At 53.2% G+C, this 67,008-nt stretch overlaps 5 protein-coding genes across 20 annotated transcripts; 2 read left to right on the plus strand and 3 right to left on the minus strand.

Moving 5' to 3' along the window:
- The first annotated feature begins 3,132 nt into the window (after nt 1-3,132).
- Nucleotides 3,133-18,117, plus strand: SLC16A5 (solute carrier family 16 member 5). 8 transcript variants are annotated; one of them, XR_004983427.2, is made up of 7 exons: nt 4,282-4,490; nt 6,917-7,179; nt 9,765-9,908; nt 13,136-13,957; nt 14,913-15,600; nt 16,619-16,620; nt 18,101-18,117. XR_004983427.2 is itself a non-coding variant. In XM_045572338.1 (6 exons), the coding sequence occupies exons 3-6, from the start codon at nt 6,981-6,983 to the stop codon at nt 15,179-15,181; spliced, it is 1,434 nt and encodes a 477-aa protein (XP_045428294.1). In that variant the 5' UTR covers nt 3,133-3,153; nt 4,321-4,490; nt 6,917-6,980; the 3' UTR covers nt 15,182-15,808. The 8 variants fall into 8 exon arrangements, 6 of the variants coding, with proteins under 6 accessions (XP_045428294.1, XP_045428297.1, XP_045428295.1 ...); XM_045572338.1 differs by lacking the exons at nt 16,619-16,620; nt 18,101-18,117 and adding an exon at nt 3,133-3,153 and having other exon boundaries at nt 4,321-4,490; nt 14,913-15,808; XM_045572339.1 differs by lacking the exons at nt 16,619-16,620; nt 18,101-18,117 and having other exon boundaries at nt 4,281-4,490; nt 14,913-15,176; nt 15,209-15,808.
- On the plus strand, nt 18,108-26,951 carry ARMC7 (armadillo repeat containing 7). 7 transcript variants are annotated; one of them, XM_045572343.1, is made up of 4 exons: nt 18,108-18,660; nt 18,755-18,898; nt 21,628-21,694; nt 21,803-22,590. In XM_045572343.1, the coding sequence occupies exons 1-4, from the start codon at nt 18,570-18,572 to the stop codon at nt 21,897-21,899; spliced, it is 399 nt and encodes a 132-aa protein (XP_045428299.1). In that variant the 5' UTR covers nt 18,108-18,569; the 3' UTR covers nt 21,900-22,590. The 7 variants fall into 7 exon arrangements, with proteins under 7 accessions (XP_045428299.1, XP_036268039.1, XP_036268036.1 ...); XM_036412145.2 differs by having other exon boundaries at nt 18,115-18,660; nt 21,668-21,694; nt 21,803-21,819; XM_036412144.2 differs by lacking the exon at nt 21,803-22,590 and adding an exon at nt 25,588-25,729 and having other exon boundaries at nt 18,116-18,660; nt 21,668-21,694.
- Nucleotides 26,952-26,958: 7 nt separating this feature from the next.
- NT5C (5', 3'-nucleotidase, cytosolic) lies at nt 26,959-28,427 on the minus strand. Its single transcript, XM_036412129.2, has 5 exons — nt 28,182-28,427; nt 27,817-27,917; nt 27,642-27,702; nt 27,357-27,471; nt 26,959-27,258 (listed from the first exon to the last, which is right to left on the minus strand). The coding sequence occupies exons 1-5, from the start codon at nt 28,377-28,379 to the stop codon at nt 27,041-27,043; spliced, it is 693 nt and encodes a 230-aa protein (XP_036268022.1). The 5' UTR covers nt 28,380-28,427; the 3' UTR covers nt 26,959-27,040.
- Nucleotides 28,428-30,710: 2,283 nt separating this feature from the next.
- On the minus strand, nt 30,711-42,177 carry JPT1 (Jupiter microtubule associated homolog 1). 2 transcript variants are annotated; one of them, XM_036412147.2, is made up of 6 exons: nt 41,988-42,177; nt 41,307-41,417; nt 36,247-36,389; nt 35,757-35,854; nt 34,917-34,935; nt 30,711-31,657 (listed from the first exon to the last, which is right to left on the minus strand). In XM_036412147.2, exons 1-6 carry the CDS (start codon nt 42,041-42,043, stop codon nt 31,509-31,511), a joined length of 576 nt encoding a protein of 191 aa, XP_036268040.1. In that variant the 5' UTR covers nt 42,044-42,177; the 3' UTR covers nt 30,711-31,508. The 2 variants fall into 2 exon arrangements, with proteins under 2 accessions (XP_036268040.1, XP_036268041.1); XM_036412148.2 differs by lacking the exon at nt 41,307-41,417 and having other exon boundaries at nt 41,988-42,173.
- A 7,049-nt stretch (nt 42,178-49,226) lies between these two features.
- SUMO2 (small ubiquitin like modifier 2) lies at nt 49,227-60,525 on the minus strand. 2 transcript variants are annotated; one of them, XM_036412153.2, is made up of 4 exons: nt 60,386-60,525; nt 58,697-58,828; nt 54,011-54,082; nt 49,227-49,881 (listed from the first exon to the last, which is right to left on the minus strand). In XM_036412153.2, exons 1-4 carry the CDS (start codon nt 60,404-60,406, stop codon nt 49,819-49,821), a joined length of 288 nt encoding a protein of 95 aa, XP_036268046.1. In that variant the 5' UTR covers nt 60,407-60,525; the 3' UTR covers nt 49,227-49,818. The 2 variants fall into 2 exon arrangements, with proteins under 2 accessions (XP_036268046.1, XP_036268045.1); XM_036412152.2 differs by lacking the exon at nt 54,011-54,082.
- Between the last annotated feature and the right edge of the window lie 6,483 nt (nt 60,526-67,008).

Below are 67,008 nucleotides of genomic sequence, written 5' to 3' on the forward strand. Positions count from 1 at the left end.
AACCTGCTCAGTTTCACTTCTGTAAAAATGCTTTTCTCGAAACAGGTTCCTCACTTCGGACCCAAAGATGTAATTGATACCTTTGCGATAGTCTGCCAATATAAGCCGGATGTGGCAAGCTGTTCGGGGCTGTGAGATTTGGAGCTTTAACCCCTCGTATGCCACCAGCCTTTCATAAATGACTCCATAATGTGACTTTTTGAGGGGGGTTACACTACAATAGGATCCTCCAGGACACCCCTGGATGGGTGCCTGCGCCCTGCCGGGGTACCCAGGGCAGGGTGGAGGGCTGCACCCGCCTGCACTGAGTGCCGGGGGTAGTGCTGCCACTCAGTCCCTGGCCGCCCTGAGATAAGGAGCCCAAGATGGTGCAGACCCCCAGGTATATCCTCCCTGTCCCCCATCCACGCCTCCCTAGTCTGGGATCATCCTGTAGGACCATAAGATAAATCTTACTAGATCCCATCCCTCCTCCTGTTACCGGAGAGACAGCGAGACTGTGGTCCTTGTCTTCTTGAAGGAAAGATTTCAATCAAGAGACAAAGTGCAGCAGAGCAGACAGAAGCCTTGACGGGTTTGGCTCAGTGGATAGAGCGTCGGCCTGCAGACTGAACGGTCTCAGGTTTGATTTCGGTCAAGGGCATGTACCTTGGTTGCAGGCACATCCTCAATAGGTAGTGTGCAGGAGGCAGCTGACTGATATTTCTCTCTCATCAGTGTTTTTGCTTTTTTGTTGTTGTTTTTTAAATATATTTTATTGATTTTTCACAGAGGAATAGAGAGGGATAGAGAGCTAGAAACATCGATGAGAGAGAAACATCGACCAGCTGCCTCCTGCACACCCCCCACCGGGGATGTGCCCGCAACCAATGTACATGCTCTTGACCGGAATCAAACCTGGGACCTTCAGTCCGCAGACCGATGCTCTATCCACTGAGCCAAACCGGTTTCGGCTCTCATCAGTGTTCCTAACTCTCTATTCCTCTCTCTTCTCTGTTTAAAAAAAAAAAATCAATAAAAAAATATTTTTTTTAAAAAAAGAACTCATTGGCTGCAGCAAGAGCACACTCAGGAAGGGAGACCAGGGGGCTAAGCACAGCAGCAGCAGCAGCAGCAGGAGAGCCCAGGCGGGCTGCTCTGACTCACTGGGAAGGCAGAGGGAAGGGCACCTGGAGACAGGCTCGGGGGGTTCACTCAGCTGCCCACTGCTCCCCTTTGGCATGGGGTGTCTTACAGGGAAGAAGGGGGCAGGGGATGGCTAGGGTGTGCTCCTGGAGGAGAGGTGGAGCCGGGTCCTTTGCATTGAGGGCATTTCTCTCTCTTGCAGGTGAAATCTCAGGGGAGGGTCTTCATAGAACAGCCACCAGCTCTCCAGGTGTGCTCTCTCAGGTCGTGGTCTCCGCTGACTGGCCGGCGCCGGGGCAGGGTCATGAGTCACTGCAGCTGGTCCTGAGGCAGCCGCTACGGGGTTCCTGGTCTGGTTTTGCTGCTCTTCTGGGCCTGAAACTGAAATACCACTGAGGCCTGGAGGGTATCTTCAGGGAGGAAAGACCAGGGGGTTAAATTACATGACCAGCGAGCTGCCAGGGCCGGAAAGGTCACCTGGGGGCGGGGTCCCGCTTTCCCAGGTTTGCCCTTTGCCAGGCCCCGGGCTTCCCGCCCTGGTGACCTTCTGTACCTGGCCCGTCGCCCTTGCTCTGCTCAGGTCCGCCTAACTGCCCACAACACTCCCACGGTTTACATCCAGACACCTTCCAGTTACACTGAATGTCCTCCCGTGTCAGAGCCAGCCGGGCACGGAGACGGGTGGCACAAAAAGGGAACCACAGGCACAGCGACGACGTGTCTAAGACACGCCTTCCAACCCGTCACAAGTATCGCTCTGTGATACACCCAGAGGTGAAGCCACCTCGTGGGTGGCAGATGGTATCTCCCGTGGGTTTGATTAGCATTTCCCGATGATAAGGATGTTGAATATCTTTTCATGTGCTTGTTGGCTGCTTTGGAGAAATAGCTACTCAGATCCTTTGCCGGCTTTTTACTGGGTTGTCCTCTTACTACCGAGTTGTAAGAGTTCTCAGCACAAGTCCCTTATCAGATACAAATGGTTCCTCCCATTCTGGTAATTTTTTCACTTTCCCGGTGGCATCCTTTGATGCACAAAAGTGTTTTCTTTTGCCCTGGCTGGTGTGGTTCAATGGATAGAGCGTCGGCCTACGGATTGAAAAGTCCCGGATTCGGTTTTGCTCAAGGGCACATGCCCAGGTTGTGGGCTCAATCCCCAGTGGGGAGCATGCAGGAGGCAGCCGATCCATGATTTCTCTCTCCCTCTCCCTTCCTCTCTGAAATCCATCAAAATATATTATTCTTAAAAAGTGTTTTATTTTGCCGAAATTGGTTTGGCTCAGTGGATAGAGTGTTGGTCTGCGGACTGAAGAGTCCCGGGTTTGATTCCAGTCAAGGGCATGTACCTTGGTTGCCGCGCATCCCGGGTGGGGGGTGTGCAGGAGGCAGCTGGCCAATGTGTCTCTCTCATCGATGTTTCTAACTCTGTATCTCTCTCCTTTCCTCTCTGTACAAAATCAATAAAATATATATATATTTTAAAAATAATAATTTAATAAAAAAATTTAAAAATAAATTAAAAATTTAAAAAGTAACTACATTTCAAACAATGCATATCAAGGGCTGGCTAGCTGGGGGCGAGGACAGAGGGTGTGGCTCTCACGCTCTGGCCTGTCATTGGAAGCCCCCACCCCCACCCCGGGCAGCTAACCACCCTGGCTTCCCACCCCCTTCCCGCTAAGAGAGGGAGCCTCTTGATCGCACGCTTTCTCCCTCGCTCTCCTGGGGTCCCCAAGAGGGAGCATATGGTCTATGCAAATCACATGCTAACGACATTCAAATGAGCCCCGCCCAGCCGGGGCCGCCGGGCGGCCGGACGGTCCACGCCGCTCGGAGGAGGGGCCGGGCGGGATGAGGTGCGGGCCCCGCCCGCCCCGCCGCGCTCCCCGCGCCCGGCTCCGAGGTGTCCCAGCCCCTGCGCCCGCCTCCCGGCCCCCGCCCCGCCTGCCCCTCCGCCCGGAGGCCGGAGGCCGGGCCGCAGGAAGCCGGCGGGGAGCGGAGCTGCGGCCGCCGGCGGGGCCCCAGCCGGTAAGCGGGCTCCTCCCTCCCCGCGCTCCGCGGCGCGCCTCCGCCGGGGCCCCGTCCGCGCGGCTGCCCCTCCCTCTGGGGGCCCCCCACCCCGTCCGCGCGCGGCCGACCCTCCCTCTGGGGTCCCCCCTCCTTCTGCGCGCGGCTGACCCTCCCTTTGGGGTCCCCCAGCCCCTTCCCGCCGGTCAGGGGCGAGGATCTGGGAAAGCCTTATTGTCCCGGGTGCTGGGCTGCCCCAGCTCCGATGGCGGGGACCCCCCCGCCCCTGAGGGGTCTCTCCAAAGCGACTGCTTGATCCCCATGACCTGGGGAGCGAGGGGATGGGCACCCTCACCCCCCCACCCCGCAGGCCTGGCCTGAAATGTGCTCACGGGCGCCGCCTGGACGTCCCCAAGCCCCACCCCGAGGAGCTCCGTCCAGGGAGGGTGGGCAGCCGAGTGGAAACAGGATCCCTGACGGCAGACAGGGCCCAGGGTGGCAAGAGGTCACCAATTTCTGTTGCCAACCACCTCCCTGGCAGGCTGTGGCCGGCCGGCGCCTGTGGGGCCACGTTCGGGGCAGAGAAGGGCGAGGGTGACCTCCGGACCTGCCTGCTTCCTTCCGGGGCCCCTGCCAGGTGCAGGGGTTTGAGGGTTCCCGCTGGCGCTGGCAGCTCCGGGGCCCACGGGGAGCCCTAAGCTGCCTGCACCGTGCCCTGTGTCCTGTATCCGGACATGTGTGTGGTCTGGCGAGGGAGGGGGTCTCCAGGGCCTGCCTCGTGCCCCTCCTCTGGCTGCTCTGGGGCTTTGGCCCCTCCTTTGCCCTCACCGTGAGAAGAGAGGGGACGAGAGAAGGGGCCCTCCACTCTGCACACCTGCCCAGGAACCCCCACACCCCGGCATGAGAGCATGGCTGGGCCTTTCCACCATGCTGGCACACTGGGAAGGACAGGGAGAGGATGCTGAGGGCCCAGCAAGCCTCTGACATCCGACGGGAGGCCCTAAACACAGCCCTGGGGTTGGGAGGGTGACACACGTCATCCTGGCATTGTCCCCTGGGCATGAGGGTGGTCGCTGGGTCGGGGGAGCCCCTGAACGCGGAGGGGACTGGCTCACCCCCGGGCCCAGGAAGTGAGAGTGAGGTGTCCCCAGCCGCATCTCCCTCCTTGCCCCGACCGCACACCAGCAGGTGGTGACTCATGGTTCCCAGCCCGGAGGAGAGACCACTTCCCCGCTGGGGCCGAGGCCACGCCAGAGCCCCCAGCCCCGTCGCGTCTCGGAGTCTTCTGGAATGGCCCTGCCCGCCAGGAAGCCAGCTCGGCCTTGGTCCTCGGCTTGCCCGCCTTCTGGGGAACACAGGTGGGTCACGTTAATAGTATTTGGGGGGCTCTGGGGGAGGCTGGGGGGAGCGGGGAACAGGTGCTTGCTCCTCGTGTAGGAGATGGGGGAAGGGGCAGGGGGACGGGAGGGAGGACTGAACCGCTCCAATGTGGTATGACAACCACCGCTGAGGGGAGGAGACAGGAAGGGGTCTAGCCCCCTGGGTGGGGGTCAGGGTGGCCTCCTAGGGCGGGATCTTGAAGGACCAATCAGACTTCTCTCCGGCTTAAGATCTTGGAGGAACCGCCACTACAGCCAAGTTGGGGAGTGGGAGGGACAGCTTGCTTGGAGGCGGGGGCGGGGGGGGGGGGGGTTGGCCTGAAGGACCAACGGGACATAAAGCCTGGAGATGCTGAGGTGAGAGGCTGGCCCTCTCTCCTCTCCAGGAAGGCTGGGTCCTTGGGGGAGCACCCCGAGGGACGAGGCCAGGGGTGCCCAGGCTGGGAGGCAGCACCCTATGAGAGGGCCCCGGTGCTGAGCGGTGTCCTAGGCTCTGATTGCCTCCGGGGAGGAGAAGCTGTGAAGTTCCTGGAGTGAGGTGGGTGCAGAGTGGAGGTCCCCAAAGGCGCTGTCTGGAGAAGGGGCTGCCGAGAGGGGCGCGAGAGGGACGGCTGCACGGAGGGGCAGGACGAGGGTGAACCAGAGGGGCCATGTCTCTCCTCCCATCTCCCCTCCCGCCACCCCCCTGCGTGCCTGTGCTGCTCCGAGGGGAAGGGAGTGCCGGGGTGCGGCGGCCGCGGAGGGGAGAGTGGGAGGAAGTGGGGGTGCAGGGGAAGGCTGGCGGCCCTCCTGGGAGCAAGGAGGGGAAGCGAGGGGCCCATCCTGGAAAGCGGAGGAGCCGCGATGTGACAGGGAGGAGGGCGAGCGATGGGCGAGGGTGTGGGGACTTGACATTCAGGTCGCCTGGGGAGGATCAGGTGGCACTGTGGCCTTTCCGCTTGCTGAGGGCACAGAAACCCTGGGAGGGGCCCGAGCCAGCGAGGAGGAGCCGGATCTGAGGTTTGCCCGGGTCGGACGAGGGGATACCCAGGGCCGGTGCCCCAGGCCGGAGCCGGGGGCAGGAGCTGCTCCTGGCCCGCCCACAGGAGGGCGCAGTCACACACTCTCACGCACGCCCTCAGGCTGGGATGACGGGACAATGGGCTGGGCAGGGCTGTACCCCGAGAAGGGATCTGAGCACCTGGAGCACTCCCTTCGGGGTGGATCCCAGCTTCGGTGCTGTCCGCAAGCTCCTGGCCTGGGGGGAAGGTGTGGGCTGCTGGGCTTGGCAGGAAGAGGGGGTTTCATGTTTCTGAGTTCCCATGGATCTTCCCCGGAACCTGGGGCTGAAAGGGGGGAGGCTGTGGGAGCGGGAGCGCATGGGCCCGTGGTTTCACGGAGGCCAAAGCTGCTCCACGGCTGCCGAGCCTGGAGCCCCGAGAGCAGGTGAGTAAGAGGATGTTGGGGAGAGCCAGGATGGAGGGAAGGTCCGGAAAAGGGCTCTGCCTTTGGGGGCCTGGGGGTTCTTGGGGCTTCCAGGTCTGGTTACGGCAGTTTCTGTGATGAGGGGGAGTGGCCCGGGGGTGGCAAGGACCTGAGACAGGACTGAGCCAAAGATGTGAGGGTGTGTGTGTGTGTGTGTCTGTGTGGGTCTATGTAGCATGTGCCTGGCTCTGCATTTGTTTGCATGCCTCTGGGCTTGCCTGCGTGTTTCTAGGCCAGTGTGTGTCTACCTGTGTGTCTGTATGTGAGCATGTGTCTTGATTTGTGTCCACGTGGGGCTGTGTATGTGTTGGCGTGTTGGGAGGAGCAGTGCGCAGAGGAGCCCTCCCAGGTGGTAGGTCATGGATCGGCATGGACTGTTGGCCGTGGCTCTTTCTATTGTAGAAGGAGCCTGGCAGGGCTGTCCGAGGCCGTGCCCTTGTGAAGTGTTCTGTACGCTCCTCGGCTGCTCCGCGCCAGCTCGCTCACCTTGGCCACTCCGGGATTGCGAAAGACGGTGTTTGTGTGCGGGAGGCCCGGTTATGAATGGAAATGTATGCGCGTGCCTGCGGGGTCAGTGGGACGGCCCAGGCCCTGCTCCGTTCTCCGGGCAGTTACCTGGTGCCGTGTGCCCGGGCCTAGGCCGGCCCGCCCCGGAAGTCCCACCTGCCGGCTGCACCGAGTGATGTTAGGCTGGAAAGAATCCCACTCGCCTGCCGGGTCCCTCCGATCCCACACCTGCCAGCGCCGCCCGCCAGGCTGGCTCTGGGAAGTGGCTGGAAGCAGATGCCAAGGCCAGCGCGTGGGCCCCTGGCCGCCGCCCAGGGGGTGGCGCTCCTCTGATACCTGCTGTTGAGGCAAGAGGGACGGTTTCAGCCGCCCAGGGAAGGCGGCAGGTGAGCTGGGAGGCTGGCGGCGTCATTCTGACCCCTCTCTCCCCCCAGGCGGCCCAGGCGCTGGTAGCAGTGGCAGCGAGGCCGCGGCCGCTGGCAGCGGTCCCAGCAGAGGATGCCCGGGGCCCTGGAGCGCCCCGAGGGCTGCTGGGCCTGGGTGGTCCTGCTGGCCTCCGTGGTGGCCCAGGGCCTCACCCTGGGCTTCCCCGCCTGCATCGGCATCTTCTTCACTGAGCTGCAGCGCGAGTTCCAGGCCAGCAACAGCGAGACCTCCTGGTTCCCCTCCATCCTGACGGCCATGCTCCACGCAGGGGGTAAGCAGCCGAGGGCTGAGGAGGGCCGGGGGTGCAGGAAGAGCCACAGCCTCGCTGGCCTCTGGGTCCCTCTCCTGGAGGCCCGGGGCTTTGCCTTGAGGGTGAATTCCTAAGATTTCACTTGATTTCAGCAGGGCCTCTGGCTCCCAGGGCTGGAATCCTGCTCCCCTGGCTGGAATCCACTGGGCTGGGCTGGACAAGGGCTGGGGAGGCACCCTCAGTGGCCACTGCAGGATGGATCCAGTCTAGAGGAGGCGCAGCCTGGGGTCCAGCTGGGAGATCACCCCAAACCTTAGTTCCTTCCCCTGCAACAAGGGGTGACACCCCGCGTCCAGCCCACCTCCCACGTGGGATCGTGGGGGCATCACGTGACACTCAGCAAGGGCTGAGGGAGGGAGATGTCAGCTGTGAAGGCTTGTATCCTGAGATCCTCGCCCGGGCGTCAGGACCCAAAGGGGCTCTTTGAAGGCACCGGGAGCGAGATGGGGGCATTGCCAGAGCCCTGTCTCTCACCAGGCAGCAGAGAGGGGGGTTGCAAGAGCTGGGAGATGGAGGAGGCAGCCCCCCTCATTTCCTGGTTGGCTCCTCCAGGGCTGTGACCTCCTCACCCCGCCCCCAGCCATGGGAGAAGGTCAGCTGTCCAGGGAGTCTGCACAGCAGTCGCGGGCTCAGGGGCCTGCCCCCAGCTTCTGGCTGCTCTGGCCTTCAGGGAGACTCCGCAGGGGCCTGTAGGAGGCCTGGTCACCTGGAGCGGTGTCTGGTGGGGCGCAGGGCTCTCCCTGCATGAGGGTGTGGGATGCTTGCCTGGCAGACCTCATCTCCCTGCCTACCTCCTGCCACTTTCTCCACCTGGCACCAGTAGCTGCTTGTCCTTCCACTTCCTTCCCTCCAATCGGGCGGGAGGTCAGAGTGCGAGGTGCCACCTTTGCTGGAATGCCTTCTGAACCTGTCACCCCGGGCACGGGCTCAGGGCGAGGGGAAACGGCCAGGCCGAGCCCAGGCCACGTGACCTTTTCACTTGGGAGGCTGGTGCAGAGGTGGGCATCTCAGAGGGCTCCTTCCACGTAGCCAGACGGGTCTGGGCCACAGGCTGGGAGCCGGGCATCTAGTGGGACCCCCACTTCCCAGCCAGCTTTCCACTCACTGCCCCCTAGTAGGCTGCTTGGGACTCCTGTCTGTCTGCTTAGAACTCCTGTCTGTCTGCTTGGGACTCCTGTCTGTCTCTTCTGTCTGTCTCTCTCACACACACGCCTTTAACCCATGCTCAGAGATCGATAGACCATTTTAAACTGGGAAGTATCGTTGATCCCAAGCGCCTCCTGCTCCCACACATTTCAGAGATGAGGAAAGTACGCAAGAGCAAAGTGCAAGGCCTGCCCAAGGTTGCCGAGTGAGTTCTGGCGCCTGCCAGCGGAACACCCTGCCTCCTGGCGCCCCACCCAGCACCCCCAGCTACCTCAGCTGAGCTGGCTGCCCGCCCAGGCCCACCCCGACTCCATGACTCAGGGCTTTCCCCAATATCACCTTTCCTGACACAGGTCAGCGGAAGGCGGCAGGGGGGGCCTGTGTGCACCCGGGGTCATACCCACGGCCAAGCCTCGCCTCTCCCTCCACTGTGGCCTCTGCTCCTTTATCTCTGAGCATGGGCTGCTCACTTCCTCTTTCCCCCCCAAAGCTGATAGCGGCCACACGCACACACACACACACACACACACACACACACACCCCCCGCTTCACCCCAGAAACGCACACGCTAAGCTCGTGCACACTCACACTTTCCCTGAAACTCCGTTCCGGGGCTTGGGGGCAGGGCACCAGCTACGAGGCGAACGGGCCTTGCCCAGTGCAGCTGGCCGGGACTGGCTGGTTTCGACTCCTCTGGGTCTGGGCCCGGAGAGAGCCGCTCGGGGTGGGGTGGGGGTGGGGTGGGGTGGGGAAGACAGGCCCCTCTCCCACAGCAGCCGCACACCTGGGTGCCGGCTCTGGTGGTGGCTGGAGGCCGTGGGGGAGGGGAGAAGGGACCCCACCCAGTTTTCTCCAGTTGCCAGTGCAAAGGGGTGCAGAGTGGCCCAGGCCCCAGCTCTCACCCTGGACAGACGGGCGGGAGGCAGCAGGAGGGCTGTGGCCAGTCTTCTTGAGGATGGGGGGTGTGCTCCCTGATTTAGATGCCTGGTCACCTCCCTCCTCCACCCCCGGACAGGCCCCCAGTGAAGAGTGCACCCCGGCCTTGAGCCGATCCTGTTCCAGCGGCTGGAAGCAGCCTCGGGTGGGCGGCGACGGTCCTGTCTGCGTCAAACTGGACGTCGGACATCGGCAGCACCTTACCTCACACCTGGTCACACATCCCCCAGCCTGACCCCTCCTGTAGGAGAGGAAACTGAGGCAGAGAGAGAGAGAGAGAGAGCCTTGCTGGGGTCACGGGGGCAGTGCGTGGCAAGGTGGGCATCAGGATCCAGGACTGCGGGCCCCAGGGTTCATGCCCTTTAAGCCTCCTGACTAGTTCCTGCTGGAACCCCTTCCCGACCTGCCCCCCCCCCATCCCCCGCTGGCTGGCTTCTCACCCCGCCCCTCCCCCTCCCCCACAGGGCCCCTGTGCAGCATCCTGGTGGGACGCTTTGGCTGCCGAGCGACCGTGATGCTGGGGGGCGTGCTGGCCAGCCTGGGCATGGTGGCCAGCTCCTTCTGCCGCTCCCTCGGCCAGCTCTACCTCGCAGCGGGCTTCTTCACAGGTGACTGTCGTTCGTTCGGAGAACTGCTGGGCGCCTATTGGGAAGTGTCCGATGCAGGTGGACGGGGCCGGCAGAGCTCACAGGAGGGAGCCCCCAGGGAGAGGGGCCACGGACAGATAAATAAGGGGCCTATCTGATCGCGACAAGTGCGTGAGAGACGGGACAGCGCTGTGACAGCGTCCGGCGGAGGGCGGTGGTGAGCCGAGGTTAAACAAGGGAGCATGTAGACGATCGAGAACGCCCGAAGCGGGAGGTACGCAGGGTCGAAGGGAGGTTGCTGTTTGCAGCAGCAAGCAGAGGAGGCTGAGAGGAAGGGACGGCTGGCGGAGAGCTGAAGAAGGGGGTCTGCCCCAGGCTCTGGAGGGGCGGGAAGGGCATTCCAGGCAGAGGGGACAGCAAGTGCAAAGGCCCTGGGGTGGCCAGGAGCAGTGTGGTGGCCAGATGAGCAGAGGGTCATGAACAGGGGTGGAGGCTGGATGGGGGTTCAGTTGTAGTGAGACGGGAAGTCATGGGATGGGTTCGGGCGGCCGGGTGAGTGACATCATGTGATCACTGTTTGCAAAGCTCCTTGCTGCCCACCGGGGTGCTCAGAAAACCCTGTGGGAGGCTGAGCACGTGAAGTGCAGAGAAGAGGGAAGGATGAGCCAAGAGCAGGAAGGCGGACCCCAGGCCGCTGGGCCCCGAGCTGCTGGAAGGATAAAGCAGCCATAACCACCACAGGGAAGGATGGGAGGGCGGGTCTGCAGGACGACGGGCAGCTCAGAGGAGAACAGGCCCCGGGCTGAGTGACTGCTGGGACATTCTGAGATGGCTGGTATGCACGTCTCGAACTGAGGGGTCACCCTGCTGTCAGAGGGAGAGCGAGGGCTGAGCCCAGGGTGCTCCGGTATGCAGTGGTCCAGACGGGGAAACGACAGAGAAGTGGGAGAGCCCGGCGGGTGGGGTTTCTAGGAGGAGAAAATGAAGGAAGTTCGAGAGGAAGAGGGAGTGGTTCCGGGTGCCAGGCCGCTGCGGGGTCAGAGCCAGTGGGGCGCAGGCTCCTTGGATTTGGCAATGGAGAGGTTGGTGACCTCAGCGAGAGCAGCTCTGGAGCAGAGGTGGGGGTGAAAGTCTGATGGGCGCTGTTTCGACACAGCGCGGGCAGAGGGCAGTTGATCAAGCCTCACACGAGATTCTGGAGCAAGGGGAACAGAAATGGGCGGGACCCAGAAGAGGCTGTGGGGTCAAGGGAGGGTTGTGTTTTGTTTTTAATGAGAGAAATAACAACGGAGGAGAACGATCTGGAAAAGGGGTGGGAAACGGGTGATGCGGGAGAGAGGAACACTGCTGGAGGGCTCTCCCTCCCAGTGGACAAGAGGCAGGGCCGGAGGGAAGGGCTGGCCGTGACCGTGGGCACAGATGGTCCATTGTCACCGGCGGGAAGGCGAAGGCGAAGGCGGCTGTCAGCGGGGAGTGAGGAGCGGGGAGGTGTGGAGTATAAAGAGGAAGAAAGCCCGGGCCTCATCCAGGAGGAGGGAGAGTTGATGGATGGCATGTCTGGCCACCCAGGGCCCGCCTGAGGCCGGTGGTCATGGCGGCTGTGAGCTTCTCTCCAGAAGGCCCAGCTGTGCGGGGGCGGCAGAGTGAGCTGCGTCAGGACAGGGGGCCCGGGAATGTGTGCCCGGCAGAGGGAACGCAGCAGCGATGCCCGAGGCAGGGAGCAGCGCGGTGTCCGGAGGAAGAGAAAAAGCTGAGGTGGCTGCCTCCCGGTGAGTGACAGGGAGCGGCCTGAGGTGGCAGCCAAGAGGTGGCCGGAGGCCCGATGGTACAGAGCCTTCCAGGTCAGAGTAAATACTCTGGCTTTCCCCCTACGTGTGAGCGGGAGTCTCTGGAAGGTGTTAAGCAGGGGAGAGACTTACTGTGATTTTAAGTTGTCTTAAAACATATATAAAATAAATTTAAAAAAACAAAAAACTATATATATATAGCTTTTGGTTGTTTTTTTTTTAGAGAGAGTGGAAGAGAGAGGAAAAGACAGAGAGAAACATCGATGTGAGAGAAACACATTGATTGATTGCCTCCTGCATATGCTTTGACCAGGGCCCGGGCTGGGCCAAACCGGCTAGAGCTAAAATACATATATATCTGTATTGATTTCAGAGAGGAAGGGAGAGGGAGAGAGAGAGCAAAACATCAATGATGAGAATCATGGATCGGCTGCCCCCTGCCCCCTGCACACCCCACACTGGGAACCAAGCCCGAAACCCCGTCACGTGCCCTGACCGGGAACTGAACCATGACCTCCTGGTTCACAGGTTGACGCTCAGCCACGGAGCCACGCTGGCCGGGCTGATGTTAAGTTTTTAAAGATCACCTGGGTACTGTGCCCAGGGGACAGCTGTGCCCTGGCAGCCCTGGGAGGGCAGACCTGAGGGGCGGATGTTTCTAGGGAGGGGGGCGGGCAGGCTGACGCCATCTCAGATCCCTGGGGACCTGGAGGTGGGTTTGAGCTAGAAGGGAAGGAGAGCAGACGCGGGACAGGCCCCCGTGACCCCGCTGTGGGTGCTGTGGGCCTGTGACCCCGCTGTGGGTGCTGTGGGCCTGTGACCCTGCTGTGGGTGCTGTGGGCCCGTGACCCCGCTGTGGGTGCTGTGGGCCTGTGACCCTGCTGTGGGTGCTGTGGGCCCGTGACCCCGCTGTGGGTGTGACCCCGCTGTGGGTGCTGTGGGCCCGTGACCCCCCTGTGGATGTGACTTCGCTGTGGGTGCTGTGGGCCCGTGACCCCGCTGTGGGTGCTGTGGGCCTGTGACCCCGCTGTGGGTGCTGTGGGCCCGTGACCCCGCTGTGGGTGCTGTGGGCCCGTGACCCCGCTGTGGGTGTGACCCCGCTGTGGGTGCTGTGGGCCCGTGACCCCGCTGTGGGTGCTGTGGGCCCGTGACCCCGCTGTGGGTGCTGTGGGCCCGTGACCCCGCTGTGGGTGTGACCCCGCTGTGGGTGCTGTGGGCCCGTGACCCCGCTGTGGGTGCTGTGGGTGTGACCCCGCTGTGGGTGCTGTGGGCCCGTGACCCCGCTGTGGGTGCTGTGGGCCCGTGACCCCGCTGTGGGTGCTGTGGGTGTGACCCCGCTGTGGGTGCTGTGGGCCCGTGACCCCGCTGTGGGTGTGACCCCGCTGTGGGTGCTGTGGGCCCGTGACCCCGCTGTGGGCGGCTCCAGAACGCCCTCGAGCTGGTCCCCCCCTTCCCCCACAGGCCTGGGCTTGTGCTTCAGCTTCCAGTCGACCATCACTGTGCTGGGCTTCTACTTCACCCGCCGGCGGGCACTGGCCAACGCCGTGGCTTCGGTGGGCGTCTCCCTGGGCATCACCCTCTGGCCGCTGCTGGCCCGCCACCTCCTGGAGGAGCTGGGCTGGAGGGGCACCTTCCTGGTCTTCGGCGGGGTTTTCCTGCACTGCTGCGTCTGCGGGGCCATCCTGAGGCCCGTGGCCCCCAGTGTGGCCCCCGGCGCGGCCCCCGCGTCCAGAGGAGGCCCTCCCGTGCCCTCCAAAGCCCCCGCGCCCGGCCGCCTGGCAGCGTGCGGCCGGGCCACCCTGCGCTACCTGGCCTTTGACATCCTGTGGCACAACGCGGGCTACCGTGTGTTCACGCTGGGCGTCACGTGGATGATCCTCGGCTTCCCGCTGCCCCAGGTCTTCCTGGTGCCGTTCGCCATCCGGTACGGGGTGGACGAGCACAAGGCCGCCCTGCTCATCTCCATCATCGGCTTTAGCAACATCTTCCTGCGGCCCATGGCCGGGCTGGTGGCCGGCCGCCCGGACGTCGCCCGATTCCGCAAGTACCTCTTCAGCCTCGCAGTCCTGCTCAACGGGCTCACCAACCTGGTGTGCACCGTGTCGGCCAACTACCGCGTGCTGGTGGGCTACTGCCTGGTGTACAGCGTGTCCATGAGCGTGGTGGGCGCCCTCTTCTTCCAGGTGCTCATGGACGTGGTCCCCATGGACCAGTTCTCCAGGGCCCTGGGCCTCTGCACCATCCTGGAGAGCATCTCCATCCTCCTCTCCCCGCCAATGGCTGGTGAGGCCCCAGAAGGAGGGCGCGGCCGGGAGGGCAGGGTTAGGGGGTGAGGCGGAAGGGACCGTCTGCACAGATTTGGGCCCAGCCAGCATCCCAGGGGTAGGAACTTGGAATCTGTGATTTTTTTTTCCGCAAGCACCTCACGGGACTGGCTGCAGCCTGGTCCCCAGCTGGCACTCAGTATGTTACATTTTTTTAATTGATTTTTTACAGAGAGGAAGGGAGAGGGATAGAGAGTCAGAAACATCGATGAGAGAGAGACATCCATCAGCTGCCTCCTGCACACCCCCTACTGGGGCTATGCCCGCAACCAAGGTACATGCCCTTGACTGGAATCGAACCCAGGACCCTTCAGTCCGCAGGCCGACGCTCTATCCACTGAGCCAAACCGGTTTCGGCTGTCCCTGCTTTCTTATCAACAAAGTGAGGGTGAGAATAGAATCTACCTGGTAGGCTTGTGGTGAGGGTCACGCGTCACACCGTAAAGCGCTTAGTGGAGAAGATGGGAGAGTCACTGCGAGGCACGGATTGGCTGTTACTGACATCCTGGTTCTGCCACTTCCTCCCCGTGGGACCGACCCCACCAGTCACTTACCTTCTCGCAGCCACAGTGTCACCTGCAAAATGCAGGAAAGAACTCCTGCCGTAACCGGGGCTTGGCCTATGCCGAGCCGATATCCCCACCCCCCCCGGGCCCTTGTCAAAGCTCCTGCCCAGAGGGAGCACCGCCCTGCAGTTCCCTCTGGCTGAGGACACTCCCTGCCTGGGCCCGAGGAGGGTCCGCGCTTCCTCTCCCCCTTACCTTGACCCACTAGTTACTGAGAGCCTGTTCGCTGCCAGCCACAGTCCCCGGCCCGGTCCCTCCGGGACAGAAAGGAAGCCCTGCTCTCGCGGGGCGGGCGGGGCGGGGGGAGCTGGCCGCCAGGGCCGGGCCTCACTGCTGTCCGTCCCGCAGGGTTTGTCCTGGACAGCACCGACAGCAACTTCAGCTACGTGTTCTACATGTCCAGCTTCTTCACCGTCTCCTCCGCCCTCTTCATGGGCGGCGGCTTCTGTGCGCTTCAGCGGAAGGAGAGGCAGGGCCGGCCGGCCGGGGCGGGGGCGGCCACCCCGGAGGCGGCCATCCCGGAGGCGGCCCCGCTGCCCGCCCTCCTCGGGGAGGACCCCGGCAGCTCGGAGAAGCAGCCGTGCACCGAAGAAATCACGTATGTGACCAGCGTCTGAGTCCCAGGATCACATGTGTGACGGGCATCTGAGCCCCGAGGTCGGGGAGCGAACACTGCCTCCGCCCGGGAACGGGCGTCCTGCTGTTTCACTGGGCAAAGCCGGACCCAAAGGCCGTCCCGTCCCGTCCATCCGTCCCGCCCCGCACGTCGGGGCTCAGCCAGGAGCTGGCCTCCGAAGACTCAGGGTTCCTTCCGAGGAGCAGATTCCAGGAGCTGGTCCTCCTGGCGTTTTTCCTTGGGCACCAGGGGACGTGGGGCCCAGGAAGGTGGGTCTGAGCTCACGGCCGACCGGGCTCAGCTGGCCGCCCACTGCCGCTGCTACAGCTCAGCACGCCGGGCCTTCGGGTCCAGCCTGGATGCGTCTGAGGTGACCTCTCTGTCCTTCTCCAGCTCCAGACAGTTCCAAAGAGCTTGCCTGTCCCGAGCCCCCCGCCTCCCTTCCTCCTGTGGCCCAGCCCCTGCCCTCGGGGCTGCCCCCAGCACAGGCTGCTGGGCCCCCCGCAGACTGGGACTTGGGAGGAAGGGCCTTGGGGGAGAATCGGTGGTGGCCTGCAGCCACCGGTGGCCACGCTGCGGATGAGCCTGCATCAGGGTTCTGACAGATTAAATGTCGGTGGAGCACCTGTCCTGCTGTCTGTGCGGAGAATCGGAGGGGAGCACCTCACGTGGGTCCTCGAATCAGTGAAGTGTGAGGAACCCCCTGCCCACGCGGCAGGGCCCCCCTCCAGGGTCTCGTTCCTTTGTCCCCTCCAGTATTTGACCGGGAAGGTCAGTGCTGGGGGTTGGTTGGGGGAGCTGGCATTTGACTGAGCAGCAGGGAGGGTCCGATTGCTAGGCAGGCCCCAAGGGCCTCTGGGAAAATAGAAGCCCTTCTTTGCAATAGAAGCCCTTCTGCTCCCCTCTCCTGCCCTCCTGTCTCCCTGCTGTGTCAGGCCTCAGCCCTGGGTGAGTAGCTGCTGGGCCAGCTACCCAGGGGCCTGTGTTTGGCCGGGAGGTCAGAGCGCTCCCCACACACCCTTGGCTGGTGCCCTTCCCCGAGGTCACCCCTGTGGGGGCTGGCTGCCATCGGCCCGGGCTTGTCCCGGCAGGGTCCTGGCCGGGGGAACCGAACACGTGTGTTTGAATTACACACAGATGTGTTTCCTGCCGCAGACTATAAACCCCGGAGCTAATGAAGCGGGAGCCGCGCCTGGAGCAGTCCTCCCCCTCAGTCCCCCCAGCTTAGCAGGGGCTGCTCACGCCCAGGGCCTGGTTTGTTGATTCAGGCTCAGCCAGGCTCCAACGAGAAAACCTTATCAGGAGGATTGATTTTATTTTCATGATCCGCCTCTAGCCTTCCTCCTCCACGCGTCCAGCTGGCCTGAGTAAGCACCGTTGGCGTTGCCCTGTCCTCTCCAGGACCCTGCCACGAGTGCCCCCTTATGGCCAAAGAAAGTAGTGCAGAGGCGAAGCAAAGGGTGCTTGACCCGAGTTCTATAATATGTTTGACTCTGCCTCAATTTACTGTGTGCCTTTGGGCAAATTATTCAGCGTCTCTGGTCTTCTATAAAGGAGGAGGCGGGCCTGGATAAGTTAAAATCTCTCCCCGTTTGAAAAGTCGGATCCTGAAACGTCCCACTGCCTTCCTGCTCCCCATCCCGTCCTGTGCTTGGCCACCACCCACAGTCTGTGAACTGAAGGGGCAAAACATGGGCACATTTCACCAAGTCCTGTCTCCTCCATCTTAATGGGGTGGAAAAGGAGGGAATTGGGCTGGTGAGTAGGTAAAAGCTTTTGATGCTCGTAGCTCCCAGCTTTGAAACAAGCATCCCCTAATAGGCCCACTTCCTTGAAAGATTTCTTTTAGGGAAAAAAGATTATCAGTGACCATTCAGCACCGAGAACTCTGACTTTATCTGCCCCGGGCAACAGTCACCATAATCACCAGGCAAATATTTATTAAGCATCTACTGTGTGCCTGGGACTGGACATAACCGGTAAGAACTGGTCAATGCCCTCAACACAAAACCAAGGACTGAGAATTTTTCTCCAAGGAGGGGGGCCCCTGAGAGCTTAGGAGGAAACCAGAGGGGGGAGGATGGGTGGCCCATCTGACTCCAGAACCCACACTTGGCTGTTCTGCGCCAGTTCCTGAGTAGCACAGGGTGGAGCTCTGTCCACAAGCCTTTGCTGCTTTGTCTGGCCAGAGGCAGAGAAAGCCCCTGGCCACCTCTGGCTGAGTGTACACCCCCAGGTCGCATCCGGTCCCCAAAGAAGCAGCCTCGATATCCAAGCACCCAGACTACGGCCATAACTATGCAGGCCCCCGGGGAGGTGTGCATCAGGCAGGGACTGACCACAGGGAGTTGAGCCCCTCTATGTGGGGCCCGCTCCCAATGGGGCTGTAGCAGGAGGGAGGATGATGGCCCAGGGCCAAAGGCACATGGTCCTGGCCCTCAAGAAGCTCACAGCCCAGGCCCCCTTCACCTCCGTGGGAGTGCGGCAGGACCACCTCCTTCCCTGGCGCTTTATATACCCAGTGCCTATGAGGTCCGGTCACACACCACCTTCCTGAAACGCCCCAGGAAGTAATGGGGCCTAAGGGCTACACCACCCAGGACTGCTCCCCAACCCAGAAAGCGGCCAAAACGGTACATCTGGGTGGAAAGAGGCTCCTACCACCGGTTGGCGCTGCCCTGGCGCTCCCTGTCCACTTGGCTGGCAAACAGCCTGACCAGAGGCGGAGGGCTCAGCTCAGGGCGGGGGAGCATGGGTGCCAGGCTCGCCCGGCTTCTTGGAAAAGGACCCGTGGGAGGGGGCGGGGGGGAGCTGACGCCCACGCTCCAGTGGGGCGTCCTTCGGTCGAGGAGGCTGGCCTGTGCCCCCTCGGCAGGTGCAAGGGGATCTATTGGTGGTTCTGCCTCGACAGCCCCAGAAGAGTCCCCCTAAGCACCCACAGCCCTTCCCGGGCCCTGGCGGGGAGCCGGGATGTCTACTCCGCACGCGCGCCCAGCTCCACGACGGCCCCGCCCCTGGTCCTCCTGGGCCCGCCCCCGCCCCGCCCCTGGGGCGGAGCTAAGCGCGGCTTCCGCCGGAAGTCCGGGATCCTACGGGAAGCCGTACCCTGCCGCTCGGGGCAGGGTGGTGCTGCTCCCTCCTCCCGTGCCCTGTCGCTTCCGTGTCCCCCGCGCCCCAGTTTAGATGTTCACGCCCCACTCTACACAGCCCTGGTGTCACCCCGCACCCCAGTTCCTGCTGCACATCCCTGCACAGCCTGACGCTGGGAAAGGAGCCCGGGGCCCGCCCGGGCCCGCCCTGGCCCAGGGAGGCCCAGGGGTGTTCCCGCCCGCCTTTCCGGCCCCATCACTCTCCTGCCTGCCCCCCGTGCGCCCCCCGCCACCCCGGCCATGGCCCAGAAGCCGAAGGTAGACCCCCACGTCGGGCGGCTGGGCTACCTGCAGGCGCTGGTCACGGAATTCCAGGAGACGGAGAGCCAAGGTGAGGGCCACAGGGTGGGGGTCCGGGGACGGGGCGGGGGTCCGCCCGCGACCCTCGCCCCGAACCGGGCTCCAGCGCCGCTTTCCCGCCGCAGACGCCAAGGAGCAAGTCCTGGCCAACCTCGCCAACTTCGCCTACGACCCCAGCAACTACCCGTATCTGCGGCAGCTGCAGGTCCTGGACTTATTCCTCGACTCGCTGTCGGAGGAGAATGAGACCCTGGTGGAGTTTGCTATCGGTAAGGACGGGACGGCCTGACGGGCTGCGGGGAGATGAGCGAGTCGGAAGTGAGAGGCTGGGAAAGAGACCTCAGGCAGCCCCTCCGCTGCAGTGGCAGCCTTCGGGGTTCACACATGACCGGTCCCGGCCAGCCTGGGTCAGGTCTGGCTCTCAGCCCGGGAGCCTCTGCATGCCTGCCTGCCTGCCTTCCCACCTGCTTAGAGATGAGATCATAAGTGAAGGAATGGATTGCAGCCACTTGGGAGAAGAATATGTAGAGTGATCTTTTAAACATCTTTATTTTAATGTTGTCACATCAAGAAAAGCAGAGCTGACTTAGAATGACTTGAATTCTAAGTCTGAGACCTATTGAATTCTTCACCGGACAGATAGTTATGGGGCATGTACTGTGTGAGCAAGGCCCTGTCCTAAGTGCCGGAGAGACATGGCCTGCCCTGCATTCCCGCTCTCCTGGGCAGCTTCCTGGTTTTCTCCTCCCAGCACTTTTTCCTCTGCTTTTCCTCCCTCCTTCCCACCAGAGCAAAGTTCTCAATCCCAAGAGCAGTGGCTCCCTGGGCACTGGATCTCTTCACGGGATCCCCTGCAGGTTCAGGTTCTCTTCTCCTTATTGTGCGAGTCCAGAAGGAGAGCCAGCGCTCCTTAGAAGCGGATCTGGTTCCTGCTGTCCTTCTCCTTTCTCTCCCCGTGGCCGGGGCTCAGTGGGAAACGCTGGCAGCGCTCACTCTGCTGTGGAAGGCTCTGTGCTGCGCTTGGTCGTTTGGAATCTTTGAACCAACGGCGGGTCTGAGATTGTGATCTCCGCGAGGGCAGAGCCCAGCCTTGCTTATCTCCGCTGCTGTCTGGAGGGCTCTGGCCTTTTGGTCCGGGAAGGTGAGAGAGGGCCCGTAGGTGCAGAGGACCGGCCACCAGCCATAGGCTGAGACAGCACCTCCGTGAGGGGAGGCCCAGTGCCTGAGGCTCACACTGAGCACTCACTGGAGCCGGGAGTTCACCCCATCTTCCTGGACCCACATTCTGCGCCCAGGGGACCCGCTGCCGGAGCCAGTGTGTCCTCACAGTCCAGTGTGTCCTCTCCCCTGGTTCCCATGGCGCCTGGCCACTCCGGCACCTCCCTGGGATGTTCTGGTGGCTGGTCAGCCCCGGCCCAGGTTTTAAGCCGAACTGTCACCAGACGGTACTGCTCCAGGTAGGGCAGGGCATGGGAAGCGAGGGAATTCGGGGAGCCAAATATAAAGCCAGATCTCAGCAGATACCTGGATGAGTATTCCAGGCTTGTGCCCCACACAAACACTCCGGGAGCCTTGGCATTCATTTGGGAATGTTTGCCCAAAGCACCATGGCTGACTCTCAGGCATCCTGTATGCCGTGGGTGCACGCCGGCGCCATCTTAGATGCCGTATGGAGACAGGAAGGGGCCGGGAGAGAATCCTCTACTCCTGTGAAAACTGGTTGAATCCTGGGACATCACAGGACACTTGAGTCTTGTTACTAAAACTGGGTTCAGATAGGTTGCCTCCCCGAATTCAGGTTAAATCGCTTTCTTGTGCTCTATTTCCTGTCATACACGAAGCTGCCACTAGATGGTGGTGGTGCTCAGAAAAAGGCAGGTGTAGGTAAGTCCTCAGGGGCCTCTCTTTGGAAAACGGTATTTAGGAAAATGGAAGCTAGGCATGCATACCCCTGACCCAGCAGTTACAGTCATCGCAGTAGGGCACATGCATATCCAGACACGTGTGCAAAAATGTCGCTAGCAAACTTGTAACAGACACAGACTAGAAACAGTAACCGGTAGACTGGATACCAACATTGTGGGATGTTGCTACTATTTAGCAGGGCAAATGACAGTCAACAACTACATGCAATGACGTTATAAATTTTTTTTTAAATTTTTTAATTTATTTTTTTGTTAATCCTTACTGAGGATATTTTTTCATTGGTTTTTAAAGAGAGTGGAAGGGAGGGGGGGAAAACAGAGAGAAACATCCATATGAGAGAGACCCATCTATTGGTTGGGTCTCTCCAGCACACACCCTGCTCAGTACCAGGGATTGAGCCTGCAACTCTGACAATGTGCTCTTGACCAGAATCGAACCCGGGACCCTTCAGTCTGTGGGTCGATGCTCCATCCACTGAGCCAAACGGGCTAGGACAGTCGTCAGCAAACTCATCAGTCCACAGAGCCAAATAGCAACAGGACAACGATTGAAAGTCCTTTTGAAATTCCTATTCTAACGCCACTTCTTCAAAAAACACTCGCCCAGGCCGATTCACGTGGCACAAAATATAAAAGGTAGTGGAAGGTAACTCCCTCTCTAACCTTCTCCATAGCTCACCACTGTTACTCGTTTCTTAAATATTTTTTGGAATTTACAAACACGTATATATCTATATGAATATATTTTTGCATGTTCTGCAATGTGGCAGTATACTATATATTCTTCTTGTCTTTTTTTTTTTTTTTTTTTTTTTTTACTTAGCAGCATATCTTGACGTACCTGCAGCGTCATCATTCCTGTAAAGCGGCGTGGTGTTTATTCCCTGGCGTGGAGGCGCTGAGGCCTCGCCAGGCCCTGAGGGATGGGTGTTTAGCTGCTTTCCATTTTGCCAAAACAACCAGTGTTTCAATAGACACCTTACCGGTGTTTCATTTCTTACTTGTGGGTCTATATCTGCAGGATGAATGTCTAGAAATGAAATTCATCAGTTCAGGTCAAAACTATATTCCAGGGTTTATAGGAATCTCCCTCCATTCCTGTCTCTTCCACAGTCCTCCCCTCACAGAGAACCAGCAAATGTGAGCACATACATGTATATACATGTATTTGTCCCCCCTCCTCCCTTCTACACAATGGTACCGGTAGCTTTTTCAATAGTGTTATGACTCCCAAATCTGAAATTTCAGAAAGAACCATTTTCAAGATGCTAACGTAAAACCCAAGAAACAAATAGTCCCCAAAACAAAAACCCAAGGAGAAAACAATGAAGGTTTTGACTTGTGATGGACGGTGGCCGGCCCAGGTGGGCGGGTCCTCGAGGTGGGTATGTCTTGGGCCATTTCTCCAAGGCCCCGCCTGGCCTGCAGGCACCAGGTGCGGGCTCAGCGTGTGTCAGCGTGACCCCATTTAATCCCCAGGACAGGCCTGGCTCCCAGCAACACGGTCCTACATGCCGTGTGCCCCAGAGTCACCTGCCTGACCTCTTAGAGCCTCCAGCTTCCTCATCCCAGGCCTCGTTTGGGGGTTCCTCCTCTGCCTCTCCCGGGGGTGTCTGTGGCTCCGTGTGTCTAGCAGGGCCCTTCTTTTGCCTCCTGTTTTCTTTCTCTCTCCTGTCTGGTTTGTCCAAAACACGCTCCCCAGCCAGTCCCAACTTGTTCTCGTGTTTGCCTGGTATCCATTTTTGAACTGCAGCTGGTGAACATGCAGTGGAATGCATATACCTTAAGTGCATGCATGCTCAGGTAACCAGCCCTGGTCAGGTTTTAGCAAGGTCCCTCGTGCCCTCTCCCAGTTAGTGTCTCCCACCCCAGGGTAGCCACTAACCTAACCTCTGTCCCCATGGATTATTTTAGCCCGTTCTTGAACTTCATATTAGTGGGATCATGCAGATGTGTACTCTAAAAAAAATTACTATTATTTTTTACTGATTTTAGAGAGGGGGGAAGAAAGAGGGAAAGAGAGGGAAAGAAACAGAAACATCTGTGATGAGAGAAGCATCAGTTGGTTGCCTCCTGCATGCCCCCTACTGGGGATGGAGCCTGCAGCCCCTGTCATTTGCCCTGACCCGGAATCAATCCGGTGACCTCTTGGTTCATGGGTCGCCGCTCAACCACTGAGCCACCCAGGCCAGTCAGGTTGTGTACTCTTGTGTCTAGTTTCTTTCACTCAACGATGTGTCAACCTAAGAAACATCCATACCTGTAGAGAATGTTTATGAATTTATTTGAGCCAAACTGACTATTGCTGAGAAAATGACCCAGAGAATTTACAGCTTATTTTATACGTTAGAATCAAAGGAGGAGATGTAAGGTTGGAGGGGGGGTTACATGAAATTGTTTGGTGGTGGCTTAGGGAGGCGGGAGAAAGCCAAGCGGGGAATCTCTGAGAGTGGATAAAGAATAAAACGGGGACACTTCACATCGGTGGGTACCGGAGCAAACGTTTACAGCTCATAGAGGCAGTGTGTGGGCACACGATAACAATGAGGGCTCTCTGGTCCCTGAGGGGTCAGAAAAAAGTTACAGGGGAAGGTGGCATGTTACCTCACTTGCAAAAACAGCAGGCAGGCTCACCTAAGGTGAAAATTGATCTTCGTCAAGGAAGCTATAGGGTTAGGGGCCCCTCGCCCTCCCCCCTTGCTCCCCGTGTTTGGACCAGGCAGTTAGTTGTGAGCTCCAGCAGGTGCCTGTCCATCCCTGGAGGCTCCCAGGCCTCACATGGGCACAGGTGGGCCTGCTCTCCTGAGGCCTCTGCCCCCACCTGCCGGGCTTGCCACCTGGTTCTCCCCCGGCTTCGCTGGCCGTGTCCCGCCCAGGCGCTCCTGGGTGTGATGACTAACCAGCCGGAGAGTGAGTCCGTCCTTGTCTCCCGCTTTACGGCGAGGCCAGTCCCACCCCCGCCTGGGTGCGTCTGCCGTGGCCGGAGGCTGGGTCGCACTCTCGGCAGGAGATGGTGCAGGTGTGTCCCCGTTCCCAGTCCAGCCTGGCGCCTGCCCACAGCGGGGCTAGTTGTCCTTGGAGCTTCTGGAGGGACCCCATTTCCCCTGGGTGTGGCAGAGGGCTCCCCGTCTTCTGGGACTCTGGACAAGTTACTCAACAGCCTTGGCTTCTTCTGCTAAAATGGGGGTGAAGGTAATATTTTGTGGGGTTCATTCGTGTCTCCAGCATGTGTCCAGGGAGCATCCACAGCTGTAGGTGCCTGGGATACAGAGGGACAACAGAGAGTGGGGGCCTGCCCGATGGGGCCCACTGGTGGGGACAGGAGCAGTACTAAGGCACTCAAGGGATGGCCCAGTGTGCCAAGGGCGACCTACGGGTGAACGGGCTCCTGATTTCAAGAATGTCTCTCAGCCCCTTACCTCCCTCAGATGTATCCTGTCTGGGAGCCACAGCCCAGATCCAGAACTGCGGGGGGGATTTGAGGGGAGGTCCAAGGTGGGCTGGGTCTTAGCCATCCCCAGCATCCCCAACCCTCTGCAGGTCAACCCTTTCCTCCCTCACTGCTTTAAGACCTCCAACAGATACTCGTGGAGTGCCCGTGGGTCAGGCACTGAGTTAGTCCACTGAGGCTCGTTCTTTCTTTTTAAACCAAAGAACGTGTGAACATTTAACGAACTTCCCTCCGTGTGGCTTCAGACTATCGGGACAGCCTGGCCTGAGTGGCTCAGTGATTGAGATTCGACCAATGACCCAGGAGGCCATGGTTCCATCCCTAACCAGGGCACGTGCCCAGGCACCTGGGAGCTTGATTCCTGGGGTGGGGTGGGGTTGTGCAGGAGGCAGCTCATTAGTGATTCTCTCATCTTTGATGCTTCTCTCTCTCCCTTCCTCTCTGAAATCAATAAAAATGTATTTAAAAACAACAACAACAGCCGAAACCGGTTTGGCTCAGTGGATAGAGCGTCAGCCTGCGGACTTAAAGGTCCCGGGTTCGATTCCGGTCAGGGGCATGTACCTTGGTTGCAGGCACATCCCCAGTAGGCGGTGTGCAGGAGGCAGCTGATGGATGTTTCTCTCTTGTCTATGTTTCTAACTATCCCGTTCCCTTCCTCTTTGTGAAAAATCAGTAAAATATATTTTTAAAAAATATATTTTAAAATCCCTTAACCTTCTCCGCAGCCCTTCTTGCTGATGAACTTGGCTCCATGGCCACAGGCTGCTGTGGGAGCCCCTCCCCCAGGACTCCATAGGGATCGCACTCAGTGATAAGCTCCGCTCTTGTGCTCTGGCCACGGCCCACGGCTGGCGAGGTTGACGGGGGCGGAAGCTCTGGGTTCTCTGAATGCTGGTGCCTCACCCCGGTCTCCCCAGAGGAACCCGGGCGGAGCCCTGGAAGCTGACCCCGTGGTGATGCCGGGCACCCGCATCGCCTCGGCCTCCCGGCTGCTTCCTGTGCTCGCGGTGCGGCCGTGGCTCACGTGGCCCCGGTGACCGGGCTTCCTCAGTCCGGGGGCGAGTCGTTGGGCGGCCGGGGTGCAAGAGGAAGCTGAGGTCTCGATCGCAGACCCGCACCTGCCAGTGGGCTTGGCGGGCGGTGGCAGGAAAACGGCCTCAAAGACCTCTCTGAGTCATGGAGCCGATGGCCTGGAGTGGTGAGGAGCCCCCCAGACGCAGCGGGGAGTGGCTAGTGGGGTGCTCCAGGGAACCCGCCCTGGTGAGGGAGCAGCGAGTGCTGGTCACCAGCGAGAGGGTGGCAGACTGAAGGTCTGGGGCCAAAAGGTCCCAGGGTTGGTGACTGTTTTTTACTTTGAACAAAGGGAAAGTGTATCAGCCGTTGAACTGGCTGGCCCACTCTCAGGAGAGGCCGTGGCAGGCAGCAGGCCTCTCTGGAGACCAGACTGGGCTTAGGGTCCTTGTCCCTGGGCCGCCTCCTCCCCGGCCTGGCTCTGCCCGGAGCCTCCGTGGCGGAGAAGCGGGAGGCGGGGCGGGGGAGGCCGGGCCGGAGCATCCAGACTTGCCTCGCTCTCTCCCAGGAGGCCTCTGCAACCTGTGCGCGGACCGGGCCAACAAGGAGCACATCCTGCAGGCGGGGGGCGGCCCGCTCATCATCAACTGCCTGTCCAGCCCCAACGAGGAGACGGTGCTGTCCGCCGTCACCACCATCATGTACCTGAGCGCGCCGGGCCCCGGCCGCCACCCCGAGCTGAGCTCCGCGCCCGTGGTGCAGTGCATGCTGCGCTTCTCCCTCTCCGCCAACGCCAGGCTCCGCAACCTGGCCCAGGTCTTCCTGGAGGACTTCTGCTCCCCGAGCCAGGTGGCCGAGGCCCGCCGATGGCCGGCCCACTCCGCCCTGGGCATCCCCCTGCCCCGGACCGAGGCCCCGCAGCAGCCCTGACCCACCCACCCCCCCCCGGAGACCGGCCCGGGGGCCTGGCGGGGCTGGGAGCGGGACAGCGTGGCTCCCCTGCGCGTTTCCCCCCAGCTGGTGCCCTGGCAGCCATTTCTAAGGCGAGTTCCTCAGCCTGGCGAGCCTGGCACAGGAGCAGGCGCTGGGAGAGGAGCTGAGGAAGGCAGGCCGAGATGTGGAGAAGGAAGCCAAAGGCGCTGTCCTCAGCCAGGGGCCTGCCGCTGCCCACCCCCTGCCAGGCTCCCTCCTGGAAGGCGCCCCCCTGGGCCCGGGGTCCAGGGCTCTTGCAGACGGTGGTTCTCCCAAGAGCAGCTGGGCCCGGGCCTGGGGAAACTGCCTGCACCTGAGGAGGGAGCCGGGCCCTCACAGAGGGTCTGGAGTCATTCTGAGGAACAGGAATGAGGAGCCTTGTTAAAACCGGAGCTGGGCGTGGGGCAGAGTGAATGCTGGCCCAGAAGTAACCGTGTGTCCACACAGGCCTGTGTGCCGGGCTCCATGGGAGGGCTTCCAGGATGAAGACGGCCCTGCCCTTATTAACGTGACCATCAGGCATCCAGGCCCAGGCCCTGAGCGTGATGACATCGGAATACAGGCACAAACCCTTGTACTGCGTCTTATTTCACACACACACACACCCGTGGTTCTTGTCCCTGGAAATGCATCTCAGGAGGCCTTGGGGATGCAGGCAGAGGTGCTCAGGGTGACAGAAGACCAGACACTGACCTAACGTGTGTGGCCCGTAGTCCAGTGCATGCTGGCCAGCACAGGGGAGGCTGTGGGCACCCATGGAAGGCTGGGGTTCAGGAGCAGTGGGGAGTCCTGGTCATCTGTACTCCCTTAGTGACCAAGGGAAGGCAGCTGGAGAGGAATGGCATTGGGGGGGGGGGGGGCAGGTCCTGGGCCTCTGGAAAGGGGGGGCTCTATCAGCCTCGTCCAACTGCAGCCCCCGGCGCCTGCGCTCCCCTTTCCCAAATAAAGAGCCTGAACAGAGCAGTAGCCAAACTGTTTATGGAGACGTTCTGACTGACTGCCCCCGTGCTTCCGCCCTCCCGGGAGGTGCCAGGCGGCCGGCGCTGGGGTCACTTAGCTGTGCCGGCTATCCCAGCCGGCCTGTCCTTCCCTCTGATCACTGTCCACCCCCCTGGGGCCATGTCCGCGCTGTCCCGCTTGCTCTCTATGATCTCCCTCCAGTTGTCGCTCCAGGAGAGCAGCCGTCGCCGTGGGGGGGGCAGCGCCAGGTGCTGGTTGTGGCAGCAGGTGAACAGGATGTGCTCCCAGGCCGGGGACTCCTCTTGGCCTGGCACCGGACCCGGGGAGAGAGATGGCAGGCGTCCGTGAGCGGGTGATGTGGGCTCCCTCCCCCAATCCCGCAGGCCCCCAAGGAACAGACCCAACCTAGAATGGTGTCCTTGTCATCGATGAGCAGGTCCCCCGAGACCACCGTCTTGTCTCTCGTCATGACGATGCGCTCCACAAACTGGGGCCCCAGGTGCTTGTCCACCCAGGAGAACTGTGTGTGTGGGGGGGGGTCTGTCAGCGGGGCCTCGGCCCGGCATTCAGGCCAGTGAGGAAGCAGTGAGTGGGGCTCCCCTCTCCCCCGCCCCACACCTCCCGGGTTCCCTGGTTTAGTGTCAGGACTTAGGGAGGGAAGCTTGAATGGGGGCGCTGGGGCAGCCGCACCTTCTCACCCACACAGTGTTTGTACGTGACCAGGGGGCTGGTGCAGATGAAGACCTCGGTGCTGCAGGGAAGGCCGGTTGGTCAGGGAGGTGCCAGCCCCCTCCCCCTCCCCCTTCACCTCCCTTCCCCTTCCCCCTTCCCCTTCCCCCTTCCGCCTTCCCCCCGCCTCCCTCACTCGTGCATGGCTTGCATCTCCTGCATGGCTTGCAAGGCTCCCGGGATGGGCTCCAGGTCCAGGAAAAAGCCCGGGCTTTCGTACACACTGGCGAGTTTGTCCTGAAAGAAAGTGTTCCGTCCTGGCTCTGCCCCCGCAGATCCGGCCCGGCGGGACCTCCACGTGGTGGGCGGGGAGGGAATGGGGGGCTGCTCCCGTCCGGGGTGAACTGTCTGAAGTCAGTTTTGCTGATTGGAATCGGGAAGGGGGCGTCTCGGGGACCGGAGCGGAGGGCTCCCCGCCGGTCGGTGCCCCGCGCGGCCGGAGCTCCGGCCCGGGCGGGTTCTGCGTTCCGGGCTCCCGCCCCCCGCGCCCCCCGCGCCTACCGCCAGGTCGGGCCGCAGCGCCCGGTACTGCTCGCGGGCGAAGAAGCCGCGGCGCTGCTCCAGCGGCACGTGCGGCTCCTCGGGGAAGCGGCGGCGGAAGGCCCGCAGCAGGCCGCCCTCGAAGTCGGCCAGCACGCCGTCCATGTCCACCAGCACCCGCACGGGCCGCGCGCGCCGCGCCGCCATGGCCGCCGCCATCGCCGCGCAGCGCGGGCCGAACGCGATCCTGAGGGCGGCCGCCGGCGGGCGGGGCGGGGGCGGGGCCGGCGGGGGGCGGGGCCGCCGGCGGGGGGGGCGGGGCGGGGCGGGGCGGGGCGGGGCGGGCCGCCGGCGAGCTGGGCCGGCGCCGGCGGGGGCGGGGCCGGCGCGGGGGAGGGGCCGGCAGGGCCTTCCCGCCCGGCGGGGCCCGCGGGCCATTCACACGGAGGCGCCTCTGGTAGCGGGAGCGGCCGCCCCGCCCCCGGCCCCGCCTGCAGCCGCGGCCGGGCTCCCGGGAAGGCGGGCTCCGGGGCTCCGGTACCGGCCAGTGAACGTGGAGGGAGCCAGCAGCTAAGAAAGCTCAGACCCGCCGGTGTGAACCCGGTCCCCCGGGAAGAGCTCCCGTCTCGCCGTCCCCGCTGGAAAACGCTGAGATAACGCCCTTTTGTAGATTTCTGGCTACACCCGAGGACAGGTCCCCATCTGAGCCCCCAGACCTCCAGACCGTTACAGGGAGGCCGGCTCCCACTCAAAGATGACTTATACACATGCGTAAGAAGAGGAGGCACTGACTGCACAAGCACCACACACTGAGCACTTGTCTCTTTCCCCTCCTTCACTAAAGCCACCGACAAACTAGGTAAAAAGCCCAAACTGGCCCTGACCAGAGTGGCTCAGTGGATAGAGCGTCGGCCTGAGGACTGAGGGGTCCCCGGTTTGCATGTACCTTGGCTGCGGGCACATCCCCAAAAAGGGGCATGCAGGAGGCAGCTGATCAATGTTTCTCTCTCATGGATGTTTCTAACTATCCTTCCTTCCTCTCTGTAAAAATCAATAAAATATATTTTTAAAAATAAAGGTGTGAACCAAATTTAAAAGAAAGAAAGCACAAACTGTCCATTCTAGTCATCATTGTAAGATCATTCAATTTCACTTTCTAAACTTTCTAACTGGAAACTTTAACCTTAGCAAACATGTACATGGAATTTTAGGAAATTCTATGTAAATTATTTTAGGAAATTTCATGTAATTTTGCTTATAGCAAAATGACAGGCAGAACTGTCCTTCCCTCAGAACCCCTTACTTTTGATTAGGCATTTATCTGCGTAGATTATGGAGAAAAATCCCCAAATCCTAAATGGTGACACAAATCAGGGACATATCTTTCTGGGAGCCCCACCTTCACTGAGAGAAGGTGCTGGTTCCCGACCGCCGAAGTCATGAGAGAAGCCGAAACTCAGCTCGGGTGCTTTACACTGAGAAACTCAACACCCACCGCTTGTGAGCACTCCCCCTGCTCCCCGATACCCAGGGGTTCAAGTGAGTCTGGTTACACTACACTCAGTCATCTCCATCTTGGAAGGGGTTCAAGAGATGACCTCGTTCATCAAAAGTGTCACTTTTAAAAACATTTTAAAATTCTTTTATTGTTTTGTTGTTAATCCCCACCCAAGGATACCCTTCCATTGATATTTAGAGAATGGAAGGGAGGGGGAGAGACACATCAATTGGCATGTGCCCCAACCAGAGCTGGAGAGGAGCCTGCAACTGAAGTACCTGTCCTTGACCAGAATTAGGACCCCCCCTCCCTCAGTCCCCATGCTCTATCCACTGAGCCAAACTGGCCAGAGCAAAAGGTGTCATTTTTAAGTTAGGAAATTGAGTCCCGAATAACAAGCCAACAGCCTGCAGCTGGTCAGTACTACTGATGGGCCTAACAGCCAGGTCTAATAATGGCCAATTCAGACACCTGAGAGAGCATGTTGGCCTAGAGCAGTGGTCGGCAAACTCATTAGTCAACAGAGCCGCAAACCACGGCTTGAGAGCCGCATGTGGCTCGCGAGCCGCAGTTTGCAGACCACTGGCCTAGAGCTTCCTCCCTAGAACCCAGCCACCTCCCTATCACTCAAGGCGACTGATTCCCCCCACCCTGTCCCCTTCTAATTAATGTGGACCCTCCTTTGGAGCTCCCCTCTGACCACCCACCACTGAGAAGCGCCTTGCAGGTTGGACTCTGTGCTGGGTGTGCAGTCCGTTACACCCAGCACGAAGTAGAAGAGTCAGACATACAGCATATTGGCTAATAATTATTTTAGATGTCAGTTCATCTCATGATCCCCGATATCAGAGGTCGTGATCCTTCTGGCAGTTGGAGCTCACGCTGTGAGTGGAAACGGGCTGCTCCAGAGAGCTGTCTCCAGGGAGAAGCCCGCTGGCCTCGGCCTTCACCGGTCCTTTCGCCGAGCAGAGGGTCTGCAGTCACAAGGAGAAAGCAACCAGCCAGCCAGCACACCGACACCATCTCAGAAAGAAGACACAGGACGCAGCATGTCAAAATGTGTACATTTGTTTACTTGAAGCAACAGTCCAGGATTGAGAAGTACAACAGTTTGTAAGGATGAGATTCGTGTCATGGCCCAGTACCAGCATCATGCACCAGCCCCCGGCGGTCAGAGCGCTGCCCGGCTTCACGGGGAATCGGTCAGCTGCAGTGGACACAGCGTCCTCTGCGGGTCAGCGGGAGGCTCTCCCGGGCCAGCCCCGTTAGTGACCGGCTTCCCGCTTACGGTTCAAACAGAAAAGGCAGCTTCTTTGCTCTGCAGGCAGCAAGGCATGAGGCACAGGAAGATGCTTCTAGCAAAGGGCACTGCCAAGTTCGGGCGCCACCCTGAAGGTTCGGCATAAAGACAGCCCAGGGCGGGGGGGGGGGGGGGGGGTGTAGGGGGGTAGGGATGGTGCCTGTGGACTGTTGACTGGCCTGTCCATTAGGCTTGGGAAGCCCAAGTAAAGCTGACAAGAAAGGGGTTTTAAAAACCTCAGTACAAAAGATGCTCTAACACGTTTGGAACCAAATGATCTGTTCTTAAAAACACGGGACGAAGCTCGAGGCTTTCCCTCCTCTCTACCACTAGGGGCGCTCATGCCTCGGCCCGGGGACCCGCAGGCAGGAGGACGGACGGAGGGAGCGCCTCCTCCACAGAGAAAGGGGGAAAGAAAGACAGCGGGACATAAAGTGCTTCTTCTTTAATGAAACAAATCCCAAAGGTGGACAGTCAGGCTCAAGTTGTGCAGTTCACAAGCATGGAGGAGACGGACAGACAGACAAAACGATGGCGTTCGGACGGCGCGCTAGCCCAGGACCAGGCTGGACTTGCCGCCGGGCGGGTTCCTCCGGGACGGCACCGGGGCCGGCGCCACGGGGCTGGGCACGGGCGGGGCGGGCACCGGCTTCTCCTCGCTCTGCCCCAGGCTGGCCTGCAAGTCCACGTCCACGTTTTCTACGGAGACAGAAGGAAAGGAAGGCTAACAGCGATTCCGAGGGAGCTAAGTTGGTGGTTTGTTTTTTAGAAAGACTCAAAACATACCTGGAGTCAGAGAGAAGCAAACCGCCTCCACCAACCCTGTCCCCACTATTGGACACCACTGAAAAGTTACAATTTCTAAAAAAATAGTTTTTCTTAGTTCTTCCAAGACTAAACATTAAGAGTTCATGTTCCTAAAACCACTTGTACCAAGTCTTTATTTAGCCTCCTGAAATGGAGAAGTCCCAGGGAGAAGTGATCCGAGACCAGAAACACACCAAAGTCCAGACACAAGCGCCCGCTGCTTGTCACGTGGCATTTGGTGCACGTGTGGGGCATTCTGCAGAAGGAACACAATCTGACACACATGTTCCACAGCACTGAGCTCCAGTGAGACTCTTAACAGGACGCTTTCCAGGGCGACAGCCCCTCCGGTGAGCGGAAGCTTGGGGAGAAGGGGTCGGCTACCCTTCTCTTCCTGTTGCTACTTCTTGTTACGCAAGAAACGGGATCACATGCATCCCCATCAAGGACCCAAGTCCCACAAAAAGTGTCCCTTATATAACCTAAGAAAATGTGTCCGGCTCTAACTGGTTTGGCTCAGTGAATAGAGCTTCAGCCTGCGGACTGAGGGGTCCCAGGTTTGATTCCGGTCAAGGGCATGCACTTTGGTTGTGGGCTCATCCCCGGTGGGGGTGTGCAGGAGGCAGCTGGTCGATGTGTCTCTCATGTTTCTACCTCTCTATCTCTCTCCCTTCCTCTCTGTAAAAAAATCAATAAAATAAAATAAAAAGAAAGAAAGAAAATGTGTCCGATGTACCACAAATACAAAACCTCCAAAACCCACATTTTAAAAACAATTCAAAATAGATGCCAGGCGAGCGGTCTTGTTCCTGCTGCGAGGACACGGCTCTCGCTGCACAGATCTCCCAGAATTCTCCTCTGTGGGCCCAGAGGCTGATGGGAACTTCTAAAGGACACAAAACCACCCGCAGCTCCACCAGGCAATTCACCCCCACAGAGGGATTCTTAGCTAAATCACTCTCATTTCCACCCATCTTCTGTCTTTTATTATTAACAAAATGTTCTCTTTCACAACAAGGTAACAGCATACCAAAAAAAAAAAAAATTAAATTAAAAAAGAGAAAATACAGAAACGCGCATATGGAACTAAACAGCAATGGGCCTTAATTTCCTCTTCCTTACACATTTCCAAAGTCCTCCCTGTGTCCACTCCTGTGTTAACTGCTCAAAAGACGAAGACAGTTTCCCTTATAGCCAAACAAAACCTGTTTAGTTTAAGCTGAGCAGAATAGCGTGGCTCTGAAGTAAACTTGGCAACAGCATCGGGGTTGACCTCCACTCCCCTAGGTGTGTCTGAAAGTATTAGGCCCCTTGTCATGTGATGACAAAGTAAAAGCAGCGATCAGGAACACAACACAATCAGGTGGCAAGAGGATGACATCGGGAGAAAAGAAGGAAGGACTTGCCATGCCACACAGTTCCGTGAGCGATTCACCTGAAGGATCCCTAACGGACTGAGCCGGGCGGGGGGGTGATTTACTCCGCAGGACAAAGGTCTCGCCCTCTCCTCACTTCCTCAGGGTTCCCACTCCCCAGGCTCCCCAATCCCTCATTAGTCATCGGCCAAATTAGTGGGTCCAGATTGTGGCTACATAAGGTCTCACAGTGCAGCCATTTCAGAATGACAAAAAGCGGTGAAATCGAAAAGCCTAGAAGATACTTTACCTGCAGAACAGTCTTCTGAAATGGGACAGATTGGACATGAACAAAAACAAACCCATCCTCAGCCAGTGCAAAGGGGATGTGTCCCATGAGCATGCGCCCGGGCTATGCTCACAGAGTTCGGAAGAGCTCCCCGACTCAGGAGAAACATCGTGTGAGCCACCGCGAGGCTCAGTGGCTGAGCATCGACCTCTGGCCCAGATCACGGTTCAATTCCCAGTCGGGGCACGTGCCTGGGTTGCGGGCTCAATCCCACTGTGGAGAGTGCAGGAGGCAGCCGAACGACTCCCTCTCTCTCCCTCTCCCTCTCCCCCCCCTCCCTTCCTTACTCTCTGAAAGCAATAGGAATTTTTTTAAAAATATATTTTATTGATTTTTTACAGAGAGGAAGGGAGAGAGATAGAGAGCCAGAAATATCGATGAGAGAGAAACATCGACCAGCTGCCTCTTGCATACCCCCTACCGAGATGTGCCCGAAACCAATGTACATGCCCTTGACCGGAATCGAACCTGGGACCTTTCAGTCCCCAGACCGATGCTCTACCACTGAGCCAAACCGGCTTCGGCAAGGAATATTTTTTTAAAAGAAGAAAAGAAACAATGTTTGAGGACAGCAGTGGGATGGGGGCTTACACTTCTGAGTCCCCGGGAAGCTGCAGCACAGCGCGTGGGGGAGGAAGAGGTCCTGGGAAGCCACGTCCGGCCCAGAGGGCCTGCGAGCTGCATTCCAGCGAGTCCGTTTTTACCCGCCGCTGCCTGGTGTGTGTCACCTCTGCCTCCCACTTGTCAGGACTGCGCTGGCACTGGTTAAGGAAATGCCAATGAAGACTTCACAGATTAAAATAATTAAATGACAATAGCTCATTTCCACTGGGATGGAAACTTACACCTGCCCCTAAATCATCATGTGTAAGATCACCTGGCTGCCATTGTCTTAAAAAACAAGCACCTTAGTGCTTTTTATATATAAAAATTCAAGCTTTGTAAGCTCAATGCCATGGGCCAAGTTTGAACTGCTAGAGCCATTTACTAAAAAGCTCTCATTAAGTGTAACAAATGCCAGCCGGAATAATGGACATGTTTCTAAAGGTTTGGGTCTTTTAATCCTTTCCCACACATGCCTGGCATTGCTCTCACTGCTGGCCGTACCAGATGCGGCCGTGTTTGCTGACTTTCCTGTTTCATTTTGCTTCCCTCCACCCAGAGTATGCTGGCCAAGTCCCAATCTCTTTCCCAAGACATGATTTGAATCAAAATTCCAATCCATTCTGTCATTGATTTTAGAGAGGAAGGGAGAGAGAGAAACATCAGTCGGTCGTTCCAGTACATGCCCCAACCTGGGATGGAACCCGCAACCCAGGCCTGTGCCCCGACTGGGAATCAGCCTGCAACCTCTCAGTACACGAGACCAACTGAGCCACTCGGCCAGGGCACCAATCGATTCTAAAACCATTTACAGAACCGGAATGTGGGCTTCGGAAGTACTCACCGTGGATGTCGCCTTCTCCCTGGAAGAGAAAAGAGATTAAAATTTTACTCCGGATTTTAATTTTGCAACATACAAACAAAGCAGGCACAATTCGAACCAACTGTTTTCATTCTGATTCGGTCAAGGTCAGGGTCAGGCTGCATCACAACAAGCAACCTTTATTCCACAGGAACAATGCTGGACAGATTGCCCCGGGGCCAGTAACACTCCCAAAACTTAACATCTCACCAATATCACCCCAATAGATTAAAAATAATTTTTACAAAAATCTTAACATCTACAACGATGTCCTATCTCAATTCGCGTTTCAGAGGCTCTTTTATCAGACGGGACACTGGTGAGTCTGTCCTCCCATCCCCCCTTTCTGCTGACCGAGGGGTTGGCAGGCATCTAACAGTTCCAAAGCCCCTTCGCGGGCCTCCCACACGTGGGTGGCTGGTGCCTCCGTGTGCTCTGAAATCCCTACGGGGGGAGGGGGGACACCCTCCCAGACGCTCGGCTGGGGCTCTGTGGCGGAGCTCACAACTGGACGGCTAACGTTTGCCAACAATTTAAACAGCCCTTGAACGCGGAGATAGCGCCTATCTGAGACACCCAGGAAGTGAGTGTGGGGTGATCCACAGTCCTGAAAACCACACGGAGGGGAGACCAATCCTGACGGCCGAAGAGACCCCCCCCCGAACAGCAAGGTCACGCTTGTTCACCTTCTGACTTCCCTCCTTAGCTGTCCATCATCCATCACCAACCCCGCCCGTCCCTCTCCCAACAGCCTCCCTGGGGAACTAACAGAAACTAAACAGAAACGTCCCCCAAGCCTGGCCTCGCCCCGCTCACACTGACCTTCAGGTCCAGGCAGTCTCCCGCGCTGGCTTCCACGGAGCTCCTCCTCCGGGGCCCGGCCGGCTCCGGGTCTTCTCTGCCACCGCTGGGCTTGGCCCCTGAACCAAAGACACTTTCCTGAGGAGCGGAACCGGAAGGCCTAAGGCCCCTCTTAGTGAGCGTGAGGCTGGGCCCTAGTCTAAGGTGACCAGACGTCCTGATTTCTAACCATTTGTCCCGCGTCCCAAACACCGCAGGACAAATTGCTAAAAATCGGGTTGTCTGCCAAAACCGGTTTGGCTCAGTGGATAGAGCGGAGTCCCATCTCTATAAAAAATCAATAAAATATATATTTTTTTAAAAATCCGGACGACTGGTCACCTTATCCTAGTCTTTCCCCCGGTGAGGAGCTCCAGGGGCTGTGTATCCTGTAAGGTATAAGCCAGACCTGGCTCCAGCTGTGCTCTCACGCTGGGCCCTCCCCTGACCGGCCACGGGCCCGAAGCCACACCTGCCGCCTTGGCCCACGAAGGGGGGTTCTCCTCGGGGGTCCCAAAGATGCTGGAGGCCATTTTGTTCTTCCTCAGGGGCTGCTCCGTGGGCTCGTCAAAGCCTAATGAGAAGTTGGACCCGCCACCTGGAGGCCGCAAAACCCTAGGAAAGATGGAAAAGCAGAAATGTCACGTCAAGCCGCACCATCGCATTTCTTGGCAAAAAGTGGTCAGGCACCTTTCCCCCTTGTCCAGTCATTCCCTTTCCCTCCCACAAAAGAAAGTTGCTAAGGGGCCCAGGAACTGATTCCCTGGGGTATAAATTCCACACTGGTGTTAAGAACAAAAGGGCAGCGTTATAACACCTGTGGGAAGGCTGTCCATCACACAACAGCCCGGAAGTCATCACAAACAATAGCCTGGCTACGGCTCCTTTTAGGGGCAAAGGGCAGGGACCTAAGGGACTGCCTCCGGGCTTAGCTGGATGTACAGGGTGCGGCAGAAGTGGGTATGCCAAACAGCTTATTCTTATACTGTATTATTATTTATTAATTCTTGTATTATTTTCCATTCAAACCATAAACCTACTTTTGCCCTACCCTATATGTGCAAAGTTTAGAAGCACGTCTTGTTACTTATTTTTTCCATTTTCATTTTCAACAAAATAGAAAATGGAAGAATATACATATCATAAGAATAGACATATTCCAGACCGGTTGAGAAGGCGAAGCAAAGGTAATAATGAAGCGTCTCTCCTGTCTCAACATCACAGATGAGCGCCGTTTATATCCTTGGACCTCACTGCTGTCACTGGTGAACACACATGACTAGCCACAGGGAGTCAATAAGAGGCATACGTGTAAGATCCAGGCATGTTCTGTGCACACGCACCTGCGGGCACCACCTGCAGGTTTTTGTCCAACAATGACTATCCAATAGTAGGCAGCTAGATAGCAAAGTCTGTCCATCCAACAGAAAGCCATACACATTACAGTGGATACAAAAAGTTACCCACAACCCAGGGAATAAAAAGGTTAGAGAACAAATATAAACCCAATTACATCCTATATAATATCCTATATAATAAAAGACTAATATGCAAATCAACCGGAGGAACTATGGGTCGCTATGACATGCACTGACCACCAGGGGGCAGACACTCACCGCAGGAGCTGCCCCTCAGCCATTAGCCCAGAGCCGGGCGGGCTCCTGCCCCCTTGGCTGTAGGGGACACCCTGGCCTCAGCTCCTTACACTGCCCCTTCCTGCCCAGGGGGCATGATCTCCTGCCCTGTTCTGTGTCCTTCCCCCCCAGGCTCCCCGTGCTTAGTCCTGCTGCCCACAAGCCAGAGACAAGGTCTGGGTAGGCCGAGGCAGAACTGAAGGAAACCAGACAAACCTCACCAACTCCTCTCAGCACCGCCTCTTCACCAAGCCAGTCAGGCCACTTTCCTCACTGCTCCCCACAGTTCGGCTTATCTCCATCTCATACTTTCTCCTACTTAGAGGCCTCTCCACCCTTCCCTCAGTGACTTTTATTTTATTTTTATTTTTAGAGAGAGAGGAAGGGAGAGGGATAGAGACAGAAACCTCTATGGCTGCCTCCTGTAGGCCCCCAATTGGGGATCGAGCCCCCAACCCAGGCCTGTGTCCTGACTGGAATGGAACCATGACCTCTGGGTTCCTGGGCCTGTGCTAACCACTGAGCAACACTGGCCAGGCCCCCTCAGTGACTCTTAAACCTTCACCTCCTCTGGGCTCTCAAAGAGTAACAGGTGGAACCTGAGTAAAAACACCGGAGATCCTGTGTGTGAAAGGGCCAGACAGGAGCGAGTTTTGGCTGGCGGGTCGGGCAGTCTGGCACAGCTACAGGCCTTTGTCGCATGGCACAGAGCAGCGCGGACAACGTGAGAATGAATGAGTGTGGCTGCGCGCCAATAAGCCTTCACTTACGGACACGGAAACTCGATTTTCATGTCATTTTCACAAGTCATCAACTATTCTTCTTGCTTTTTTTCTTTTCCCCCCCCAACTACTTATAAATGTCAAGATCCGAGGCCAGCTGGATTTGGCCCTCAGGTGGTAATTTGCTGGGCTCTGCTCTATCAGCGATTTGCAGCTGGTGTCCCAGCAAGAATTTTTAAAATAACCAATACCCGAGCATTCAGTCAGGCCCTGACCTCTTCTCCCTCAGACTGCCAAACAAAAATAACAACCAACACAACAATAGCCATCCGGTACGAATGAATCAAAAATATATCTTTGCCGAAACCGGTTTGGCTCGGTGGATAGAGCGTCAGTCTGCGGACTGAAAGGTCCCAGGTTCGATTCCAGTCAAGGGCATGTACATTGGTTGTGGGCACATCCCCGGTGGGGGGTGTGCAGGAGGCAGCTGGTCGATGATTCTCTCTCATCGATGTTTCTAGCACTCTATCCCTCGCCTTTCCTCTCTGTAAAAAATCACTAAAATACATTAAAAAAAGAAAAGTATATCTTTTTTCAATCCAGTTCAACAGCCTCTTTTTTGTGTGTGCCCTGGTCAGGAATCAAAACTGTCACGTTGGCATATTGTATCGGGACCACACTCCCACCAAGTGAACTACCAGCCGGATCCAGCCTCATTTTTAAAGGAGCCAAGTCAGGCCCTGAGAAGTTCCAAATAAATTGCCCACATTAGTTAACTGACACGGACGGGACCAAAACCCTGATCCCCAGCTCCTGCCATTGATACAGGGAACCACAAAAGGCCATTTTTCTCTACACCACACCCCCACACGGTTGGAACTCTGATTAGTTTTCTTGCTTCCTAATCTTAAACTGTCTTATAATTCTTATGTAGGTCCTCCAGTGTCCTACCCTGAATCTATTATTTGTGTCTGTCCATAGTAAAATTCAGTACTCAATTTACACGAAATAAAAAGCCTATACAATAAAAGGCTAATATGCAAATTGACCCCTGGGGAGTTCGACCAGGAGACAGGGAGTTGGATCGCTCACTATGACATGTGCTGACCACTAGGGGGCGGGGCAGAACATGGCAGGCGACCAGGAGCAGTGGCGGACGCTGAGGGCTCGAAGGAAGGAGGAGGCGGGGAGCCTGATGGCTGGCCAGGCCTAGGGCCCCACCCATGCACGAATTTTGTACACGGAGCCTCTAGTGCCACTGCCTTTCCCTTGGGGTGGGTGGGGTGAGAGATCTCATTAACATGTCAAACACTTAAAACCTCACTGGTTTGTGGGTTTTTAAAAAAATATCCACTTAAATTATGTGTGTTCAGGCATACATTTTATAAAGATGATCATTTTAGTTTGGAAATAATTAAAGGTATAAATTCTTAATAAGCTTTTCTCTCATGTTAAAGTTTGAAGTGACTAGGTTTTCAACATTTGTACCCCAAAAGCTAACTTGCTTCATTGTCCTAGAGAGGAGTGAATTTTTTTTCCTTGCCATCGTAATTAAATCCTTATGAATTATTAGCCAGATGAAAATCTTCAGAACCCTAATGGGCTGGGAAATATTTTTTTGGCCTTAAAAAAAAAAAAAAAAAAGACACTAGTACCCAAACACCAGGTTAAAAAAAAAAAAAAGTCAAAGCTCTGACCATTTCAACTTTTTAAAGGGCCCCGTTCCCGCTGGAACAGCAGGTAGCACCTACTCCGATGACGTCAGTGTTGTGGGCTCATTTGTAACAGCCAGACATCCCCAAACAAAGGATTTGGATCATAAGACGGAAATTATATCCATTTTACTTCTTCAGGCCCTACTACTCCTTCTGAGCGACACACATGGTAACTAAATCAGGATTACATATTTGAGACTCAACAAAAACATCTCCACGTACAGATAGCAATGTTTTAAGCATTACTTTTCCTTTCTTCTCTCTTAAAATCCTAGGCTTGCCATAGGATCTCTGCAGACCATTTCCTAACGAGACCAAATGTCTAGCCCGGTTAGGGGGCCGGAGGGTGATCCCGGAGGAAAGTTTAGGCGCTTTGGCGGAGAGGATGGAAGAAGGAAAGGCAGGAAGTAAATAAAAGGACAATGCTCCGGTCCCGGGATCACAATCCCGGGGGGAAACTGATGACAAAAGGCGAATTAAAACACCTACTGTGCACAACCAAAGCTCATTTCCGTCTGACACTGCAAGTATGCATGTCAAAAAGCCAGCGTGAGGGCTCATGGACCAGGTTACCGAGATTCTTAACAAAGCTCCAAACCCAACTCGACCCCAAAGGGTAAAACCTCCGATCTTTCTGCACATTGGCCATTCCAACCACCACCGTCGGACCCGCAGAAAGTTGACCCCGTGGCACAAACGGGAAACCCAGGGTTCAATCTGCTCCAGGGTCCATCCGCTGAGAAAAATGATCTCCCTGGAAGGATGCCAACAGAGGAGGGAGTGACCCTCGCCGGTGTGCTACCCACGCCCCCCATCCTCCCAGGAACCACTCATTTAGTTTTTAAAAACCTGTCCCGCTGTGTCACGCGGCGAGAGGGAAAGGAGCGGATCACAAAGGAACGGCATCTCCAGAGCTCCCTCCTAAGACTCAGGCCGAGGCCTGCTTTTGTCCCCAAGTCCCCCAGCCCCGGGACACCGCTCTGGCCCGGCTGTCTCCTCGGCCCCACAAAATGGCTCCCTTTGTGCCACTGGCCCAGGACCCCCAGGCTGGCCGCCCAGGACGGCAGGTCGCCACCGATGAGGGGCAGGCGCCCGGCGAGAGTGGAGGCCGAGCTTCCTCCGAGCCTGGAGCCAGGACCCGGGGCGGCCCGCATCCCACCTCGGAGCGCAGCCCAGACAATGTGGGCAGGTCCCCGGATCCGAACCCCGCCCCAAGTTACAGCCGCTGGGCACAGGGTCCCGGGGCCACCCCGGCGCCCCCTCCCCAAACGCCGTGGCCAAGGGCCGGGCTCCCCGGTGCGAACGGTGCGCGGAAGAGACAATAGACGTCTCCCGCCGGCCCCGCCCAAGAACAGGAAGCCTCCTCCGGCCGGGAACGGGGCCGGCGATGAACTCATCTCACAAACGTCAAAGCGGTGGGAGGCCGAGCCCGGGTCCGGAGGCTGGGACACCGGGCCCCGCTCGGCCCGGCACACGCCCTCTCCGGCTCGGGGCGGGCGCGGGAGGGAGGGCGCGGGCTTTCCTTTGTTAGCGGAGGGGAGGCACTTGGCAGGGGCGGCTGGCGGCTGGGTCCTGGGGAGGAAGGAGCTGGGGGTCGCGATGACCCCCCCGCCTGACCACCAAGGCCACCCGCCGGGCCGGCCCCCGCGGGGGGAGCCCGCCAGCCCGGCTCGCTGCGGCCCGGAGTCGGACCGCCCCGCCGATCGCCCCGCCGCCACCTGCCCCGGGCCAGTGACAGGAGCGCGTGGCCCGGAGCGAGACAGTGGGCCTGGACGGACGCCCCGTAAGCTGTGCGGGCGCCCGGAGGCTCAGACACCGCCCCGGGGTCGGGCTGAGCGCGCGAACCCCCCGGGTTTGCCCCAACTTACGGCCCGCGGCGCCCAGAGGGCGAGCCCGGCCCCGGCCCCGGCCCCGCTCCCGGGGAGGAAGGAATGAATGGGAGGGAGGAGAGGCAGTCGGGCGGGGCAGCGTGCGGGGCTCGCGGGGAGACACAAAGGCGGGACTGGCCACGCAGCCCCGCCGCCTGGCCGGACGCAAGCGCGGCGCCCCGGGCACGTTACCGCCAACGACCCGCAACCCGGCCCGCGTGGCCCCGCTGGAGCGGCCCTCCTGACCCCGCGCCCCGCCGCCCCGCCGCCTCACCTCGAGCTGTTCCTGCTGTTGGGGTCGACGCCCTTGAAGGTGGTGGTGGTCGTCATGACGCCGAGGAGCGAGACGGGCTGGCGCGGCGCCAGAGAGCGGAAAGGACCCGGCCGAGGGGCGCAGAGGAGCTCCGCCCGCCAACTGCGACCGCTGCAGAAGCCTCCGCCGCCGCCTGTTTGGCCGGCGACCGCTTTTATACGGCCCGTAAGCCCCGCCTCCGCCCTGCCGGCATTGGCCGATTCAAACAGCTCTATGCGCACCGATTGGCTCCCCAGAGTGCCAAGCACCGTGCTGCCTCACGATGGGCTGTGGTGGTCCAGGCTCAGCCTAAACCCGCCCGCTTCCTGGTCAGGGAGGGTCTGGAGACCCGCCCCCTCCCCCACCCGCAAGTCTCGGAGATGATTGGACAAAGGGCACTCCGGCCCCATGCTTCCCACAGCCATGCCCGCTGTCACTTAAAAGTTACCTGACAAAGGGGAAAGCTCGCTCCGGGGCAGTTGGAACCCACAGTGCAGGGCAGATTTGTCAGATTTGCGTTCCCATACACTTGTGGTGGGCAAGTTAGGACATGTTCCTTAAGGGATGGAAATACTACTCTACAGTGACATTGACTGAGTACCTACTGTGTGTCTCCTGTGGAAACCTGACAGTCCCAAGACTGCAACATGGAGTCGGCAACAGAAAGCACGCCAAGATGATCCCTTTTAAAACGGCTGGAAATTCTTTACATTTTCATGTTAATAGTTAGCTGTCATGGGCGGTGCATGCACTAGCCCAGAATTACAGTCGTCCTGATTTGAAGGCCTGTTGTAAGGCTGTTAATGCCTGGTGGCTGGGAATGCCACATCCTTTGCTGTGGAGACTATTCCAGAGCTCTGCAGCTGTTATACCCTTAAGTCATGCCTCTCCCACCTGCCCGGGTAAGTCTATCCCTGCAACAAATGCAGACACACTTGGAGGGCTCGGGAATGACAGCTTACAAAAACATAACAGGAACGCATGCAGATCTTTGTCGGTATTTCCATCACATTGAACTACTTTCCTCTTTCCATAACCTCCTCCTTCCAGTCAGCTAGAAGTTTGTACTATTGGTTAACCGCTCTTCTGGGCTTTCAAAAAAAGCCAGAGGTAAGTTCTTTTCTAGTAGGCATGGATTTATATGCTTACCATAAAAACTTGAAGCACACCACTTGTTTGGTTTAAAATCTTTCCATTCTTAAAGGCTGGATCTAAACTTCTAAAACTTTAATAATAATAATAACAGCAGCAGCTAAAAAATAAAAATTAAAAAAAAAAAAACACCTTCAGATCCATCTAGCCAGTGAGCATGCAAGCCCTCCTCAAAAGTCATGTAATTACTGCCCTGGCTGGTGTGGTTCAATTGGTTGGAGTGGTTACAGGTTACATCCCAGGGCAGGAGGCAGATGATAGATGGATGTTTCTCACATCAATGTTTCTCTCTCTCCCTCTTTCTCTCTCTCTCTAACAAAATAAGAATCACGTAAGTACAGACTAGAAGTTAGAGTATGGTGGTTGCTGGCTCAGGCTCTCACGGGGAGAAATCTGGGTTTTAATCTCAACTTTTCTGAGCACATTTCCTCATTCATAAAATAAGGATTAAATAGTATCTGGATTCCACAGAGCTGAGGACTGAATTAAGTAATGGTGTAAACTGCTTGGCCTGACATATAAGAAGTCATCAAAGTGACAGCCATTTTTATTGACTTACTTGGAAAATAATCACATACTTTCTAACGATCTGAAGTGTTTTGTGTGAAATGAGAGGTTTGTACCTGACTCTTTAGGGTCCCTCTTAACCTACATTTTTGAACTTGTACTTGCCTTCCTTCCTCCATCCCCTGTAGTCCAGTAGAAGACAGGTTGCTGTGGTAACCCAGCACTGGGCTAGAAATCAAAAAGCCTAGGTTCTGGGTCTGCTCCGTCTTCCAAGTACTCTCAGACCCAGTTTCATCTATAGAATGGGGTTAAGAATTTTAAGAATTTTGTCCTTAGTCAACGAAAGCTTTCTCTCAGAGGTGCCTCACACTGGCTACACATCAGAATAACCTATGAGCTTTTAAGAAATACAAATGAATGCCAGGCCCCATCCAACACCAACTAACCTGAAATTTCTGGGTGTCAGATTCAGTCATGGATATCTTTGAGAAGTTAAACAGGTAATTCTCACCTATAGCTTGGGCTAAGAACCTCTGCTTCAAGGATAAAACATGAATCCTTTTAATCTCCTCTGATTTATTAAGAAGAGTAAATTTAGTAAAACAGACATCAGATTAGGGCCATTTTAGGCAGGCCTGTTTGGCAGTCTACCTACCTTTTTGTACAACGCCAGGGTCCCAATTTTAAAATCACTGCCATAAATAAGTAAATAAAACCACTGCCCTAGATGTGCATGTCTACTTTTAAAATACAGTAAAGGGCAAAGAACGAACATTTGTCCACACGCTTTATAACTTCATGTCTTTTAACAGTTAAGTACTCTTAAATTTGCCTTAGTCCCATGCTGCCACTCCCTTACTATATTCAAAGTTCTAGTCATCCATTTGTAATTCAGTTCAGAAAGGTTAGTAAATCAGCTTACCCAACAGGTTTGAGTAACCCAACGTTCTCCTCAAACACAATCTATTGTTCTGAATCAGGTGGCAAGAAATCTAGTATTTAAAACACGTCAGAAAAGTGTTTGAAGCCCTAATAATTTTCTTTTAATATGGACAGGAATGCCATTGGTTTTTAATTTTGCTACTGGGTACCTGGAGAGCTTTATTCAAGAATGCAATGCACAACCTACTCAAAATAACATGCAAGTTATTTCTCACCACTTGTGCCTCACCACTGTAGCTAAGGTCATGACTAAAAACAAAAACATGCACTAACACAGCAACTCTCAAGCACACGTTTTTACCTTGAATGTTATCAGCTTTCCCACTACCATTGCAATGAATCCCCCGGCAGTCCAACCTGCCCCGATTTATTCCACAATGCCAGAGGGAGGGGGCAATAACTCTCCCTAGATTCTGAAACTGGGTTTTAACCAAGCTCTCTGATCAGTGCATTTCACTGACATCGATACACACGTATTGGGTTGAACCATGTGAAACCACAGATATTTGACTATTTTAGACCTACAAGAATAGCAACTGCTCAAGTTCAACCACAGTTTAATATATACTCTTTACTATTTTCTACCCTTCTGTTTCACTATTTAAAAACAAATCCTGGTCACGTGCTTTTGAATTTAGTTTAGTGACTGAATTAATGGCCCACTGACGAGTATTTCTAACAAGCTTTATTTCTCAGCCTCAACATTGCAGTATATTTCATAAGCGTATCACTTACGTATGACTTAAACCACACATATTTACACATAAGTTCTGCATCCATCACTCTTAAAGCCAAATTTAGTATGCATCTGTCCATTCTTTTCTTAGCCATATCCTCACCAAAAAAGGGAGGGTGGCAGCCCACCGACACAGCCTAAGTTCTCTTAAAACTCATTTGTCATTACACAAATGCGTGAAGAGGTCTCAAATAATGGAAAATGGCTGTCATGTACTTGCCTTCTCTTTACTCAAAGGTAAACGAAATGGTACATATACTCTACTAAGGTCTGACATACACCCCTCAGGTCCTTTTTAATCACTGAATTATAGAGGGAAAACATAATTCATATTTCCCGACTTCTTCCTCTTTTCAGACTAAGAGCTGAGTAAAACACAACCATGTAGTTTAAGTTTGTCCTCTATACTCAATTCCATGTTATTTCTCTATTTAATAAAACAAACGAAAATGTCCCTGACCCATCTGTCCCGCTCTCCTAAAATGAATTCACCTCCTTAGCAAAAATAGCTAAAAGCCCAGCAGGTGTGGCTCAGTGGTTGAGTGTTAACCTATGAACCAGGAGGTCAGTTTCTCAGGGGAGGGCACATGCCCAGGTTTCGGGCTCCACCCCCAGTGAGGAGCGTGCAGGAGGCAGCTGATCACTGATTCTCTCTCTCTTCCTCCCTTTCTAAAGTCAGTATGTCCTCAGGTGAGGATTAAAAAATTATCCTGAGGAATATTTTTCCTTCAAGACTCACTAGGGCACTATTTAGTATTAAGCATTTATTAAAAAACCTAATGAGACAAGAGACAAAGATCATATTCAGTGGTGTGTTTTTTTTAATAAATAGAAAGTTCTTGGCCAGGACTCTGATTTCTCATTTACAGTAAGTGCAGGCCATCTGATAGATTTAGGTATTCAGGTGAAGCCTCAGCATTCTGTGATAGAGCCTTACTTCACACTGGATATAACAACTTATTTTAATCCTTGCCCAAGGATATATTTTTATTGATTTTTAGAGAGGAAGGGAAACATCAATGCCAGAGAAACATCAGTTAGTTGTCTCCAGCCCCAACCCGAATTGAACCCGAAATCTAGGTAGCCGTGACTGGGAATTGAATCTGCAACCTTTTGGTTTATGGAATGAAGCTCCAAGCAACTGAGCCACCCAGCCAGAGCTGAATAATAACTTGAGAGTTCAGTATGTGGGATGCATTTTCTAGCTAAAACGTATCTAACTTAATCTTCATCATAAGGTGATTAACTCAGGAGTTGTAAGGATGCCTCCCAGAATGGCTTCTCAATTCCACATGCTTTGGAAATACATTTCTGGGGGGGCAATGGTAAGATATGTACACAGATAATAATTTAAAATAAAATTTTTAATTTAACAAATTTTAAAAATATAATTTTAAAGCTCACCCAGTCTGGGGGGGGGGGGGCAATGGTAAGATATGTACACAGATAATAATTTAATTTAAAAAAAAAATTTAAATTTAACAAATTTTAAAAATAAAAAATAAAAGCTCACCCACTCGTTCTAATGAAAAACCAGGATGCAGAATCACTGTTAGTCATATTTAAAAGCAGCAGCAGCCGGGACCAGTTTGGCTCAATGGATAGAGCGTCGGCTTGGGGACTGAAGGGTCCCGGGTTCAATTCCGGTCAAGGGCATGTACCTTGGTTGCAGGCATAACCCCAGTGGGGGGGGTGCAAGAGGCAGCTGATCTGTGACTCTCTCATCGATGTTTCTAACTCTCTATCTCTCTCCCTTTCTCTCTGTACAAAAATCAATAAAATATATTTAAAATAAATAAATTAAATAAAAGCAGCTCAAAAATAACCCTCAGCAGCAGGTAGTCCTCTCCAATATACTATACACCACCACCCCCAAACCCCCATCACCCCCAGCAACACACACACACACACACACACCCCACAAAGATCTTGGAAAAACTCCCTCAAATCCTGAGATTCCACTGTCCACTGACCTGCTGCTGTCACAATTCCCAATGTAATTGCACACTTTACCCATCTCCCATTTCTCCTCCAACTATTCCTTCCCATCTTCCATTCAATCTCACTAAATATGAAGCCAGCCAGAGTTTAGCTAAATTATAAGTTAACCAAAATGGGAGCATAACTCCCATCACTTGAATGTCCCCTCCCAAGCCAAAAGAAAAGAAAAAAATTACTTTCAGTATTTTCAACTCAAACAATTCCACTTTTCAAAGTGACTTTTAAAAAGTACTCCACAAAATTTTTTCCACAAAATATTTGTTTTGGTAGCAACTTATGTGAAATGGTCAAAAGCAACAATCAAGAAGTCCATTTTAAGAACACAAATAAGGTATATACACTGACCCAAATATCAATAAGCTACAACATACTCTATTATTGAACAGTGCCCTTTTCACACATTTCTGGCTCTTTTAATTGTACCAAGTTTTTCTACTATGAAGGAATTTAAAGTCTATCTTCTCCCAACAAGACAAAAACTCCTAGTATTAATTCCTCTAACTGAAGAAAACCCAACTCAAGCCCCCTTCCACATTAAAGTTCTCTGATTTAATCAATTTCAATTTAACTTTAGTTTTTAGAACACCACAAAACTCCATTTAATAGTACCTAGATCAGTAAGTCAAGAGAAATGTGCTTAACTGATCCTTTCTAGGAATTCTTGGGGGCAGGATTCCCACAGTCTCACAGTGTAAGCTATAAAAATGGGTTGGTAGCAAAATAAAAGTTGATTCAAGATCAACGCATATATTGCCCTAGCTGGTTTGGCTCAGTGGATTGAGTGTCGAGTCAGCCTGCGGACTGAAAGGTCCCAGGTTCAATTCCAGTCAAGGGCACATGCCCAGGTTGTAGGCTTGACTCCCAGTGTGGGGCATGAAGGAGGCAGCCAATCAGTGATGATTCTCTCATCATTGATGTTTCTATCTCTCCCTCTCCTTTCCTCTCTGAAATCAATAAATTTTATATATATATATATATATATATATATATATATATATATATATGATTAACATATACATAATAGAGCCAAAAATCTAGAGAATTCCTGATTCTGGGGAAGCTCATTCACTGTGGACATGGGGAATGAAAAGAGATCATGCTGAAAGAGGTACAGTGAATTAAGTGAATGACGTGGATTATAGCATATGGGGAATTGATCCAATAAGACCACATCGGTAGGTTAGCAGGGGTGGGAATTGTTTGAGAACCAGTTTGGAGAATTCAATTGGGATTAACAGGCAGTAGGAAACATCTCTAGTCCCAGTTTTATAACCATATAGCTGTGACAACTCTGGATCAGTTTTCTCACCTCTAAAACAGGAGTTAAGAATTAGATCATCTTCTTTATCTTTCCTGCTCAAATGATCTTTCCCCATACATTTGAAGACAGTAATGACCTGTATATTTAATGCTAAGAGAAATATATGTAGATAAACATTTTCTGTCCTTCAACATCCTTAAATAAGAAACAGACTAGATTCTATTTTAGATTAGGGCATACTCATAAAAGTGAAAGCTAGAGAAGTGACGTATCAGCAGTTAGCTAAAGCAGGACCTTTTTTCTAGCTGCATTTACTAAGACCTCAGGAAATGGTTTACAGAAAAGAATGCTTGAGAGTAAATCCACACAGTATGACCTTTTTTTTTTTTTTTTTGCTATTAAAGTTGCATATTTGGACCTAAGCTTTTTGAACAAAGAGGAGGCTGGAACATCCGTTTATAGTCACTTTTATGACTTTGTTACTCTGTTTTGCATTAGTCTGTCAGAAATAAAAATTTCTATTTCTTCCTTTAAATGTTACTTCTAACAGGCCTATTGATCTCATGTTTTTTTCCTAAACTTCAATTTTCTTATTTAATATCCTCAGAATAAAGAGAACAGCTCATTTTAAACAAGAAGTTTATTTAAACAACAAGACACTTGACTCGAAGGGAAAACTATCTAGGATTCATTTTTTAGAGTAATTTATCCCTACTTAAAGACAGATTGCCCTACATGTAACAGCTACGTACAAAAAAGTTATAAAATTGTCCTTGGTTTTACAATGATAAATGAAAAACATTAAAATTCTCCAATCAAACAAGGTATGCAAGAATTTTTATGTTGTTCTTTTTTTGTTAAACAGTGAGAGCAAAATAACTTACTGGAATATAAAGATAGAGCTGAATGAGCATGCCACTAATGGAGAAAGGGGGTGTTTTCACAGAACCAGTATTTTTCCCCGTCCCGTCTCCATTTGATGTAGATCAAAACACACCATTGGCCATTTAGTTAAAAAAAAAAAATGCAAATGCTTGTGCACATACACCAGTTACTTTATGTACAATAAAGGAATGGGGAAGGGGAAATGAAAGAATAGAGAAAACTATACTGTAGTAGTCAGATGTGTTGAAACCAAATTGCAGTTTTCTAATTGAGAATGTCTTCTTGGTCTGGAGGAACAGAGTTCTGGAGTAAAGTAGCAGGTTCCCTTTTTAGTAGACACCTCCTGTCTGCTGCTGGAACACATCAATTGTATCTTCATCCTCCATTTCCAACTGGCATAAAGGAAAAAAAGCCACTGATAATTCAGCTCTTAAAATTTATAACTATCAGACCTAAATATCCTGAAAAACTGCACAAGTGTCACCCAATTCTAGTTTTGGTTATTTTAGACATCCCAGACACTAACTTAGTTAGCATCTCAGCTTTAAGTAATTTTTCAATTGGTATCCTTTTTTTATTTTTATTTTTTAAAATGTATTTTTATTGATATTTTACAGAGAGGAAGGGAGAGGGATAGAGAGTTAGTAACATCAATGAGAGAGACATCGATCAGCTGCCTCCTGCACACTCCCCACGGGGGATGTGCAGGCAATCAAGGTACATGCCCTTGACCGGAATCGAACCTGAGCCAAACCAGTTAGGGCTGGTATCCTTTTTTAATGAAGATTATAGAGAACTTAGCTTTTAAGTTAAAAACTGAACATGTCTATGAGTTAAATCATCTCCTTTGAGTACTGAAAATAAGAGTGATGCGTGTAAAGGATCTCACTATGTTGTTTAGATGAGCAAGAATGGAAATAACCTGCCAGGACCAGTTGGGTCCCCGGTTCGATTACAGTCAAGGGCATGTTCCTTGGTTGCGGGCACATCCCCAGTAGGGGGTGTTCAAGAGGCAGCTGATTGATGACTCTCATCGATGTTTCTAACTATCTCTCTCCCTTCCTCTCTGTATAAAATCAATAAAATATATTAAAAAAAAAAAAAGAATGGAAATAACCTAAGTATCACTAGAAACCCAAAGAAATACTATACATTCATAATGAACTATCACATAACTGTTATTAAAGAATAAGCAGATTTACATGTGAAGTAGAAATATCCCTAGAATACTAAAAACATTTATAAACTAGGCAACATTTGTGTTTTTTAAAAAAATTTTGATTTTTTTTTTTTTTTTTAGAGAGGAAGGGAGAGAGCTAGAAACATCGATGAGAGAGAAACATCGATCAGCTGCCTCCTGCACGCCCCCCACTGGAGATGAGCCCACAACTAAGGTACTTGCCGGTGACCGGAATCGAACCTGGGACCCTTCAGTCCGCAGGCCAATGCTCTATCCACTGAGCCAAACCTGTTTTGGCAACATTTGTGTTTTTAAAAGTATGTGTGAGTGAGTGAGAGTGAGAGAGAGAGAGAGAGAGAGAGAGAGAGAGAGAGAGAGAGAGAGAGAGAGTGTGTGTGTGTGTGTGTGTGTGTGTGTGTACATGAGCATATCTTTCCCTATGTATAAAACAGTGGTTGCCTCTATGCAGTAAGGAAAAGGAACGGGCAAGAAGAAACTTGTGTTGTGTTTAAGTTAATTTCAACTTTAAAATGCTATTCACAAATTAAGTTTGCAAGTTTCACTACCCATATATTATACACAAAACAACCATGTTGATAATAGGAAGGTACCAGAACCTGTAAACTGCAGGAGTGGGGAATCATTTTTCTGCCAAGGGCCACTTAAATATTTATAACATCATTCTCAGGCCATACAAAATTATCAACTTAGAAACATTAGCCTGCTATGTTTGGTCAAACATTTAATTAACTCACCCCTAATACCTTGGCAGGGCCAGACCGAATGATTTCTCCAGCTGTAGTTCCCCACCCCTGCTGTAAAGTAAATAACCTTTGTAACAGTTTATTATGCTGACAATTACCCTTAAAAACTGGTAATTTTGCAAATAAAATAATCTTGAGCACCTAACAAAGGGAGCTGTTTCTAACCAAGTTCAAATATACTCAAAGGAGAGCTAAGGCATTAAAATATTAATAACTGAGTCTCAATTCCCTTTGTAAAAAGGCACAGCATTCAGTTATGAGAATTAAATGAGTTGAAGAAATTATTTAACAGAATGATGGGCACCATAATTATACTGCTATTAAAACTGGCTGATGAGGCTTTCTGATTTACAGTTCTTCTATTTCATATTGGAAAAACAATTCTAAAACAAGTCAATTTCATTCTAAAATGAATTCAATTCTAAATTCATTGGAAGATTTTGTAATGCAGGCCTGAACAAATCCCCCTCACAGTTTAGTATTTACAGTTAGCATAGTAGACTAGCCTTAGAACTGTTTTCTGGTGGGGGCTGAGGGCTTCACAAAACAGAAAATACATTCTAATCATCAGACTTTAGCTTAATGAATTCTTTTTATTCTTTTAAAACCACCAATTCAGGCCTACCGGGGATGCAAAAACAAACAAAACCACAAAATCAAAAAAACACACACATCCAAACAGATCTTCAGCCTATCTACTGAAACTATTGGCATTTTAAATTTTATAGTGAAACTTTAAATGCTTTTAAAAGGTAAAAGAGCTTTTTCTCTTTCATCAAGAGAATTCAGCTCACCCTAGCCGATTTAGTTCAGTGGTTAGAACATCAGCCTATGGACTGAAGGGTCCTAGGGGTTGGATTTCGGTCAAGGGCACAGGCCCATGTTTTAGGCGCAATCGTCAGTAGAGGGTGTGCAGGAGGCAGCTGATTGATTCTCTCTCATCATTGATGTTTCTCTCGTTTCCTCTCTGAAATCAATAAAAAATGTGTATTTAAAAATAGAATGCAGCTCCACCTTGTGGTTATGGACTCTAATTGCTTCTTAGAGACTCACCAACAGAATTTCTTCAAATTTTCCCTCAAGTATAATTCATAGATATTTGTGTTTTTAAGATTATCAAGGAAGCCACAATCTTGATGTGCTGCTTCACTCTTACCATATTTTTTGATATATTTTATTTATTTTTTTTAGAGAAGGAAGAGGGATAGTTAGAAACATCAATCAGCTGCCTCCTGCACATCCCTTACTGGGGATGTGCCTGCAACCAAGGTAAATGCCCTTGACCAGAATTGAACATGGACCCTTCAGTCTGCAGGCACAATCTGCTGAGCCAATCGGGTTAGGGCCACACATACCATTTGTGGTTTTTATGGCGTGATAAAAAAATTTTTCAAAAATACTCAGACTCTAATTTAAATTTCCAAAGTGAAATTCTTAACTGGAACTTGAAAAGGTAAAAAGAAACAAAAGCTTACAATATGACCGACCAAGATAGGTAAAGATAAAGGGATCAGACAGCATCACCTTTTTTTGTTGTTAATCCCCACCTGAGGATATTTTTTTCCATTGATTCTTAGAGAATGGAAGGAGGTGGGGGAGAGGGAGGGAGCAGCTGGGGTGAAAAGAAGAGAGTGAGGGAGAGGAAGGAGGGGGCGGGGAAAGAGAGAGAGAAACATACAGCTGTTCCATCTATTGGTTGCATCCCACACAGGGCCAGGATCCAGATGGAACCTGCATCCAAGGTGCAAGCCCTTCACCGAACCAACACTCTGATCACTGAGCGACGTGGGCCAGGGCTGCATCAGATTTTGTAGTGAGTTCTGGCAAGCCACTTACTGTCACAGCCCCCACTCTCAAAAAACTTGCAGCCGAAACCGGTTTGGCGAAGTGGATAGAGCTTTAGCCTGCGGATTGAAAGGTCCCAGGTTCGATTCCTGTCAAGGGCATGTACCTTATTGCGGGCACATCCCAGTAAGGGGTGTGGGCAGCTGATAGATGATTCTCTCTCATTGATGTTTCTAACTCTATATCCCTCTCTCTTCCTCTCTGTAAAAAAAAATCAATAAATTATATTAAATAAAAACAAACTTGCAATTGTCCCACAGGTATGGCTCAGTGGTTGAGGGTCAACCTATGAACCAGGAGGTCACAGTTTGATTCCCAGTCAGGGCTCATGTCCTGGTTGCCAGCTTGATCCCCAGAGTGGGGTGAGCAGGAGGCAGTGATTCAACGATTCTCTCTCATTATTGATGTTTCCATCTTTCTCCCCATCTATCTTACTCTCTGAAATCAATAAACATTCTGAAAAAAAGGACAATTAAAAAAAATGGGTTAAAGTAAAACTAAATGACATATTTGTTTTACTGAGTGATAACCAGATATTTTAAAACCAGTGGCATTTCCTCAATCTATTCCTGTTTTTTTTTTCTTTCTATTCCCCCTTGATCATCTTTTACATAGCTTTGAATTGTGATATAGAACTATATTTCAACATCTAAAAGTTAACAAATAAACAAAGCTGTTAAGCAAATTACAAAAAAAATTGACTTTTTTTCTAGTTAACACAGAGATTTTTACCTGTGCAGGTGTGTCTGTTTCATTGATTGGCTGCCCGTCAAATCGGAATCTGATCTGCCTCATTGACAAACCCTGTACAAGAGAAGTTAAAAGCATCTTACTGCAAACAATAATAAAACTATGTGCATATTTAGCCACAAATGTATTAAATGAGACATGAATACATTTGCTACCAATGTTTCTATGAGTAAAAAGACTTGGGATGACTTTTACTTTCTTTCAATTATGTCTAATTTTCTTTGGAAAAATAAAAGTTCTTCTTTAAAAAAAAGCTGTACTGCTTTTGAGATCGTAGCTAATCCAACCCTGAATAGATCAGACCTAGAGTTAAACTGTGCATTTAAATAAGATACTAAAAGGAAACTTGAGTTAACTGATGCCCACAGCAATATTCCTCAATGCATGTTCCAGAGATCCTGAAACAGGAGTGGGAAAGGGGGAGAAGGAGCAAAGCATCAAAGCTGTTGAGAACTGCAGCCAAATGAAGACAAGATAGAAAAATTCAGTATCTTGCCAAAACCGGTTTGGCTCAATGGTAGAGCATCGGTCTGCGGACTGAAAGGTCCCGGGTTCGATTCAAGTCAAGGGCATGTACATTGGTTGCAGGCACATCCCTGGTGGGGGGTGTGCAAGAGGCAGCTGGTCGATGTTTCTCTCTCATCGACGTTTCTAGTTCTCTATCACTCTCTCCTCCTCTCTGTAAAAAATCAATAAAATATATTTTTTTAAAAAAGAAAACTACAGTATCTTTGGAGGTATGGTATAAATATATTAACTTGATAGCTTTCTAGAAAGCATCTTACAAGAAGCCACTCAATATGATGCTAAAACTATAATTGTTACACAAAAACCATACTTCAATGAATATAGTTTAAATCACATGTGTCAAACACAAGGCCCGCGGGCCAAATCCGTCCCACCAGGCCTTGCAATGTGGCCCGCAACGTGCTGTCATCACTGCACTCCGCTGCGTTTCCATCACAATGACAGTTTATGACTGTTCAGTAAACCATTCGGCCCGCGATTTAGGCTGGATTTTAGATTTTGGCCCCTTCTCTGATTGAGTTCGACACCCCTAGTTTAAATCCTCACCTGAGGGTATGTTTATATTGACTTTTGGGGTTGTTTTTTTTTAGAGAGGAAGGGAGAAAAAGGGAGAGGGAGGGAAGGGGGAGAGAGAAAAACATCTTACAAGGCTGCCTCCCACAGGCCCCTAGACTGGGAATGGAACCTGCAATAGGATGACACTCCAATTCACTGAGTTCTAGAAGCCAGGGATCTATTTAAAATTAAACCACATTCTTAGAACTAAAAATATTCCAAGTGCTGATCAAATACTTATGTAACACCTCTATTCTCTTAACAAGGGTTTGCTGAATCTGACTTTAAACTATCTGTAACATGAAGGTCATAATACTCTTCTTTAAAACTCTATAGACACATACCACTACAGACTAGCCCTTGCCCGTCTTGAAGATTACAAGCAATCCTTCATCAGGTAGGTGAAATTCCTCATGACTTTTTATTTTAATTAGCGATTTCAAAAGGAATCACTAATTCAAAGCATTAATTACCAAGTTTTACATATTTAAAAACACTCCACTGAAGATTGTGCTTCAACAAAATATCAAGCACCTTCTATATGCCGGTTCTTCCTCCACTACAGCCAGTGGTAAGGTCATATAAGGACAATGGTGCAGCCATTCAAAATAAAAGGGGGGGAAAGGCAGGGCCAGAACATAAGCAAACTGTATTTATTTTGTTTTAAACTTCACCCAAGGATGTTTTTTATTGATTTTAGTCAGAAACATCAATGTGAAGCATCCGTATGTGCCCCGACCAGGGATTGAGCCCAAAACCTTTGGGTGTAAGACAAGATACTTCAACCAACTGAACCACCCAGCCAGGAGTGTATTCCTTTAATGCCACCTGTTTATATGCTTCCCCCCCCCCCTTATATTTTCATTGATTTCAGAGGGGAAGGGAGAGGGACAGATAGAAACATCAATGATGAGAATCATTGATGGGCTGCCTCCTGCAGGCCCCCACTGGGGATCAAGCCCGCAACCTGTGTGTGTCCTTGACCAGAATCGAAACCAGAACCCTTCAGTCCGAAGGCCAATGCTCTATCCACTGAGCCAAACTGCCTAGGCTATATGCTTTTCTTTATCAACAAAATATTCTGCTATGGAGCAAAAGTCCAAAATTCAGAAGACTTTTCATTAAGGTTCCATAAGCCTTGTAAATTCAAACAAGGAATTTACATTAAACCAGTACTTGAGCTCCTGAATAAATCTCGTCCCTGAGCTTTAGAGTTGTGCCTGAATAGTTGTGTGAGCTTATCTCTTTGGGTCCATTTTCTCATTTCACAAAAATGAATTGGAATAATCCAATAAATCTGTGCCCTCTGAAACCACCTGACACTCCATGAAATAATCTGTAGGGTATATCCACACTACAGTGGGAAGACTTTGTGGCTGACATAAAGTAGGCAAACTTGCCGAAACTCGTTTGGCTCTGTGGATAGCGAGTCAGCCTATGGACTGAAGGGTCCCAGGTTTGATTCTGGTCAAGGGCATGTATCTTGGTTTCCAGCACATCACCAGTAGGGGGTGTGCAGGAGGCAGCTGATGGATGTTTCTCTCATCAATGTTTCTAGCTCTTTGTCCCTCTCCCTTCCTCTCTGAAATCAGTAAAAATAAATAATGACCCCAAGGTATTGGCTTTCACAACAATGTTAACTATTGCTATTTACTTAGTGGGGACACCAGAGAAGATTTCTAGAAGTAAAATCAAGAGTCCTCTTTTGGATGTTCAGTTTGAGATGCCCATTATACATCCACTGAAACTCCAGACTCACCATATCTTCAAATGTGTTCATTACAAAGTTAATATGCAGATTCAATTAATCTTGATAGCAAATCCATGGTCAAGAATTTTCAACTGCCAAGTGTAGGTATGGGCTATTAAAAGGCAAGGAGTCAGCCAGGCCGGTGTGGCCTGGTGGTTGAGTGTTGACCTATGAACCAAAGGTTGAGTTTGATTTCTAGTCAGGAACACGCCCAGGTTGTGGGTTCCATCCTCAGTAGGGAGCATGCTAGAGGCAGTATCTCAGCAATGTTTCTACCTCTCTAGCCTCTCCCTTCCTCACTCTCTAAAATCAATTAAAAAATAAAAATAATGAAAAAGCTAAAATTTAGCCCTGGCCATTACTCAGTTTGTTATAACATTGTCCCTATACACCAAGGATGCAGGTTGGATCCCCAGAGAATATACAAAAATTGACCAATGAATGCATAAGTGGAACAAATCAGTATTTCTCTCTCTCTTCCTCTCTCTAAAAAAATCAATGTTAAATAGCTAAAATTTAATAGTAGAGAAAACTTAAGATACACAGAAAATTTTGTTGAAAACCAGCAAATTTAAGCATGCGTTTGTGTTCTATATAAGGTTTGGCAACATAAAACTTCTACAAAATGATTAGCTTTAAAAATTCCCCTGTAATCTGAAGGGGAACTTGTGTTCAAATATGAAAGGTGCCAGTGCAAAAAAAAAATCTTTAGCACAATTAAAAAGTACATATTCACTAACTAATAGGGGAATTTCACCAAAATTCTTCAAATAAGAGTATACAGAGGACCTGGCTGGATAGATGTTGGTAAGAGTGTCACTGATACACCAAGATTGTGTGTTCAATTCCTGGTCAGGGAACATACAAGAGCCAAACCAATAAATGCATATGTAAGTGGGACAATAAATTTGTTTCTCTCTACCCCCATTTCCTGTCTAAAATCAAGAAATAAAAATTTTAAAAATACTTCTGCCAAGTCACTTATGTAGGTACTAGAGTTTCTGTTATACTTGCAAAAGTCATTTTTTAAAGATGCCTTTGTATTGTTACTCATCACGGAGGGAAGCTTCATTGTCTTACAGCTTACATTTACCTCCCAGCATCTGTATATTTCTGCTTCCTCTTTATTTTTTTAAAGGTATTTTTATTGATTTCAGAGAGGAAGGAAGAGGGAGAGAGAGAAACATCAATGATGAGAGAGAATCATGGATTAGCTGCCTCCTGCAAGTCCCCACTGGGGATGGAGCCCACAACCTGGGCATGTGCCCTTGACCAGAATCGAACCTGGGACATATCAGTTCGCAGGCCAGCTCGGGTAGGTTAAATTTCTTGACATCCACTATTAGTGTAAAAAAGAGAATATTAACATTTTACACGCTTCAGGAAAATTGCAATGTCCTTAAACTCACTTAAAAAAAAAAAACAAAAAAAAAAACCTCACATTTAATTGTATTTCCAAACTGGTCAAAATAGTTTTGACATAAGACAAATCTGAAATGAACAGAGCCTGACAAAAAATTTTACTATGTTCATCCTTATATTCTTATATCACCTTGGAAACAAATCATGTGTTGTGAGTATAATTTGATGCACTTGTGGCACAGGACTAGACTCTAGTCATATATTAACCAACCCATCCTCAGGGTTTCCATGAAGAATCAATATACCAAGTCCAAGTGTATGATAAAACTGATGTCAAATACATAAGGGCATATTCATTCTACCAAAGTCAGTGTACTTATTATGTTAGTCTCCTTTCTATTCTCATGAAAATAAGGTTTGTTTTTTATTTAAGTAAGTTTTATTCAGTGAAAGTGCTTGTGCCAGTTCCTCACCTGTCGTTCACAATAGGCTTTCATTAGTTTACTAAGTGGTGTATGCCTCTTAATCTTAAACTGCACCACAGAACCATCCTGCCCCGCCACCTTCAAATTAATATGATCGTTGTTCTCAGTCTTGACTCCTTCCTGTTGAAAGAAAAATAAAAGTACAATTTGGAAAATGTGAAAAAACAAACACCTTTTTAAAGCAGCTGCAGCCCAAGTTGCTTCAGGAATCAACAGGTTTCTCATGCTGTACATGATACAAGAGCATACAGCTGTTTCCAGCCGCTGAAATCAATCTGAAAAGATGAGAAACCCTGAGGTGACATTGCATAGCTGTCTGCCACAGACACAGAAACGAAGCCTCGTGCAGGACTAGCGATCAGTGGCAGCAATGGACTTTTAAAGATGAGCCCCACTCCATCCATTCACTCCGGGGCTCTCTTTAATTGTCTAAAAGGGCATATCCGGTCACTTTCAAAATCTACCTTTTCCCTTAAAAAATTAAAAACGAGCGTCCTTTCCCTTTTCAAAGTACAGGTGCAGGGGAACAAACTCAAAACTCGTTCAAGTTACCAAACTCAATCTGATGACTTAAATCTCAAGTCCCATTACCAAAACTCACGCAGGAGCAAATATCCTGATTTCCCTCCGAAGCGGAGGTGGTAACTCAGAACCACCATTACCGTTCGCCTCTGCTTGCAGCTTCATTTTGTTTGTTTTCGGTGGAGGGCCCTCTTGCTCCCCTCCCCTTTGTTGACATGAGTCAAATGCAGTTTATTCCAGGTCTTCCCCGCCGATTCCCACCGAACCTGAAGTTCACCCAGATCCGGGGCACCAGGAATCCTGTCGCCCCTCCATCACTTCAGAAAGGAAGTGGGGTGAGAGGGGGGTGTCCCGAACCAAACCGAGCCGCACGGGGAGCCCCGGGCGCCAGGTGGGAGGTGGAAGGCGCGCCGGGTCCTCCCGGGAAAAGCCTCCTCGGCGCTCAGAACCCGCGGAAAAAGTTAAGCCCGAAGTCTCCGCGCGGACACCCACCCCGACTTCTCGGAAGCACATGGCCCCCGAGGTGAGGGGCCGTTTCACACCGAGAAGCCCCTACCCCTCCCCCCCCCGGGGGGGGCCCGAGGCCATTAAACTGGGACGCGCTCCCCGGGAACCCCGGCCCCGCAGGACCGCCGGCCGCCATCCGGCTTCCGAGCCGCCGGCGCCCATTGATCGCCGCCGCGGCCCGAGGCCGGGCCCCCGGCCGCCCGCGCCGCTCATCCCCGCGGGGAAGTCCCGGCCGAGGGAACTCCCCGCCGCCGCGGAGGCGGCAGCACCCGCCTCGGCGCCGCTCGGGGTCCGCGGAGGGTGGGGACCCCGCGCGCCCCAACGCCCCTCCTCCCGCGCGCCCGCCGCCGCCCGGAGCCCCGCTCGCAGCCGTTGGCCTGCGGGCGCCCGCGATCCGCCCGCCCCACTCGCGCCGGCGCGCACTCTGAGGCGGCCGGGGGCGGGGGAGGCCGCGCAGCCTCCTCCGGCGCGGGCGGGCGGGCGGAAGAGGGGAGGGAGGAAAATGGCGCGGAACGCCCGGGCCTGAGCCGCGGCCGGCCCGTGAGGGACCCGGGAAGGCGCGGGGAGCCCGCGGCGGCGCGGACTGGAGACCAGCCCGCGCCGTGACCCCGCCGTGCGGCGAGGCGAGGCGGCCGGCGCCGGACTCACCTTGGGCTTTTCGTCGGCCATGGCGAGCGCCGGGGTCTCCTCAGCTGCCGCTTCACAAAAGAGGCACCAGGTCCGCACCAAACGAGCACACAGGCGGCACCAGGAGCGGCAGAAGAAGGAGGCGGCAGCGGTGGAGGAGGGAGAGGGCGCGCGCACGCCGTGCGCTCCCTCCCCCCGCCCTGCGTGCGCGAGCACGAGCCGCCGCGGCTCCCCATTGGCTGCCGCCTCGCGGGAGCGCGCAACGCTTACATAACCGCCCCGCGCCCCCGCCCCGCGCCGCCGCGGCCCGGGCCCGGCGCCTGCCCGGCCGTCGGGAAGAGGCGCGGACACGCGCACCCGGCCCGCCGCGGGGGCGCGCCTGCTCTGGGCGGGGCTGTATTGTCCTTCGGTGGTGGAGCTTAATCAAAATGGCTTCCAGCTGGTCCTCCTCGAGGACGAGGAGGCTCGAGGCCTGGACGTGAGACCCACGCCGGGAGAGGCCTGGACGAGCCTGAGTCGTAGCCCCGGCACGAGGTCCTAGGGAAAACACGCCCTCGTTCACTGGCCCAAATGCAGGGTTCCTCAGGTCAGAGGGACGTCTCCTTCCTCCCAGCCAGCCTCTCCTCCTTCGGGTTTTAAAGCTTCAGCTCCACCCGCTTCCAACCAAGTTCCCGCCTCGGCGCTGGTGACCCTACAGCGAGGCTGGCTGAGTGAGGGGACACGTTCATCCTACAAACTCCTCACTCAGGGCCTGGCTCCCAACCTCCGGGAGGAAACAGAATCCGCCGGAGAGCCCTGTCCCATATCAGGTTTTCAGTGCGACCAACCATTTCCTCCTTGCAGGGGTCCTCAAACTTTTTAAAGTGGGGGCCAGATCACGGTCCCTCAGAGAGCTGGAGGGCCGGACTATATGAACTACTAATTCCTACTGTAACACCTCGGCTGCGCTCACTGCCCAAAAAACCTGGCGGGCCGGATCAGACTCCTCTGCGGGCCGCATGTGGCCCTCGGGCTGTAGTTTGAAGACGCCTGCAACGTTCCCTCCTGCTGTAAGAACAAATCCCAGCCAAAACCGGTTTAGCTCAATGGATAGAGAGCATCGGCTTGGGGACTGAAGGGACCCGGGTTCAATTCCGGTTAAGGGCATATACCTTGGTTGTGGGCACATCCCCAGTAGGGGATGTGCAAGAGGCAGCTGATCAATGACTCTCATTGATGTTTCTAACTATCTCTCTCCCTTCCTCTCTGTACAAACTCAATAAAAAAAATAAAAAATAAATTAAAAAAAAAGAACAAATCCCAGCATCAGTGCAATGGGTTCCCTTCAGCAGGTTTTATTTTGGCCTTTGTCCCTGTGTTTCCTTCTGAGATACAACGTCTGCAAAGAGAAAGAAGCGGGCCCTGACTGGTTTGGCTCAGTGGATAAAGCGTAGTAGGTCTTAGGACTGAAGGGTCCCAGGTTGGATTCCAGTAAAGGACATGTACTTTGGTTGCAGGCATATCCCCAGTGGAGGGTGTGCAAGAGGCAGCTGGTCGATGTTTCTTTCATCGATGTTTCTAACTATCTCTCTCCCTTCCTCTCTGTAAAAAAATCAATAAAATATATTTCTTTAAAAAAGAAGAAAAATTTAAAAATGCGGTTCTATTTCTGTCGTCAGTTACCACCAATATATCTCTCCGTTCTGGGCCTAAAGTCTTGAAGAATTTGTCCATGCCAGCCATCTCCACTGCCTCCCCTCCCACTCTCCTCAGCCCACTGCCTCTGGGGCCGTTCCTGCAGCTCCAGGAACACTGCTCCCTTCAAGGTCACGGCCGCCTCGGCTGAGTCCAGTGTGCCTGCCAGCTCCTCACTCCTCTAGAACTCCCTCCCTGCGACTTTGCACCGACTCTGGCCCGTCCTTGATCCCTTGGCATTCCTTTTCCTCCTCCGCCCTTCCCTTAAAATGGTTCTCGGGCTGTGTTCTAGAGTCTAGAATGCAGACCCGTTCTCCCCCCTCCATTCTCATCTATGTGTTAATAATTCTCAAATCTGAATTTCTAGTCCAGATCTTGCTCTGAGCTTCCAACCTATAGATCCAGCTGACTTCTGAACATCTCTTCCTGGATGGCCCAGGTGCACCTCAAACTCAGCAAATCTCAACTGAATTCCTCTTTCCCCTCTCTGACCTGCCCCTCTCCCTCCGTCCAGGTGCACGGAATGGCACACCAAAGCGACATGGCTCCATGCTAGACGGGACATCCTAGCCCCTTCCTCTCTTTTACACACTCCCCGTCCAGTCCACCTCCGAGTCTTGTGTAGTCTGCCTTCTAATCTAATATTACCAAATAGGTCCCCTTGTCTCCAGCCTCTGACCAGCCCCCCGGGTGAGGAAGCATTAGCTGGGCTTCCCGCTGGTCCTCCATGGGAAATCGGAGGCTTAAAGCCTTAATTGTAAGACAAGCCGAGGAAGGCCCATGCAGCAGGGGAGGCAGGGAAAGCCCAAGTTCAAGTCAGCTCTCCCCAGGGTTACTGCAACAGCCTCCTAACGGGGCTTTTTGTTTTAAGGTAAGTCCCACTCGTACCTGAATGTTTAAGTGAATTGGAATCAACTAGGGTGCTGATTTTTTTTTAATACATTTTATTGATTTTTCACAGAGAGGAAGAGAGAGGGATAGAGAGTCAGAAACATCCATGAGAGAGAATCTTCAACCAGCTGCCTCCTGCACACCCCCCACCGGGGATGTGCCCGCAACCAAGGCACACGCCCCTGACCAGAATCGAACCCGGGACCCTCCAGTCCATGGGCCAACACTCCATCCACTGAGCCAAACCAGTGCCGGCTGATTTTTTTTTCCCTAATATATCCTTATTGATTTCAGAGCAGAAGGGAGAAGGAGAGATAGAAATGTCAATGAGAGAATCATTGATTGGCTGCCTCCTGCACGTTCCCTACAGGAAACTGAGCCTGCAACCCGGGACCCTTCAGTCCACAGGACAAGGCTTTATCCACTGAGACAAATCGGCCAGGGCTAGGGTGCTGGTTTCAATGAAATGTCCTCAGGCGGTGTGGTTCTGGGACCCCTCCTTTTTTAATAAGCTTTCCTGGTGATTCTTCTTTTTATTTATTTATTTTTAAAAATATATTTTATTGATTTTGTACAGAGAGGAAGAGAGAAGAATAGAGAGTTAGAAACATCGATGAGAGAGTCATCTATCAGCTGCCTCTTGCACACCCCCTACTGGGGATATGCCCGCAACCAAGGTACATGCCCTTGACCGGAATCGAACCCGGGACCTTTCAGTACCCAAGCCGACGTTCTATCCATTGAGCCAAACCGGTTTCGGCTCTTTTTTTTATTTTTTAAAATATATTTCATTGATTTTTTTACATAGAGAAAGGAAAAGGAATAGAGAGTTAGAAACATCGATGAGAGAGAAACATCGATCAGCTGCCTCCTGCACACTCCGCACTGGGGATGTGCCCACAACCAAGGTACATGCCCTTGACCGCAATCGAACCTGGGACCCTTCAGTCCATAGGCTGGCGCTCTATCCACTGAGCCAAACCAGCTAGGGCCCTGGTGATTCTTAAGCACACTAAAATCTGAGAACCACAAGCCATTTCTAAAATAAAAATAAAAAAAATTCTGCCACATTTTGGTTCAGTGGCAATCCTCTACTTATAGGATAAAGCCCAAAAATGTGAATAAGACCCACAAAACACTTTAGGAGCTCACCCAGCCCTGGCCAGGTAGATCAGTTAGTTAGAGCATCTTCCTTGATACATCAAGGTTGTGGGGTCAATCCCTGGTCAGACAGGTACAGGAATCAACCAATGAATATATACATAAATGGAACAACAAACGTGTGTCTCTTTCTCTCTCTCTCTCCCTCTCTCTCTCTCTCTCTCTAACAAAAAACTAATCCAGATTAACCATCCTAGCTCTCTCTCATCATTTCTTCCTGGAAGCCCCCACTTCTTTGGTTCTAGTCAATTAGCTGGGTTCTTAAAGAACCTGCTCTCTCTCCACTCCAAGCTTTTGTCCATTGTACAATAGATGCTCAAAAGGGTCACTGAGCCCTAACCGTTTGGCTCAGTGGATAGAGCGTTGGCCTGTAGAATGCCAGGTTCGATTCCGGTCAAGGGCATGTACCTTGGTTGCGGGCACATCCCCAGTAGGAGGTGTGCAGGAGGCAGCTGATCAATGTTTCTGACGCTCTATCCCTCTCCCTTCCTCTCTGTAAAAAATCAACGAAATATATTTTTAAAAGAAGATTCACTGGATGCATGAATAAACTGAAACTCGCTATGGGAAGTTCCTGGGCTAGGCAGTGGGCAGACAAAGTCCCTGACTCAAATAACGTAATTTGGTGGCATGGGGGCGGGGTTAGGAAGTACACAGAAGTGAAAGGGGAAGAGAACCAACAGCCATGTGTCTGGCACTGCGTGGGGCTTTACTCTGAGCTCATTTCCTGCTCACACAGAGCCTTCTAAGCGAGCATAGTATTTGTTTGCTATTAAGGCTCCAAGGAATGAAGTACCTTACCCAGTGGCACACAGCTGGCAGGTGGTGCTGAGCAAGCTCCTTTGTATGCCAGGGCGTGAGCATGCTGGGTGCCGGGCCAGGTGCTGGAGGAGGAAAGAGAGATGCCATCCTTGCTGTCCTGACCCTGGGTCTTGTGCAGCCATCACACACCTCCCCAGCCTGTTAGGACAGCAGAAACATCGAAGAGGAATATGTCCTGTTAAACTTACCCTCATTGATAGATGGGCACTTCCAGTAACCCAGTGCTTGCTTAGTTCTTAGCCTCAGGGTGATGGGTGTGTCGGGCAATATCCCCCCCCCCCCCCTCTCCACCAAAGTTATGCTAAATGACACAATCACCTTCAGGCAATGGAGAAGTTCCTAAAAAACAAAGTGAAGCATATTCAAATGTGTGAGCTATACATATTCCAATGGCAAACTGGGATTCTGTGAGCTGAGCGTAGGGGAGCTACTGAAGTCTCTGGGAGTCTCTTTCCAATGTCCAGCTTTAAAAAAATGGTGAAAAGATAGACATTTCCCAACATCAAGTTTCTCCCTCCATCATTTAAAAAAAAAATTGCTTTTAGCCGGGACCGGTTTGGCTCAGTGGATAGAGTGTCACCCTGTGGACTGAAAGGTCCCGGGTTCAATTCCGGGCAAGGGCATGTACCTGGTTGCAGGCACATCCCCAGTAGGGGGTGTGCAAGAGGCAGCCGATCGATGATTCTCTCTCATCGATGTTTCTAACTCTCTATCCCTCTCTCTTCCTCTCTGTGAATAAATTAATAAAATATTTAAAAAAGAAAAAAAGAAGAAAATAAGAAAAAAAAATTGCTTTTAGAGAGAAGAAGGAAGAGAGAGAGAGGAACATCTATTGGTTGCCTTCTGTAAGTGCCCAGACCCGATCGGGAATCAAACCTGAACCTGCTGAAACCGGTTTGGCCCAGTAGATGGAGCGTAGGCCTGTGGACTTAAGGGTCCAGGGTTCGATTCCAGTTGGGGCATGTGCCTTGGTTGCGGGCACATCCCCAGTGGGGGGTGTGCAGGAGGCAGCTGATTGATGTTTCTCTCTCATCAATGTTTCTGGCCCTCTATCCCTCTCTGTGGAAAATCAATAAAATATATTATAAAAAAACAAAACAAAACAAAAAAACCTGAACCTACGACCTAGGTATAGGCCCTGACTGGGAACTGAACCCAAAACCTTTCAGTATACTGGACTATGCTCCAACCAACTGAGCCACACCGGCCAGGGCTGTTGTGCCGCTCAGTCATGCTTTCACTATTAGCTTCCTGTGTGTGCCCAAATCGGAGATCAACCCCACAATCCTGACCTCCAGACAACACTCCAACCAACTGTGCTACCAGCCAGGGCTCCCTCCATCATTTTTATAGAAGCGGGGGGAGGCCTGTGCTCTGGAAAAGGGGCTTTGGGAAAAGAAAGGGAGAGGAACACTGTATACGGAAGAGCAGCGGCAGGTATTGAGTGAGTACTACGTGGAGATTCTGTGCCAAGCCCTTCATCCTCGCAAAGCCTGTGTGGCTGTTATCCCCATTCTACAGATGAGGAAAGTGAGACATAGGAAAGTTGGGCAACTCGCTCACCCGGCTTAAAGTGGCGGAGCCAGTATCACTCTGAAATCAAGATTTCTGACTCTGAGCCCGGCGCTTAGTTACTGCAGCACTGCACCCAGCGCCCGCCCCCATCTCCCGCCCTGTGCAAGGATGCAGAGAGAAAACATGCAGGAAAAACATCCCAGGCCCTGGACGGTTTGCTCAGTGGTTAGAGCACAGACCGGAGCATCTCAGTTTGATCCCCATCCCTCCCCAGACCCTGGTGGGGCCCGGGAGGCAACCAATCGATGTGTCTCTCTCACATCAATGTTTCTTTCTCTCTCTCTGCCCTTCTTTCCCTCCCACTCTATCTAAAAATCAATAGGGAAAAAAAATCCCTTGTGTGAGGATTAACAACAACAACAAAGATCCCAGATTGGGGCCAGGAGCACCACTCAGGTTGTTTTGACTTACATTTTTGTTTGGCTCTCTCCCTCAGCAGAACTGAAGTTCCAAAGAAAGCTGGGACCTGTCTGTCCTGTTCACAGGTTTATTCCCAGCGCTTGGTATCAGTTCCTGGATCC

Source organism: Pipistrellus kuhlii, unplaced genomic scaffold (assembly GCF_014108245.1).
Source record: "Pipistrellus kuhlii isolate mPipKuh1 unplaced genomic scaffold, mPipKuh1.p scaffold_m20_p_44, whole genome shotgun sequence".
NCBI classification, from domain to species: Eukaryota; Metazoa; Chordata; class Mammalia; order Chiroptera; family Vespertilionidae; genus Pipistrellus; species Pipistrellus kuhlii.

What these genes read in the sequence shown, in the direction of transcription:
- SLC16A5 (XM_045572338.1), top strand. Translation starts at nt 6,981, where the DNA reads ATGCCCGGGGCCCTGGAGCGCCCCGAGGGCTGCTGGGCCTGGGTGGTC. An exon ending in GGCCATGCTCCACGCAGGGG is followed by an intron (nt 7,180 to 9,764) that starts GTAAGCAGCCGA and finishes CCTCCCCCACAG; the next exon opens with GGCCCCTGTGCAGCATCCTG. An exon ending in CCTCTCCCCGCCAATGGCTG is followed by an intron (nt 13,958 to 14,912) that starts GTGAGGCCCCAG and finishes TCCGTCCCGCAG; the next exon opens with GGTTTGTCCTGGACAGCACC.
- ARMC7 (XM_045572342.1), top strand. Translation starts at nt 18,570, where the DNA reads ATGGCCCAGAAGCCGAAGGTAGACCCCCACGTCGGGCGGCTGGGCTAC. An exon ending in CCAGGAGACGGAGAGCCAAG is followed by an intron (nt 18,661 to 18,754) that starts GTGAGGGCCACA and finishes TTCCCGCCGCAG; the next exon opens with ACGCCAAGGAGCAAGTCCTG. An exon ending in CTCACAGAGAACCAGCAAAT is followed by an intron (nt 21,695 to 25,587) that starts GTGAGCACATAC and finishes GCTCTCTCCCAG; the next exon opens with GAGGCCTCTGCAACCTGTGC.
- NT5C (XM_036412129.2), bottom strand. Translation starts at nt 28,379, where the DNA reads ATGGCGGCGGCCATGGCGGCGCGGCGCGCGCGGCCCGTGCGGGTGCTG. An exon ending in CGCTGCGGCCCGACCTGGCG is followed by an intron (nt 27,918 to 28,181) that starts GTAGGCGCGGGG and finishes ACTTTCTTTCAG; the next exon opens with GACAAACTCGCCAGTGTGTA. An exon ending in TGACAAGGACACCATTCTAG is followed by an intron (nt 27,259 to 27,356) that starts GTTGGGTCTGTT and finishes GTCCGGTGCCAG; the next exon opens with GCCAAGAGGAGTCCCCGGCC.
- JPT1 (XM_036412147.2), bottom strand. Translation starts at nt 42,043, where the DNA reads ATGACGACCACCACCACCTTCAAGGGCGTCGACCCCAACAGCAGGAAC. An exon ending in AACAGCAGGAACAGCTCGAG is followed by an intron (nt 41,418 to 41,987) that starts GTGAGGCGGCGG and finishes CTTCCTCCCCAG; the next exon opens with GACCCAGCCGCCAGCCGCCC. An exon ending in GAGGGCGTGTGCCGGGCCGA is followed by an intron (nt 36,390 to 41,306) that starts GCGGGGCCCGGT and finishes CATCTTTCCTAG; the next exon opens with GGTTTTGCGGCCTCCAGGTG.
- SUMO2 (XM_036412153.2), bottom strand. Translation starts at nt 60,406, where the DNA reads ATGGCCGACGAAAAGCCCAAG. An exon ending in AAGCCTATTGTGAACGACAG is followed by an intron (nt 54,083 to 58,696) that starts GTGAGGAACTGG and finishes TCTCTTGTACAG; the next exon opens with GGTTTGTCAATGAGGCAGAT. An exon ending in AAACAGACACACCTGCACAG is followed by an intron (nt 49,882 to 54,010) that starts GTAAAAATCTCT and finishes CCTTTATGCCAG; the next exon opens with TTGGAAATGGAGGATGAAGA.